Source organism: Vombatus ursinus, unplaced genomic scaffold (assembly GCF_900497805.2).
Source record: "Vombatus ursinus unplaced genomic scaffold, bare-nosed wombat genome assembly UNPS02014798.1, whole genome shotgun sequence".
Taxonomy (NCBI): domain Eukaryota; kingdom Metazoa; phylum Chordata; class Mammalia; order Diprotodontia; family Vombatidae; genus Vombatus; species Vombatus ursinus.
Window position 1 is genome coordinate 80,704,999 of NW_020954576.1, and position 72,089 is coordinate 80,777,087.

At 38.0% G+C, this 72,089-nt stretch overlaps 2 protein-coding genes across 3 annotated transcripts in view; one reads left to right on the top strand and one right to left on the bottom strand.

The window, feature by feature from the left end:
- Positions 1–6,525: 6,525 nt before the first annotated feature.
- On the top strand, positions 6,526–50,732 carry LOC114050021 (lamin-B receptor-like). Of its 2 annotated transcripts, XM_027871542.1 has the most exons (14): positions 6,526–6,634; positions 16,133–16,311; positions 18,142–18,330; positions 20,636–20,719; positions 20,969–21,161; positions 23,622–23,818; positions 26,140–26,194; positions 29,134–29,325; positions 29,907–30,010; positions 30,664–30,789; positions 34,078–34,246; positions 36,058–36,138; positions 36,234–36,356; positions 49,050–50,732. In XM_027871542.1, exons 2-14 carry the CDS (start codon positions 16,147–16,149, stop codon positions 49,208–49,210), a joined length of 1,839 nt encoding a protein of 612 aa, XP_027727343.1. In that variant the 5' UTR covers positions 6,526–6,634; positions 16,133–16,146; the 3' UTR covers positions 49,211–50,732. The 2 variants fall into 2 exon arrangements, with proteins under 2 accessions (XP_027727343.1, XP_027727344.1); XM_027871543.1 differs by lacking the exon at positions 18,142–18,330.
- A 14,153-nt stretch (positions 50,733–64,885) lies between these two features.
- LOC114049472 (dynein heavy chain 14, axonemal-like) overlaps positions 64,886–72,089 on the bottom strand; it is a 343,809-nt gene continuing 336,605 nt past the window's right edge. Inside the window, exons 85-86 of the mRNA XM_027870712.1 lie at positions 66,974–67,120; positions 64,886–65,095 (exon numbers count right to left, since the gene is read on the bottom strand). Of these exons, the coding sequence (XP_027726513.1) occupies positions 64,886–65,095; positions 66,974–67,120 (357 nt within the window). The remainder of the gene's footprint in view (positions 65,096–66,973; positions 67,121–72,089) is intronic.

Genomic DNA, 72,089 nt, shown 5'->3' on the forward strand with positions numbered 1-72,089 from the left:
AAATCAAAGTCCTGATTTGTAGCTTGCTGATTTCCAAGGTGTAAATGCTCCCAATGAAAATTTAAACCATCTCTAATAGACTTAATTTTTCTCTTTCCCAGTTGGAAGTAAAGGAAAAAATATTATAAGCCGGTGTGTGTGTGTGTGTGTGTGTGTGTGTGTGTGTGTGTGTGTGTATGTGCACTTTAACCCTTGGAATGCATGGCATTGTTGTTTCTTCTGTCCTTGTGTTCATTCTTTCTGGATCTTAGGTGAAGAAGTAGAGATGGCAATGACTCTTGGAAGAGGGTCAGGTGAGGCGATAGTGAACTCAATGTGCCTGTCCAGCTTAGATGCCTATGTCCTGCAAGCATGGCTGCAGGTAACACATCCCATCTGTGATGCCCCATTCAGAAATGAACTTGGTGTGAGAATGTTCGTAGCAGCTGCTCTTACCAATGGAGCTAGATGATAGAGTTTGTGTAAGAAGACCAAAAAGCTAGGGTTGCCAAACAGAGGGAACCCTTAGAATTTGTTGAGTAGGGAAGTGTCAGGCCTGCACTTTAGGAAAATTCTTTTGGATTGGAGGAAGGATGTGAGCAGGGGAGAGACTTGAGGCAGGGATATTCTTAGAAAAGGATTGCAGAAGTCCAGGCAAGAGACAGATGGTGAGTGACTGAACCAGGGTTGTGGCTGTGTGAGTGGAGAGAAGGGGGCCAATAGAAGAGGGGCTGGGGATACAAAAACAACAACCAAAAGTACTGAAAAGGGGCCCTGCCTTCCAAGAGCTTGCTTGGTACTAGGAGGCTTCCACCTGAAGATTAGGAAAGGCTCTTCAGCTGAGTGTTGAAGGGAGTTAAGGATTGCCAAACCAGGGAGAGCTTCTCATGTATGGGAGGATAGGTTCTGCAAAGGCACAAAAATAGGAAAAGAAGCAATATGTACAAGGAAACAACATATAGGCCAATTTGGATGGGACATAGATTGTGCCAGGAGGAGGAACAGTAAATCGGTTCAGTGCACCTCAGTGGATTCATTTGAATCCTCAATTCTTTGAAGGCTGGGACACCTTTCTTCACTGTATTTCTCCTGCCTTAGAAAAGGATCTCTTAGAAAAGGATCTGATAAAAAATAATTTGTGATGAGGTGTAAATAACCAATGCAGCCAATCTGTTGCTTCTGCAGGGGGTATTTGTAGGGTTTCAGGCAATGGTAACTTGGATGGAAGAGATTTTTTTGGGGGGGATATTTGCTCCTTCTAAACACCCCTAAAATCCCATCACTTAGGACTTAAAGCTGATTGTGTTTTCAGGCCTACCTCTATACCCCTGGATCTACCCAAAGCCAAATGACTCAGGGCTCTCCAGAACGGAACCACCTCCCTGTTACTTTGGTCCATACCTACTTTTATTAAAACCATGCAGATAGTGGTGGTTGGGAGGAAGGAGCTGATTTTTTTCTTCCATTTCTCAATGAGGTGGCACAGTAGTATTTTCTTTTCTTTTTTAAGGCAATCTGAGTTAAGTGGTTTACTCAAGGTCACACAGCTAGTAAGTGCGTGAGGCTGGATTTGAATTCAGGTCTTCCTAACTCCTGGGCCAGTACTCTATTCCCTGAACCATCTAGCTGCCCCCTACAATAGTATTTTCAATCCTTTTTTTCACCCATCTATTAAATAACCATGCCTAATCAAGCAGAGGTAGAGGGTGGAGGTGGGAGGGGGTGGAGAAGAGCAAAAATATATTGAAGTTTCATAGATTTGGAGGTCATTAGGCAGTGCAGTGTACAGAGCACTGGTCCTGGAAAGAAGATCTTTGTTCAAATCCAGCCTCAGACAATAGCTGTGTGAAGCTAGGAAAACTTCATCTTCTGTCTGCCTCATTGGGGATAACAATAACACCTACCCTTCCAGAGATGTTTTGAAGATCAAATGAGATACTAGTCATGTTCTTAGCACAGTACCAGGCACATAGTAGGTGCTTAATAAATGCTTGTTTTCTTCCCTCTCCTCCCTTGCTATCTAGTGTAAGGCTTTCATTTGACAAAAAAAAAAAAAAAAGAGAGAGAGAGAGAGACTGAGTCTCAAAGAGGGTTTTCATCTCTGATGCTGCATGCTCACTCTCAAGGCCTTTTTATCTTGTTTAAGCCTTGTTTATTCTTTTCCATAAATCCTCTATGGGTGAAACTTGCCAATGCATTAGAGACCTTCCTCTTGGTCTTCTCCTATCTGGGGAATACTACTGTAACACCTGGACTGGCCAGGTGTTGTTTTTCATTGCTGAGCATCCTTTCCTGGTTATAGTGTTTTTTGATCATGTCTTTTATAATCACATCTTACTGTAAAAGCACATTTAAATACTAAAACACAAATGAACTCACTGAGGTTTCAGTATCATGAATAGTGGAATGTAAGTCATTTCATATAAAACCACACAACAAATTATAGGCAGTTCAGTGTCATGTCTTAAATGATATCAATGTAAAAATACATTTAAAGAAACTTCAGAACACTGGAATTATCTACTCAATAAGAACCTTGAAATAATAGGTTTGGGGTCTATAATATATTATATGAAGAATTACTAATTTCATGAGTCACTATTTCTGAGTAAATTAAAATCATACTTATGTGGGGAAGGAGATAAATGCATTATTATTATTTGGACTTGACCAGTGATTTATTTGTTATGAAGAACTCGATGAGCCAATTTCTTCTAATTCCCCAGGGTTACCAGCTGTACTATTTGTAGTTCAAGAGAGTTGCCTGGGGCACTGAAAACCAATTGACTTGCCCAGGGTCATACAGTTAAGTGTCAGAGGCCATACTTTGGCCCAGGTCTTTCTGACATCTAGACCAGCTATCTGTTCAATATGCCATACTTCCTCATAACCCAATCAATCACACAAGCATTTATTAAGCTCTTAATAAGTGCCAGGCACTGTGTTAGGTACTGAGGATGCAAATATAAAGAATTTTTGAAAAAAATTCCTATATTGGAGGACCCTATAGATGTATTATACTGACTCAATGGTATAATTTCTGTTATTTGGTACACTGTACAGGTTTGCCTCAATTTAAGACACCTCTAAAATAAGGAAAATTGGGAATTATCAAACATAAATAAGGGAACAGTTGTTAACTTTAAAACAGGATTCTGTGCCTTAAAAAAGATTCACTTTGGAATTTACTTAAATAATAGACTTCCCTACTTTAAAGATCTGTGATCTCACTGGTGCAAAACATCTATAACTTGGTACATAGATTTGTAGAGTTGCTCTGTCTCAAAAATTCATTCTCCTGATGCCAAACCAAGTTGGTGAAGTCCTTTGCTGGGCCTTACTGGTAGTAATACCACCCCTCTAGTGCAAGGTCTCATCATCAAACATCAGGATTTATTGCAATAGCCTGCTGGTGGGGCTGCCTGCATCAAGTCTCTCCCTACTCCAATTCAACCTTCATTCAGCCACTAAAGCGATTGTGACAAATGAGGCATGCCTTGATTGTAATCTCCTCCCTTTTGGTGGTCAAATTTTGGATAAAACAATTCAACTTGAAACTCTGAAGTAGTTCATAAAACATAAGCTTAGGAAGGAATGTCAGAGATGATAGAAAGAGGGTGTGATACAATGGAAAGAGCTCTGGGTTTGAAGTCAGATGACTTTAGTTCAAATCTTCATTTATTATGTGATTAACCTTGGGGAAAATCACTTAATGTCCCTGGGTTTCAGTTTCTCATCTGCAAAATGAAATGATTGGGCTAAGTGATCTCTAGTGTCCCCTTCTTGCTCCAGATTCTATGGCCAACCCCAACTCCCTCATTTTACAAATAAAAACTCACATAGTTTTGAGGTTTACAAAGTACTTTCCTCATAATTACCCTGTGAGTTAAGTAGTACAAGTATTATGATTCTTATTTCACTGGTGGGGTAATTTAGGCTCATAAAGATTACATTCACATAGCTCTACAGTCTCAGGGCTAGGCTTAGAACACAAAATTCTTCTGATCCCCAAATCCAGTCCTTTTCCCCCACCCCCCAAATAGCCATGCCTTGGATTTGGAAACTGAAGCCACCTAAGAATATGAATTGTTTACTGCTATTCAGCTACGTATAGCTAGAACCAGAAGCCTGGTCTCCAAACCAGGCTAGAAATCTTTCTATGCTGCCTCTCACACAAACTACTTTGGCAGGGTCTGACAAAACCCTGAAGGTCTGTTCTCATACCAACCTTGACCTTTGTGAATTTTGGTAAACTGTATAAGATAGTAATGGATTTAGTATTTAGTATTCTTGATGATTTTGTATTTAGGCTTCATAAATGAATCTTTCTCCCATTTATACTTCAGTGATAACTGTAAAAGAGGTAAAAAAATTAAATTTCCAAGTCAAAAAGACAAAAATGGACATGTAGTCGGATAAACTTCTTAGGAGAAAAAAAAATCGAATTTATAAGAGCTCCCAGACCCAAATAGCAAAGTGATATCTTTCCTTTTAAAAATATTTACCAAGTACCCAAAAAGTGTCCCGTGCCCTAGATGATACTCTTATAGATTTAGTGTTGTAGAAAGAATCTGGGGTTTAGAATCCCACAGAATTGAAAAACCTCATTCCTTGATCTGATCTTGGGTGAGTTTTAGAGAAAACTAGTTTGGTTCCTCATCTGTAAAATGGGGATAATCTCACAGGATTGTGGTGAGAAAGAAAAAAAAAAAAACTGGTTCGTCAGCGTAGTAGAAACATGAACCAGGAGGCTGATTAACCTACCTCAGAGCCTTTGTAGTGGAAACAAAGTTGAAAAGAATCTAGCTGGCTTCAAAATAGCTCACTCCTCTGATTGGATAACCCTAATTGTCAGAACTCTTCCTCTGAAGAGGGTGGTCCTGTCCTTTGTGGGCAAGGCTGCCTCCAAAGTAGGGGCTCCACTTTTTTCCTAACCACATAATGGGTGTATATTAGGTGGGAACCACTTCTGCTAAAAGTCTTTTCCAGTCTTATTTAAACTTAGTGTCTCCAGTCTGGGGTTATCTCCAATTTATCCTGTACGTATATATAGCTCCTTTCTCTCTTTGTCTTTTCTTTCTCTGACACATAATTGTGTGCATATTTTCATCATTAGACTGTCCTTAAGAGCAGACTTTTTTTTTTTTGCTTTTGTTTCCCCGGAGCTTCACAGAGTACCTAGCACATAGGAGCTTAATAAACTTGACTACCGCTCTGCCTTACTTCTTACCTAGCCTTACTCACTGAATGAGGGGTTGCTTCAAACTAAGACCTGTCAGCTTATTAAAACTAAGGTCTCCCACTGCATCCCAAGCCATCTCCAGTCGTTCTGATCTATATCTTGCTACTGGACCCAGATGGCTCTGGAGGAGAAAGTGAGGCTGCTGACTTTGCATAGCTCTCTCTCACTTAAATCCAATTCACTTCCATGTCCTGGCATCACCTCTTCCAGAAGAAAAGACAAACAATAACTTGACTACCAGGTCAACCTTGGGGAACTCACTTCAGTTTCCCTGGGCCTCAGTTTCTTCATTTATAAAATGAATTCGTTTAACTACCCTAGGTCCCGCCCGCCCAACTCTAAAGCCTAGAAACCATACCCTACACCTTACCTGCTGAACTGGGACTATTTTTGGATATTCTCCCTCGGCCACTACTCTACATTTATTAAGCGCTTAAATTGTTTTAGGCCCCGGGAAAAAGACAAGAGAAATGCAGTAATATCACCTTAGTGGGGTTCCAGAAAGGAATAGGTAGATGGGAGAGTGTGCTTTCACTGGGGCCTAGAGGCCCCCAAAATGCTCCTGTGTAAGGCAAACCCCAAAACAAAGTAACCCCATAAAAACCTTGACAAAAGCAGGATTTGGGATGGTCGGGGCACGGAATTCTGTTGCAGGTTGCAAAATGCAAAACCATTTATCAAAGCATCTCCACTGCTGCTCCGCCGCAGCTCAGGCAGAGGGCAGGAGCCGACCCGTCACTGACGCAATGTGCCTTTGACTCCTAAGAGGTGCTAAAGTGATACAGTCGTAGCTTTCTGCAGAGCACAAAAGAAAAGCCAGGGAGTTCGGTGCTGCCAGGCAGGGCTAGGTTTCGGGAGGCAAATGGCCAGGGCGGGGAGCTGAGAGCTCTTAGCACACAGCCTTGGGTCAGACGCTCGGGCGTCTGCGAGGGCGAGATAAAACTGGGGCAAAATAAGGGCTCCAACCAGCCCCCGGCGTCGGCCCCGCCCCACCCTGCAGATCACAGCCTCGACCCGAGGCTCCCTCGCTGAGGGCGGGGCTCTTTTGGAGGGGCCCATGGAGAGTGTGAGAGAGAGACAAACACATACTTCACACGCCAGGAGCCCTCAGCCAATCGGCTGCAAGGCGGACCATTCAAACCTTAGGCAGGGACCAATTGGAATTTTTGGCGCCACCGCCCGGCGGCACGTTTCGGGGCTAGAAGAGGAAGGGAAAGCGGGGAGGGGTGGTGGCGTGAAGGGAGCGCGCGCGCGCGCCTCCCGGGAGGGGCGGAGGCCTCGGGCGCCGCGGGAGCGCGAGGCGCGAGAGCGCGGGCTGGAGGCGAGTCGCGCTCCCGGAACCGCCGCCGCTGCCGGATTGACTTTTCTGTACATTTTTGGATGTTTGTGTCCCCGTTGGAGCCTCGGCTGCAGGTAGGGACCCCTACCCATCCCTTCCCCTCCCCCTTCCCTCCCTTCATCGGCCGGGTGAGGGGAGACTGGGTCCGGAGGCCGCTGCTCATCTTGTGTCCTCCGGGACTGCGCCCAGTCCCCCACCCCCAGGATCGACCGAAGCGGAGCCTGGGGTGGCCCCGCAGCCCCCCGCTCCAGGGGGCAGGCTTCGGGTTGGTGGTGGTGGTGGGCGCCGCTGTCTCGATCTCGCTGCCACAACTGGGGGGAGGAGGAAGCGACCCCACTTCCCGGACGAGGAGAGATGGTTCCTCCCCTCCCCCCCCCCGCGGTGGTTTAAACTGGCCAGGAGCTCTGCGCCTCCCTGTAGCTGCGGCTCGCGCTCCCCGGGAGGGGACCGGGACGGGGGGGAGGGGGGGCGAGGGGGAAGTCAGGGGGGAGGGTCCTCTGCCCCCCTCCCCCCTTCAGGTCGGCTGCCAACCCTCGGCGGCCACGCGCGCCGCGGGGAGCCTTTAAGCGACTGACTGGGGCTTTAAATGACTGACGTTTTCCCTCCATTTCGGCGGCGGCACTCCGCGCCGGGAGGGGACTTTCTGGGGTCCCTGCCTCCTGGGATGCGTCCTCCGGCCGCCACGCCTTTATTGCTCACGCCACCCACCCTCATTTTGTTTTTGGGGTGGTGGTTTGGGAGAATGGAGACAGATGAAGCAATGAACTCTGGAAATAGTTCAGTCCATCTAGGGGTTGGGGGTAGGTGGTCCTAGAGAGGGGTGGTCGCCGAGCTCGACCTGTTTTTGTGTTCATACCATCAGTTCAAGACCACGAGCTTTTAATGTAGCACCTGCTAGGTGACAGGCATCGTACTGAATGGTGAGGATACCAAGAAAAGCCAAAGGCAGCACCTGCCCTCGAGGAGCTTATAGTCTAATGAGGAAAGGGGGAACAGCCTGCCCACGACTGTGCACAAACCAGCCCGATCCCGGATCACTTGGAGAGGATCGGAGGGAGAGCACTTAGTTTAAGGGGGGATGGGAAAGGCTTCCTAGGGAAGGTGGGATTTTCACGCAGTCTTAAAAGTAGCGTGGGAGAAGCCTGGGGGCAGGAGATGGGGAGAGAAGAGTGTTTACGGCGGGGTCCGAAAGGGTGAAAATGTGCGGAGATGGAGAAAGGGTTTTTTTTTTTTTTAAACTCCTACTAATGCGCGGGGATTTGTGACTGATTAAAAAACAAATTGTCGATGCATTTTGAAATGCCCACTTAGAGATGGGATGTTGGGTTCACTGTTGGAAAGAAGGACGGGGTCCTTAGGCGGAGAGCTTTGTGGCCGAGTTCTTAACTTATAAAATACTATTTTTTGTAAACTCTTTGAGGGTAGGGACTGACTGTCTTGCCATTTTTTGTATCCCCAGCGCTTAGCACAGTACTTGGCACATGGCAGTACTTAATGTTTATTGACTTCATATATGTCATATTAATATGTATTTCGTAATGATGCCAGCCTGTGATTAAATCTTGAGATGGCGTTTAAAATACTATTACCTTCGAAAAGTACTTTTTAAAGTACACAGTGGAGAAGTGGAAAGAATTCTTGTGTCATTTCATCTCTGTGCCTGAGCTTCCTTTCCCTCTGTAAAATGGGGGTAATTATACTTGATAATTAAGCTTGACTGGGTTGTTATGAAGAAAGTGGTTTGCAAATCTTAAATCGCTGTTATATGTAGGAGAGTTATTATGGCAGGGAAGTGCTTAATTAGCAGGAGCTTGCTCTGCGAGGCACTGTTCAAAAAGGATTATAACATCTGGACCTGGCAGGTTAAGTTGATTGCTTGCTGAAATTGATACGTGCTTAGAGGACTTTGAGACTGCAGAGTAGAAAAGCTAAACCAGCACATGAATGGACACTAAGGTAACTTCCTCTTTCGAACCTCTGATGCTTGTCACAAATTAGCATTCAATTCAACAATTAGTTGTGTCTGTGCCTGCTTGTCATTTGTAAAGTGAATACAAAATGGAATGGGTGTGTTTTATGCGGGTACATTTTTTTTTTTTTTTAGCGAAGGTAAAGGCCACTGCCCATTTCCCCTTCATAGCTGGCATAGCCTTTTTGGTTTGGGGAATCCACAAGAAAACTAGGGCATTTGGTTTTATAATGTTTTTAATTTCATTCTTCCTCTTGCTGATGATTGGAGTTGAAGAAGAATAACAAGACCAACTCCTTGAAGTAACCCTAAGAATTAGAACCTATGACAAATATGTTCTTAGGCAATTACGAAGAAAAAGGCAAAATTACAAAGACATGAGGCAAAATGTTTTAGCATATCAAGCATTTATTGCAGGATTAGAATGTATAATACTGCAGAATGTTATAATACCTTTGACATTTTCCCACTGTTGATTGATCTAGCCCCTCTTTAAACCTACAAAAATGTAGAATTGTGACATGTAGAATTGAAGATGTGTTCAGAGATCCGGTCTGTTTCTCCATTCCTGTGTGACTGACAGTCTGGTTTTTGACAGTGCCCCCTTTTAAGTTAAGAGTTGAGCGTCTCTAAACTTAAAAAGTGTTTGTTTGTTTTTTCCCCAGTTACTTTCTGTTACTTAGATCTCCAGGCATTTAAAAAGATGAAGTCGTTTAAAAAAATAATCCATAACAAAGCCTGTCTAGTCTTGAAATTGGAGGCAAGCTATAGATCAGGGATTCTTAATCTGGAATCCATGGACTCTTAAGGGATGCTTGGATAGATTTCAGGAAGTCCCTGAACTTGGATGGGAAAAAAAATAACATCTTTATTTCAATTTAATTGGTTTTCTGTGTAATCCTAGGTATTTTATTTTGTGCTTTTAAAAAAACATCATTCTGAGTAGGAGTCTTTAGGTTTCACCAGATTGCCAAAGGGGTCTACAAAAAAGTTTAAGAACTGCTGTAGAGACTTCATTTGAATGCAAGAAAAGTTAAGAACTATTAACATATTGAAGTGAAATTTTTCTGGGAACTAAGTAGAATTGTGGTTTAATGGAGAGAAGAGTTCCAGGGGAACAGTAGGAGTGAGGATATTGAACTTAATGTACAGAATTTTGTCTTTCAATCAAATTTGACTGAATTGAGTCTATTCAAGAATACCCGAGTATACATATGTATCTTAACCATTTTCTCCATTCAGATAAAAGTGTACTTAAGCATGTACAATAATTATAAATTCTGTGTCTTGTTTTTTTGTTCCTTTTATCTAACTAAACACCAAATTGGGACGTGACGGGTATTTTGTAGTGAATGACAGGAAAAAGGACTTGTAAGATTTTAAAATTTCTGTTCTAAAATCTGTCTGGGAAAAGATGAGTTGCTTTGCAGAATATGGTTTTAGTGCTTGGGGAAAGCAGGATTATGCAAAATATTGCTGAGATATTTTGAGGGGTTTGGTTTACATATCAGGTAGCTGGAGAGGGCTCTCTGTAGAGGGAAGGATGGTATAATCAGTGAAAGTACTTGTGTCCAAATATTAGCTATGTAACTTAGTACCTCTAATCTTGGACAAGTTGATTAACCTCTGGGCTTCAGTTACCTTCGTATGTAAGGAGGTAGACTACACCAGTGGTGTCAAACTCAAATAGATATATATCCCTCTGGACCACATATTGACTTAGATAATGTTGATTTGAAGTTTTCTATGTTAAATTTTATCTATTTTATTAAATATTTCTCACATCTTAATAAAGTTCAGGCTGCACTGGGAGTATTTTGGGTCCTGGGCACCAGTGTTTGACACCCCTGGACTAGATGACCCATAATGTCTTTGCATCCCAAAATTTGAATCTGTTATAAGCTCAAAAATGCATGGCTAGTATGGTAATGCTCAATCTAAATGATGATGGAAAATGTAGTAGAAAAAAACTTGAACAAGTACATGTAAAAAATGTGTGGTTTGTGTGTACAATTTTTGAGATACCTATGGTGTGTAACTATACTAGCTCTGGTTTTCTTTTTTTATTTATTTTTTGGTGCTTCTAGAACTTGGCATTACTGCAGAGGGCTGGGAGAAGACTTAGATATTGCTACCCTAAAAAAAAAAATGTGAAAGTGCTTCTGTCGTTGTGTAGAACAAAGGAAGTGCTTGTTTAACTTTATGTAATCAAAATTTCCTTAGTATTTTAACCTTTTTTTCTCATAATATTCCAAACTCCACCACTCAGCCTCTGAGACTTGCTGATGTAACTTTGTATACCTTCATTTATCTTCTAGCTTTGTATATTTTTGTTTATGTTGTGTATGTACTCTTTACCTTCCTAATTATTTTGTCTTTCCAAAGATTACAAATAGATTAATTTTGTTTAGTTGGAGGAAGAGCATCTTCATGGCACTAAGACTGTTGGTGTGTTTGAATATCTCTTCCCTTGTTCCTGTAAGAATACAGCAATGTCTTCATTAAGCAGGAAGTTAGTTGCAAAGTCATGTTTTAGGCATCTTTGAGAGTGCTGGATGTACTCAGGATGTACAAAGGAATTCAATTTAATGGGCATTTATTAAGTACCTTTGTGCAAGACTCTGTTAGCACTGAGGACACAAAGAAAACTGAAACAGCCCTTATCCTTGAGGAACTTAAATTCTTTTGAGAGAGTAGGACATATATAGCAACTAAAAATAGTTCAAGGAAAATCTCAGTGGTAGGGAGCACTAATAATGCCTGTGAGGATCCTGTAAAGTTAGGGGGAGGAAGTGGTACCTGATTGAACCTGGAAGGTAGAGACAGCTTGGAGAAATGCAGTATTGAGTTTGGAGAATGGTGTTCAGATTGGGTGGGAATGTAGAATTTGTGAAGGGGAGAGGTATGAAATAAAACTGGAAATATAGGTGAAATTGTGGATGGTCTTAAACGGCACACCACGGGCAAGTTTGTATTTTTCTTCGAAATTTCCTCAGAAATTTCTTCAAAATATCCTGTAGGCAATTGGGAGCTACTGAGATGTGTGGGTATGGGTATGTGGGTATAATGTTAGATCTGTGTCTCAGGAAAATTATTTTGGCAGTGTATAATAAGGGGAAACTGGAGAGAGGAAAGAAGCTACAGTACTTTCTATGATCATTATGTATTCTCTTGATTATTTGACATTATTACACTTACTTGATGTTATTAATGAGTGTTGATGTTTATATTACATGATGATGATTATGTGTAAAGTTGTATGTGAATTAAAAGCAGCATGGCATAATGGACAGGGCGTCCCTTTGAGACTCTGAGGAGGACTTGGCTTGAAATCTTGCCTTTGTTATTTCCTGTCTGTGTGATACTGTGCAAGTTGTCCAGCCTCTCTGGCCTATACTTTTCCCCTCTAGAAAATCCTTCTAGTTTTCCCTGAACTTGGAGACTTTATAAAAAACAATCCCCCTCAGAGGCAAAACAAAATGATAGAGAGGTTGGCAGTAGTTCTTTTCTATTATGTCATATAAATATCTTTTTAGTTAGTTAAAATCTTGATTTCAAAAACCCTGTCCAGATACAAATCTTACGAAATCAGTACTGACTTGCTTTTCAGACCTTATTTGAAAATTCTTCCACCATAACCTAGTTATCACTAAAATCACCTAATTTTCTATACTAATAGTTAAATCAAGGTATAAAATGTTAGTTTAACCACCAAAAAATATTACCTGTGTTAATCATCAGTTAAGTATTGAACATAATTGAAGACTTTCCTGATCCCTCTAGTTGTTCCTGCTCTCTCTCTCTCTTCAAATGAAGATGTACACACTTATCAATCACAAAGCATTTATTAAATCTGCTGTGTGCTAGGCACTGTGTTAACTCCTAGGGATTCAAAGATAACTTAGAAAGTCCCTGGTAGTAAGGAGCTTATACTCAAACAAGGGAGATTATATGTGCATGTAGGTATATGTGATGCCCATTTACACTATATATCTTGTATGTACATAGTTGTTTGCATGTTGTCTCCCTCAATAAAATGTGAAATTGAGAGTGGGGATCCTGTTTTTGCCTTTCAACAAAGTCATTTGTTAATTGCCTGTTATGTGCCAAGCAATTTGATGTGTTAGGGATAAAAAGGGGTAAAATTAGGGATAAAATTAAAAAAAGGAAAAAAAAGTCCTTGCTCCCAAAGAGCTTACAATCTAGTGGGAGAGACAATATGCAAACAACCATGTACAAACAAAATAGATATGGGATAAATTGGAGATAATCACTGAAGGAATGCACTGAAAGAAGTGTTAAGGAGGAATCCGGAAAGGCTTCTTAAAGAAGGTGGGATTTTAGCTGAGACTTGAAAAAAGGCAGGAGGCAGGATATAGTGTTCCAGGCATGGGGGACAGCCAGTGAAAATTTTGGGAGGTGGAGTTTCTTATGCAAGGAGTAGCAGGGAAGTGTAAGAGGACAAGAAACGTTGGAAAGGGCAAAATTATGGGCTTTGAATGCCAGAGAATTTTATATTTGGTACAAGAGTAATAGGGAGCTATTGGAGTTTATTGGATAGGATGTGACATTGTCAGACTGCATTTTAGGAAGATCAATTTGACAGCTGAGTGAAGGATGGTCTGGAGCAGGGAGAGATTTGAGGCAGGGAGAACCAACCAGATGGCTTCTGTAATGGTCCTCTCAGGATGAGACTTCAAGGGTGCTGATGGTGTCAGAGGAGAGAAGGGGACATGTATGAGAGATATTATAAAGGCTGAATCAACAGGGTTTGGCAACTGATTGGGTATGAGTGGTGATAGAGTGAAAAGTTGAGGATGATACTTTGTTTGCAAGCCTAGATGACTGGGAGATAGTGGTGACCTTGACAGCAACAGGAAAGTTAGGAAGAGGGGATAAAGATAATGAGTTCAGTTTTGGATCCAGTGAGGTTAAGTTGTCAGTGGGACAATCCAGTTCTAAATAGGCATTTAAAAATAGATAGACATATTAAAATAGGCATTTTAAGTTGTGAGACTAGAGGTGAGGAAAGATTAGTGCTGGATAAGCACTGCACAGAGATAATGATTGAATTCATGGGAAGTGATGAGGTGATAAAGCAAAATACTATAGAGGAAGAATAGGCCATAGAGGAGTCAAAAAGGAAAAGGCCATTAAATTTGGCAATTAAGAGGTCATTGGTGGCCTTGGAGAGAGCAGCATCGGTCAAATGATGAGGTCAGAAGCCAGACTGCAGAAAATGAGAAGAGAGGAGAGGAAAGAAGTGGAGGCACCTATTGTAGACAACCTTCTCAACGAGTTTATCCACAAAAGGGAGGAGAGATTCTGCATGATAGCTAGTGGGCGATTGAGAAAACGAATGAATAATGTTTGTAGGCAATAGAGGAGCCAGTAGATAAGGAAAGATAGAAGATCAGTGAGAGAGTAAGTAAGGCTGATAGAAGGAGCAGTTTTCTGGAGAAAACAGGATAGAATGGGATCACTTGTGCATTTAGAAGGGTTTTCCTTCGGAAGAAAAAGAGCTACCTACCTCTTTATGAGAGACGGGGTTTGAAAGAGGAGATAGTGGTGGAACGCAGCAATGAAATGTGAGATGAAGAAAAGGTGGGGGTAAGAGGGAAGTCTCAGAGAATGACCTCAGATTTTTCTGTGAAATATGAGGCGAGGTTCTCAGATGTATGGGGGAACGGGAGCCGTGGGAGGTTGAGTAGTGAGAAATTGTGGGAAACAGCTATGGTTAGTGGGATCTTGAATTGAGTAGGGAGTTGTGAAAGGATTGCCCTCTCTCAGTGACGGCCTTGTTGAAATTTATTAACATAAGTTTGTAGTGGACCCAGTCAGTATAGTTTTGATATTTTTCTCCAGCTTTGTTCAGCAGCAAGTGAATAAGAGCAAAGCTAGGGGATAGTGGGAATAATCCAAGGCTGAGACTTATTAGCAGGACACCATTAATAGGTAACAGAGAAGCAGATCTGTGAATATACCAAGTATTTAAGTTTAAATAGTTAAGTGGCAGATGAGTGTTGAGCCTAGTTTTTGAAGGAGGTAAAGAAGTTTTTTTTGTTATGATGGCACCAGAGAATTCCATATGATGATCTAGTAGAGAAAAGTACCTACTTAAGCAGAGACCACATGGATTATAGTGCAGGTTGAGTTAACATTATAATTTGAGTTCTATCTCATTTCATAGGACTACAAATAAGAATTGAAAATGTTATCTCAACTCTAGGGAAAATTGGCATTCCTTTATAGATTTGGAGAGACTTTTTTGCAGTGGTGGATTTTGTAGCCTGTAAGTGGAAAGTATTCATTAGCACAGATATCTTCATGTGACTTAGACCTAACGCAGTACCAGATTAACCTTTATAAAGTAGACCTCAGAATGGTGTGGTATAGTGAAAAGAGTACCGGACTAGTCTAATCTTGGTCCTTGATTTTTCTTTATTATTGTTGCCTTTTTTATATCTCATGTTCATTTATGAGTGTATTTATCCCGCCTATCTACCATGCCTTCACTTGGAAAGAGATTAAAAAAAAAAATGCCAAAACCCAGGAGTTCCATAAAACCAGCTCGTACATGGCCTACCTCTTACAGCATATGCAAAATTACGAAACATTTACCCTCTCCATCTCCCCACTCCCATCTCTCCAGTTAAAAGAAGGGGGAGTTTACCTTTAATGTGACTTTGTGACCTTTTGAGCCTCAGTTTTCACATGTATAAAATGATGTAGCCGAAAGATATAAGTGATTTCTAAGGTCTGTGTTATTTAGTCATAATATTTTAGAATTGGGTGAATTAATAATACAAATTTAACATTTCAGAAAGTTACATATTATCTAATAGTTAAGCATTTTTTGGGGGGGGTGCTATTACACAAGTACCCTGGAGCTCTTTTATCACCTTTTTAGTTCCTTTAAAAATTTTATTATTTTTAACATTCTTTTTTAAAAACACTTTGAGTTCCAAATTCTCTCCTTCTAGTCCCTCTCCCAACCATTGAGAAGGCAAGCAATGTGGGAAATCCTGCAAAACATTTCCATATTAGCCATGTTGCAAAAAAAAAAAAAAAAAAGGAAGGCAAGAAAAATAAAGTGGGGAAAATAATATTCAGTTTTTACTCAGTTTCATCGATTTTCTTTTTGGAGCATTTTTCATTCTGTTGTCTTTGGTCATTGTATTGATCAGTAGCTAAGTCTTTCACAGTTAATAATCATTAAAATACTGCTGTTACTGAGTACAGTGATCTGTCAACAAACACTTATTAAGGTCCTACTACGTGCCAGGCACTGTGCTAAGCACTAGGGATACAAAGAAAGGCAAAAACCAAACAGCCCCTGCCTTCAAGGTGCTGCTGTTTTAATAGGGGATACTTTTAGATAATTAGGTACATACTTGATATATGAAGGTAATCTTAAAGGGAAAACATTAACAGCTGAGGAGGTGGGATTTGAACTGAGTCTTGAAGGAAGCCAGGGAAATATAGCAGGTGAAGGGGAGGAGGGGAGCATTTCAGCCATAGAAGATATCCCATAATACTAGAAAAGGTAGAAAAGTCAGTTCTGCATATACTTATTCCAAATGTTGTTTAAATTGTTTTTCAGATTAATTTTGGAAAATGCCAAGCAGGAAATTTGCTGATGGTGAGGTAGTAAGAGGACGTTGGCCTGGGAGTTCACTTTATTATGAAGTGGAGGTACTTAGCCAAGATAGCAAATCCCGTCTTTATACTGTGAAATACAAAGATGGAACTGAACTTGAATTGAAAGAGAGTGATATAAAGGTAAGTGCTGTGTTTTGTACCAAGGCATGTTTGAGAAATAACTACAAATATTATTGATATTATTTAGCTCATTAGGAAAATGCTATGTTATTTGAGACTCTTAAGATAGAGGTGGGGAACTTTGGATCCACAAAAATATAAATTACTAATGTGAATTTTTTGAGAGAGAAATATAAAGCTTTCCTCTTGTATTATTATCTTATTATTAAAATGACAAGAAATACAAAACATTCTTCAGTAAATATAACAAATAATGTGCTTCCCTAGTATTCCTAGTTAATTAAAGAGACAAAGATGCACAGAGAAGAGTGGCATGAATAAGAAGTATACTTAGTGGGATGTTGTTATCCTCTAATGGCCTCTTAGGATATTGTAATCAAGATTTATAAAGCTTTGTTGTGTTTTCACAACTGGGTATAAAAGATGACATCAGTCTCTTGCTCTTTCTACTTCTCAAGTAAAAGTTTGTCCACTAGTATTAAACTTATGTGCCAGGCTCTGGCATTGGGGATACGAAGAAAGATTAGAAACATTCCCCATGTTGTACCCTGCTTTCCCCCCTCCCCCCAGTCTCTGTAGGTGCTACAGCACAGTCTGATTCAGGGAACAGTGTGCCACTAACTATGTACAGACTGTACACGTGCAGGGTAAATTTGAGATAATCTCTGAGGGAGGGCACTAAAATAAAGAAAGACTAGGAAAGGCTTCTTGAAGATGATGGGACCTTAGATTCAGATATGAGATTAAGCCAGGGAAGGCAGGAGGCAGATATGAGGAGACACCAGTTCCAGGTAGTAGGGCAGCCAGTGAAAATGCCCAGTCAGAGATGGAGTATTATGTGCAAGGAGCAGCGAGGAGGCCAGTGTTGCTGGATCATAGGGTAGGTGGGGGTGAATAAGATGTAAGAGGACTAAGAGATAGGAAGGGACCAAGTTATGAAGTGCTTTCAGAGCCAGAGAATTTTGTATTTGATCCCAGAGGTAATAGGGAGCCATTGCATCAGAGCTTCCCAATCCCTTTAATAATAACTGAAATTTAAAACTAGAGAACCAAAAGTAAAACAGGTTGTATTCTCTGCTTTAATAGAAATTTATAGCCTGAGAAACTTGTTTTCTGAGATTCTTCTGATTAGACTAGTCTAGCTTTTCTCTATCTTATATGGAAACTAATGTTTCTTAGTTGTGCCTCCTCATTAGGATGAAGGCCAACAGTTCCAACTGGGCTTTTGATGTGTCAGGTTTGAAAATGTAGTTTATGGTTAAGATTTGTCTTTTTAAAGTAAGTTATTGTGAAACATCAGTTAAGCTAATGAGGCATTTTACATTTGCTTTCAAGCTGTACTGATATGTTGTGAACGAAAACAGTTTTCACTGGGCTGTTTGAGTTGGCCAGATACTGGTTCCAGTGGTTTTTATCAAAGAATCTCAATCTCTGTTATCTTAATTATAACATGTAGTTCTACTGAAAAGATTCAACTAAAGGTTAATTAAGTTATGTGGGCTGAAAAAAATCCAGTCATCTTGAAGTGTATGTGTGGGGTCTTTCAAAGAGTAGATTGAGCTAGTTAGGGTATGACTGTGGAGTTAGTGTATTAGCTGTGGAGGGGACATTGATTGATACAATTTTTTCATAAGTCCTAAACAGCCTAATGCTACATTTAAGAGGTACAGTAAATATTTTGCATATTTAATAGTAGTAGTTAATTGTTGAGGCCGTGTTTATGAATGAACGTACTTTTCCCCTTTTAAACAAGTGTGTCTATATCTCTATTTTTTATACATTTATCTTTGTACATTTCTTTTTCTCTTTCTCTTCGACAACTTCTTATAGCCTTTAACATCATTTAGGCAAAGGAAAAGTGGCTCTTCCTCTAGTTCTCCTTCCAGACGTCGGGGAAGTCGATCTCGTTCTCGATCTCGCTCCCCTGGCCGTCCCCCAAAAAGCATACGTCGTTCTGCTTCCCAGCATGCAGAGATTAAAGACAAGAAAGAAATTGTGGAAATCAACTTGTGTCCATTGGTATTGGAACTTTTCTCATGAAGACTTTAAGACTGAACTTGATAATATTTATAATTATTTAATATTCTCATAGTGAATTTTAGCCATGCAAGTTGCCATCAAAACTTTAACAAGCTGTAGCTTTTTTCTTTCTGAAGATCTTTTGTACGTGTTTATTCATGTTTTTTTTATTTTTGATGTGGACTTGTAATTTCATTAGTGTAGAGAACACTGGATGAGGAGGCTCCTTTAGCTTGGCATCTTTAGAGTTTTCTGGGCAACTGAGAGGTTGACTTGTCCAGACTCATATAACTAGTACATGTCAGATCTGGAAGTGAACTTAGCTCTTCATGATTTTGAAGCTAGTGTGCTTTGGCTACACTGTGCTGCCTTTAAATAATACTAACCTTATTTATAGTTATACAAAATTGTGTGTTTATCACCACAAATACAAGGTAATAAATTACAAAGTTATAAAAAGTGGTGATGGAGAAAAAAATTTCTTCGCTTTATTTAGAAAGGATGATTTCAAATTGTAAGTCACATGTAGTTGTTTCTAGTATTACAGTTTCGAAATCATTTTAAAATAGGCTTAGCTTATTCCAGAGTAAATGAAAAGAAACAAAACTAGCTTATTGGAATGAATTTCTACTTAGTTATAAATAAGCATGTTTTAATTCATGTACAAATTTGTGTGACCCATAATGGCTGTGAAATAGGTGTCCAAAGATTTTGGTGAGACCATGGACAAGTCATTTCTGGGTTTCTCTTTCCTCATCTGTAAAATGAGGTCCAAGTAGGTGATCTCTGAAGTCTCTTAAAACTTTAAAATTCTATAATCTATCTTTTTTGATATAAATGTTTATATTAAATGGAGCAAATTTTAGCCTCATTCTAATCTGTCAACATCAGTAATCAAAAGTAATGCTGTGAGACTTTTTTAATTACATGTTAGTAAATACATTGAATGTGAATGTAATCATGCTTAATGTAACCGTTTGTATTTAAATTGTTACATAAAATACATAAAGCATTATAACAACTTTAGTCATGTCAACCCATAAGGATTCTTTCTATAATGATTATTTCCTAAGTGTGCACACACTAAAATATCACTGTGCCCAGCAACAGTTTAAATAATGCATAGGTGAATATAGAGTTAGCATCTACTTTTTTAAAAGTCCATTTCTGTTAATGGCTGTTATCCCCCTCTCTGAGAGAGAGACTCTATTCAAGAAGAGCCTGTGTGGTTCCCCTCCTCCCCCCATCTCTGTTTTATGTTTTGGCACTGAATAACTTCATTATTTTTAGAAGTTAGATGTTTTGAAGAGCTTCTGGTTACCTGTGAAAGAACCATTTAAAGCTAATTAATTATAATCTGAATGTCACTTTCCTGGTGATTCTTTTGGCCTGCCAATTCCACTACAGCTTGATGATGGTCCCTGCTTAGGTCTTCTGGTCTTAGTTTCCATGACCTTAGAATCACTACAGGTTGGCAACTGTTATACAGGATTAAATGATCAGCTACTGTTGAATATTGATACTATTGGATAGTGAGTGCAGCTTGTAAGTGAGACTGTTAGATAAGTATGGCTCACAGTCATAGCCTGAAAAGTTTATTCTAGTTTAATCTACTAAAATAGACCTATAACTTGGCCTGGAGCTTGATGTATTAATGTTGTGCTCCATTAGCATTCTATGAGATGTATTGCTCTTTTTTAAAAAATTTTTTATCAGTGTTATGTGATTTGATATTATTTTCCTGAAGTGCTAGAGTTTTATTATTGCTTCATCTGTGTATTTTCTATGGCATCTGGTAACATATAGGATCTTATCCATGAATCCTGCTATAAGCTCTTAGTCTACTACTAGAAAAACAAAATGTTTTTGCCTTTGGAAGAAGAGATGCTAAGAGGAAAGCAGAACATAGAATAATACTGTTTGCAAAGAGACAGATTCCAATTAGCAAATTTTACTCAACAGATAAAAAACTGAGTTACTATAAGTTTCGCATAGAAGTTGGCAATTTTTATTGCATACGGTTGGCATTGTTTCTGTCAGTAGCAGGAGTCCTTAAGTAACCATCATTTCTTTCTCCTGTGATGAACTTTACTAGGACAGTTTATTATTAATTGCTATGGGACAGCATCTGCCTTCTTTTCCTCTTTCACACATCATTTGGCTAGTTTTTTATCATAGAAAAAGAAATCATGAATGTTTTTGGAAGGTCACATGTATTGTTAATTTATGGTTACTGTTTAAAAATTATTAGAACATTTTCTGAATTCTCAAAGGTTATTAAAATTTCTGTAATTTTCTAAATTAGAAACAAAGTGGAAACAGCATTAGCAGATACAATGGTAAACCTGACCGGATAGGAAGGAATGACGTATCTCACAGAAACATTCAGGTATGGAAACCTGTTGTTTTGTCAAGCAGTCCCCCTTTTGCTAAAATGGCTTTTCAAGAAGAAACAAACTACAAACCCTAATGCTTTCTTATGAATTGTTGTGTAACTATGTTTATTATTGGTTTAATTATCATTAAGGGATATTGAAATTTTAACTTGGGGAGAGACATGTCTAACACTAGTGTTAACTGTGATGGTTAATTTTATTTTTTTATTTTTATTTATTTATTTATTTTTTTTACAAATTAGGACAAACCTTATTTGTCACAAGAAAGCAGCTATCTGGCTACACAGTATAGCCTTCGCCCAAGAAAAGAAGAGATCAGATTTGAAGAAATAATTTCTCAAGAAGAGAGAAATGTTGTAAAAGAACCAAAATCAGTAAAAATTTTTGAAATAACAGCTACAGAACCAGAGGACTTAGAGTTTGGAGGAGGGTTTGGTATGTATATTAGAAATTACTTATTTAGTAAATTGTTGAAGAAATTGGAACCTTTACCCTGAAAATGACCTTGAGGTCATTTAGTTAAGTCTTACGGTAAAACCAACACTCTAGCCTTTTGTGATTTTAAGAAGTTGATTATTTTTAAAATTAGCTAGTCCACATCCATAACATCCCATTATGGGTTACCATTTTGGAGTTGTTACTTGAAATGCAAGTTTCATATTTAAAATTGTACAGTCATATCTTTAGACTGGGTTATAGTGGAGTCCAGATTTGGAGGAGAAAAGGTACACTGTCATTGGGTCCCCTCCAGTGTCTTTCCCTGATGGATAACTTAGAAGGAACAAATAGAAGATCTCAAAAGGCTGGAGCTGGCTCAGCAGTTAGCGTTACATAGATAGAAACACGTTAAAGAGGAAGTATTCAGCCTGTTACATTAACTCTTCATTGAACAATTTACAGAAAATCCTTTGTTGCTATGCTTCCTTTAACTAAAGCATGCATCAGTTGGATTGTGCAAACTCTATTATGTTTGTTGTATTTGGTGTATTTAAGAAAAGTTTAAAATCTATTTTTTAATCTAGTTGAAACACATTAGAACTCAGTTCATTCTTTGCAACTTTTTAGTCTGTTAACTGGGCAGGAATAACGTTCTAAAACATTAGATTTTTAATTCCTCATTTCTGCCCAGCTCATTACTGTAATGACTAAATGCCTTAATAACTATACAGAATTCAAACTGTACAGAGTTGACCAAATTACCAGAATTGTCTTTGTCTCTAGAAATGAGAAGTTTCTGTTAATAGAATGAATAGCTACTTTTACCTAAACTCAGATTCTTTCAATATAGTAGAGGCAGAAGGTGGTTGAAAAGTTGGTGCAAGTATTTGGGGGTGAATCAGAAAAGGGAAACTAATATGAAAGAGTGCTACCTGAACCCTCACTGTGGGGGTGCATTTGTCATTTAATATTGTAAGAAATAGAAAAGGGCATAGTCTGTTATGTGGTGAACTTCTAGGTGGATAATAGGAAAAGTATAGTATAAAGTTAATACTTTCTTGAGTAAGTTTTATTCTTTAAAAGTTGTAAGACTGTTCCAGTTCATCCTATATATTGCTATTGGATTAATTTTTTCCACAGCTGTGATCATTTCACTTCTCTCCTCAAAAACTTTGAGTTATTTGCCATACTTCCTGAATAAAGTGGAACTGGGTTCATTCTGTCTTCTGGCCTCAGCCCACCTTTCAGTTCAGCAAATACCTTTCTCGTTATGTTTTCCACTTCCCTGGCATGTATCATGTATTCTAGCTTAAACTGTACTTGTTCACTCATCCTCCAAAAGACGTTTTTTATGTTCAGACCTCGGTTCATGTCCATTCCTTCTGTCAGAAATGGCTACCCAACCTTTTCCTTCACATATCTGTATGTTGAAATGCTACCTATCTTTCAGGTGCTACCTCTTGTAGTACCTCTCTGAAACCAGTCCCCACCCTTACAGGGAGTGATCTCTGTATTCTGAACTCCTTTAGCTTTTTCCTGGTCACTGTCATTCTCAGACATTATGACATTGCCTTTTCTTGTAGTTTTTGGGTGGATGTGTTCTGTTTAGAAGAAATACATTGTTGTCTTCAGGGACTTGAAGAGTACGGGTAGTTGGTGTTCTGGAAAGAATGCTCAGTTTAGGAGTCAGAGAACCTGGTTGTGAATCTAGGCTCTGTCACTTTTTACCTTTGTGATTTGAGGGCCACTCTGTGACTCGTTATTTCGGAAATAAAGAATTTACATCATGTGGAGTCCAAGATCTTTTCCCGTGATCTAAATCCATAATCTTTTAAACTTTTTTTATTCATCCATACGTTCCCCACTGAGGCTAGCACAGTGCCTCACACTTAGCGAATGTTCAGTAAATTTGTAGAATGAATGAATGAATCCCAAACATACGTAGACAAAATGAATTCTCGAATGGATCACATCCAAATGTGTATGTGTATGTGCATGTATGTATGTGTTTTCCCCTCACAGTTTGCTGTGTCCACCTCTATCAAGAGTTAGGTGGTATGTTTCATCTTAAGTGCTCTGGATTTGTGGTTATTCATTATATTGCTTAGTGTTCCTAAGTATCTCAGTTATTTGTCTTAACAATGTTGTTATTGTATACATTGTTCTTTTGGTTCTTATTTTCACTCTACATCATTTCATAGAAGTTTTCAGGTTTTTCTGAAACCCTCTGTGTTGTCATTTCCTACAGCATAGGAGTGTTGCATCATGTTAACATACCATTATTTGTCCAGCCATTCCCCAGCTGATGGGTATCCCCTTAGCTTCCAGTTGTTTGCCACCACAAAAAGAACTGCAATAAATTATTTTATACACTTTTCTGGAGGGTTCCTTTTTTAAAAAAAAAAATGTTTAAACTTTTCATCAGGATTTGATTCTTGAATATTGATTGTTTTATAGGAGCTTTTTCCATTATGATTGGTCTGCCGGTTATGCTCTTTATGTTGTTGTTGATGTGCAGAGAAAAAGATCCCAGTCTTGTGAATCTTCCTCCTCCTTTGCCACCTTTGGCTAGTTTTTGGGAAACCAGAGTGTTTGGAGTCTGTCTGCTCTGGTTTTTTCTCCAAGCCCTCTTCCACCTCCTGCCAGTTGGAAAGGTAAGTTTTTATTAAGCAGGATAATATGAGAAATCTTCATTTTTGCCCATGTAAATAATAATTGTACAATGATTCTGGAATTAATTTTTGTATCCTCCAAAGAAACTAGCGTAATGCCTTGCAAGTAGTAGGTCCTCAAAAAACACAAGTCATCATTGCTTCATGTTTTGAAGTCTTTTTCTTGTATTATGTAATAACACTTACTTATTAAGGCTTAAGCTGTTCTACTTAAGTTTATATAACTTTCCATATGAATTGAAGCTGAGTAATGGGCAAGTTGGATGCAAAATAAAATTCCTTTCACTCATATTACCTCATGTTTCTGATTAAGATTATATTAAAAATAGAGGTAGTGTAAAGAACTTGAGTGGACTTTGGACATCTTATTTCGTATCATAGAAGCTTCTAATTTCCATTTTTCCTCCTCCTCCTGAAAATTGTCAAGATTGTTGAGCATTTAATAGTGTTCTCAATTAAACACATATTCTGCCCGTTATGTGCAATGTGAAAATGCTTACTCAAACAAATGATTTAAAGGTTTTATTCTTGGTCTTTACAGTTTGCCAGCTGCTTGTAAACTGAGAAGATTAATTTTATTACATAGAGGAATACCATTAGGGAGGGAATAGCACTTAGCAAATGTATTGGAACCTCACTAGAATACTTCAGTTTATTGTGAAATTCAGTTTTTGTTAAAAAGTGGGTTTGTCTTGAATTTGTTAAATGGAGTTTGGTTTCTCAAGTAACAATAAAAGTGTGTATTATAGTGTGATGTGAGATATTGATTCTTAGTATTTTGATGGTGAAGTTGCAGTGCATAGTAAAACATTACTAAATCAGCTTAATTAAGGGGGAATACTAGTTGGGAATATAGGATATTTATTAAGAAATGAATTTTATTTTTTACTTTGTCATGCAGGGTAGAACAGACTAAAGACCAGGAAAGAGTTTTCAGACTTAATTTAATGAGTAGATAAAGTTTATTTGACAGATACCACAAGGACAGTGCTAAAACTGTGGATTCTTAGCAGGTTAAATATGTTCTGATTTATAGATGGCCATCTAGCTTTTATTAAGCACCTACTATATGTCAGGCAAGAATTGGGAAGACAAAAGAAGAGCAAAATATAGCCCCTGCTTTCAAGGAGCTCACGGTCTAATGGAGATATAGTGTGCAAATAATTATATATTGTTTTGTTAGGTCAAATTATGAGTTCTGAAATAGTGGAGTTTGAATTAAAAAACTGAATAGCTATTCTGGGGAGTAATACTTGACTGCCATTGGGAAAATGTTTTATTTATTCAATTCAAAAAGTATTTATTGAATGTCTTCCCTGTGTATAATTAAGTATTATTGGGTGGGGTGGATATACAAAGAAAGTAGCTAGTCTTTACTGTTGAGGATTGAGGAGATTATACATTTGACTTTTAACAAAATAAGGCCATGTTAGTGTAATGAGTACCACAGTGAGAATTTTATACAAGTACTGTTGTAGTTTAGAAGAGAAAAAGAAGTAGTGTGAGCTGCAGTGGCCCAGAAGCCACTGGAAGGGGCCCTGGAGGTCCTTTGTCTAAACCTCATATTTTACAGGTGAGGAAAATGAGGCCCATTTAGGTCAAATGACTTTCCCAAGATAATAAGTTGTGAAGTGACGATTTGAATTCAGGTCCCATGGCTCCCAAATTTAGTGTTCTTTTCATTGCACCCATGAATAATCTGGAAAAGCTTAATGGATAAGTTGAAGTATTTGAATTTTGGTTGAATAGATTGGGTACATATTTTAGGGGTACTTGAATACAAATTAGAGGAGTTTTTTTTTTAATCATCTATGGGCACTGGAGAACCAATGAAAGTTTTTGAGTAGGATAGTAGCATGGTGAAAGTGGTGCTAATTTGGAAAAATCTGGTAATGGTGTTCAGAATAGTTTAGAAGGGAGAAAGACAGGAGGGAGAGACAATTTAGGGAAGCTGTTGCTATGTAGTCTATGTGTACAGTTACAAAGGCTTGTACTAGGTTAGTCTGGTAATTGGGAAAGAAAACGATTGGGAAAGGCGTTTTGGAGTAAGAATCAATAGGACTCATTGGCTATGGTAGTGAAAAAAAGGGATGAGGTAAAGAAAACTTAGAGATTAAAAAAAGGAAGAAAAGCCTCTGAGGGATGGGGAGGATAGGGAGTAGTATCATAAATAAGGACATATAAAAGTGAAGCATTTGTAAAGGTGGGTTTGAAAGAGGCAGGTTTGATGAAGGGTATTTTGATTACCTTGAATTTTGAGTGATGTGCATGCTTTTAATCATTTTATTTTTCTTTCTCCTAAGGTAGTAGAAGGAACACCTCTTTATGATGGAAGAAGATTAAAATATAGATTAAACGGTAATTTTTTTGAATTAATACAGTTGTAACTTAGAGGCCTCTAGTGATATGGCACATGAAATGTTTTATATAAAATATGTATGTACTTCTAGAGTTTAAACAATTTACTCACATGATACCTCAAATTAGGTACTTCTAGAATTGTATTAATTGTTTTTTGGATGCAGTGTTTATTTTCATCAGAACATAATTAACAAATTATATCTTTGTAGTCCAGAAAGGTTATTAGCTTTCTCTCATCTTCCCTGGGTTCTTGGTTTTGCTAGTATGGGCGTGGATGCAAACTATACCTTCTCCTTAGTAAATGAGCTTCATGACTTTCTTTGGCCAAAAAAATTCATTGTTTCATGGCATTTTTTTGGTGATAAACCTTTTCCACATTTAGTTTGGCTGAAGAATGTGATCGGATTTATCCTTGGAGCCTTTCCAGACTGATGGGCCTTCCAGGACCTGTTGTCTGTCATTGCTTCCAAAAACCCAGGGCAACTCAGTCCATAATCAGTAATGAGATTGGGATGTTATACCTACATATTAATTGTCATGATATCCCAGTTATAAATGATTTCTCCTTCAGATTCTTTATAACACTGTTTTCTGTTGTGCTTTTTTCCTGACTTTTAGTAATTTGTGTATATGAGTGATTATCTGCTGCCCTGTCTGTAATACCTGGTAAACCCTCTTTGAGGGAAGCAGTTATGCTTTTGATATTTATGGCATCTGCCACTAGTATGTTCAATAAACATAGTTGGATTATAGGATGATAGCTTGGGAGCTGAAAGGTACCTAAGAGGTTATCTAATTCAGCATTATATTATAGGGAAGCAAACTGTAATTTGCCTAAGGTCATTCAGGTAATAAGTATGATGGCCAGGATTTGGACCCAGGACCTCTGACTGCACATATATAATACCGTTAGTGGGCTCTTAAATTTTCAGGTTCACTTCAAAAAATGTAAGCAATTATACCATGTAAATGAATGGGAAAGTCTTGCTGAAACTAAGTAGTGGTTTGGGTCTTCTGGTTTACAGAAATTTCTGGATGTTGGATGAGTAACTTAAGTCCAACTATAGTTTTGGTTAATAGACATTCATACCTTTTATTTATATATATGTATATATATGTATATAGACAGTACAATATTTATATGTATATTTATGTGTCTGTATATAACACACACACGTATATATATATTTATATTTGTTCCCATCCTTTTTTCTCTTAGACCATAGTACTTTTCCCCCTGCTTGATAATTATATTGTATAAATGTAGTTCTCATTAGTCTCTCCTGCTTATTTTAGTATATTTTATAAACTTTTAAAAAGATAATTCATAATCACTCATTCAGCTAATCTTTATTAAGCATCTGCTATGTACATATGAACAAATACAAAAAAGAAATGTAATAGGAGCTTTTGCTGTCTAAGAACTTAGAGTCCAGTATTTTTATTTTTATAGTTCTTGGGATAATGGTAGGGTACTCAGAACTGGATTTAATCTCATTGGGATTCTGTCTTCACTGCAAGACTGCCTGCCTGTTTTTGGAAATTTGTTAAATTGCATTGTTTTAGGTTTTGCTACCAGATCTCTTGACATAAGCATTTTAGAGTTTTCTCTCTGAGTGCCAATTTATATTTTTCTAAGAAACTTTATTTTTTCTTTATTCTTATAAGAGCTGTTATTCTCAAAGGTTGAGCAGAGTTGGAGACCTGAGAAACATATTACATTAGATTAATACTTAACTTTCTTTTCTTTGCCTCTTTAGTGAGTAAAATACCTGCTCATAGGATTATATTTAGAATGAATGATAAAGAATTTGGCAAACAATTCTATGTATATTTAATTTTGAATAAAATACTTATTTTTAACCCACACAGAAGTTAGGAAAGAGAATTATCTATGTTATACCTATCACTTTATCAAGTACAATATGTAATAAAGATTGGGCAAAGCATAACAATTAAGAGTTAAAAAGTTTACCTTATTTTACCTAAACCCCATTTGAAAAAAAATCTAGATTTTAAAAATGGAAACAGTAAAGATGATTCTTGACTTGCTTTCACAGAAGAATTCTTTATAAAAGAAGTTACCATAAAATTCCATTAAAATATTAACCCTCCTTCCCCACAGTTGATTTCACCTTAATTATATGTCAGGCACTGTGCTCAGCTCTGGGCATAAAAATACAAAAGAGAAACAATCCCTGTCCTTAAGGAGCTTATATTCTAATAGGGGAGATAACACAAAAAGCCATTAGACTAGGAAAGGGTAAAATCACAGAGATGATGAATGGATCTATGGGGTAGCCAAATTATATACCCTTTCTAGAAGCAATGGTTGTATTGATTTGATTGCTTTTCCCGGAGCAAGAGTAGAAAGAAGGGGTTAGAGTGGTGGGAAATGTGTCAGGCAGTATGGTAGGATGATGGTGGGGTTAACTAGCTGGGGTGGACTAGATGTAGTGAGGTGTTCATCACAGTAAACAAGATTCAAGGTATTCATGTCTGTATTATGGTTTTGGGAACTTGGCTTCTAGAACCTTACAGAAACTTCTGTTATGCTTCTGATGAACTCGGTGATTTTGCTCTGAGAAGTAGCAACTCAGTCTGAAGATTAAATGATCATTTCAGATTTTGAAGGTTTTAGATATCTACTGATAATTTTATTAATTTGGTTCTTATTTGTCCTCCTAAAAGAGCAAATTACTCCCAGCTTTCCAGGATAGTTGATAGCGTGAATATTCTTAAGTGTTCTCAGATAAGCATCATTACATGGTTTTTGTATGCTCGTAAAGTCTTGACTAACTATATTTAGTTTATATATATATATATATATATATATATATAGTGAAGACCAAGAGTTTTTAAAATCTTCATTATTGTAACAATTTAAGTAATTTTTGTCTCATTTAATTAACTGCCTACTGTTTTTCTTTTTAAAGGATTCTATGCTTTTATTCTGACATCTGTAATCATTGGAATATCTCTGTACTGGGGGATAGAGCTCTGTTATGTGTATGATCACTTCCTTCAGTTTGCAGTTGCGGCTACGGTTTTTTCTGTAGCCTTGAGCATTTATCTCTATGTCCGGTCCTTGAAAGCATCCAAAGAGGAGCTATCTCCAGGAAAATCAGGTAAGTGTGCTTTAATTTTTTTTAATATGGCTTCATGTAGAATTTTGTAAACTCTATTACCTGATGTAAGTACTAATTTTCAGACATTTAGGGTGTTGGGCTTTTTTGAAATGCAAAGATGGGAAAGAAATTTTAAGAAAAAAATAGAAATATTAACTCTTTAATTGTTTGATACTTTTTCTCCTTCCTTCCTCCCAGCTTAGAGTTAATGCCATTGCACTATTTTTAATAGCTTGCTTATAGGGTCCTAAGATTTAGACAGGTTGTCACAGATCGTTTGATCTAATTCCTTCATGTTACAGATAAGGAAATGGAGGCTTAAAATGGCTGACTTGTCTAGGATTATACCAAGTACAAGGTTGGAATTTAGACCCAGGTATTCAGATTCCAAGCATACTTTCTGTTATACTAATTATGCACTCTTGGCTAATAAGCATTGTAATTTATGAATAATTTTGTTTGAAATCCTGAGTTGGTGAATAATTTTATTTTTTTTTAAATTTCAAGTACACAGTGCTGAAAATTTCAAGTTTCATGATTGGGGCTGAAATAATTTTTGAAAAATACTTTTTCTTTTGCAGGAAATATTGTCTATGATTTCTTTATTGGCCGTGAATTAAATCCACGAATTGGACATTTTGACCTCAAATATTTCTGTGAATTGCGTCCAGGATTGATTGGTTGGGTTAGTCCTTTCTTAAAATAGTAATATAGATGATCAGGTTCTGTGTTAAGGTTAAAAAAAAACCCAAAAAACTAAATAGCTGATGCTTTATTTTTAACCGTAATTGTAAATTTTCCCTAGTCATGCAGAATTAGATGATTGATGTTAACAGGTTACACATAGAAACCAGTAGTTTAAGATACTCTGCTCTTCGGGTGTGTACATCTGTTTGAGTAGGAGATTTTAAATTTTCTTTCTTTATGCTTTTTATTACCCTCATTTTCATTTAAATATAAAAGTCTTATAAGAAAGTTCTCCTTTGATGCTTCATCATGGCATGGTGATGACTGTGGTTTCCTGAGAGCTGTGCCTATGGAAGCTAAGCTGTGCCAGGCCCTAGCAGATTGTAAAGGTTCAGGAATGAACTCTGCAATGCACCAGTTTGGTTATCTGAAGACCAACCTATTAAAATTTGGGAAAGTCCACCATTGTGTTGGTCACAGGGTGATGTGGGAACAGCAATTTGCAACGACTATCTACCAAGTCAGAGGAGTCGTGATCTGCATGGTGTGTGGAGGAATCATACCAAGTTTCAGATCCTTTAAGTGAGAGTAGAACTTTTTTACCCCTTTATCTGGATTCATTTATACTTTTTTTTATATTTCTTTTTTTAGGTTGTTATTAATTTAATAATGCTTTTGGCAGAGATGAAAGTCCAACAGCGTGAAACCCCATCTTTAGCAATGATATTGGTTAATAGTTTCCAGCTTTTATATGTGGTGGATGCACTTTGGAATGAGGTAATTATTCCCAATATGAGAGAGTTTAAGAATATGTTAATGTTTCTGAATATAACTAATATTATCTGTGGTATATTTTTAAGGTCTGTTGATGTGGGCTTCTCTGATGTTTACTCTTGCTCTCCCAACCTACTGTTACTGTTCTGGGTTCATTCATTAATCCATTTGCTGTCAGCATCAGTCTTCTAGTTGCCAGGAAGCCTTTCCAACCTAGATGGTCTGCTTGTATACATTTCTATGCAGTTTCTGACTCTACACAGCCATATATTTTATTTTACTCTCTCATCATTTATATTCTGAAATTTCACTTAGATTCCCTGTTTTGTTATAGTGCTTTTGGGAGATACAGAAGAAATATCAGACATGGTTTTTGCCTTCAAGTAATTTACAGTTTGGTAGGGCAGAGTAAGTTAACCAGAATGAAATAGCGTGGCATGCTGGTAAGAAAGTGGCATATAGCATCACTCTTTGTCCTGCTCTTCACAGTGAGCTGATTTCATTCCATCCTTCGCGTCTCTTTGGAAACAGTATCATAATAATGCTTGGGTTTCTTAGGAATTTTCATGTTAGGTGTGTATTGTTGATGTTCACTAATTGCTACAGTTGATTTGTGGATGAATGTGTGCAGGGAGTGAGTAGTTTTCCAAGGAACCGTAGGAAAATTCTTACATGAGCTTCTCTTTAAATAAGGAATGTTTTAATTCTTCAATAGCTGAGACAAGCCTAGAAGCAGATAAAACAAGAACAAAAGCCTAAGAATTAAATTTTAGGGGTTTTGAAAACCACTTTTCTTCTTATATCTAGTTCTTCCTAACATTGTCCAAGGTGGAGTGCAGGGAATAGAGAGCTAGAAATAGGGAATGATGACGTAAGGGCATCTTGAAAGAGGATACAGATAGTCATAATTGATGCAGGAAAAGTTGGTCAAGCTGTGTGGAAGGGACAGTGCGTTATGATAGTAAAAATTAGTTAATTTTTATCTTGGAGACTAGCATACAAAATAGCAGTTAACAGTATGATATATAACATAATTTGGAATGTAATTGAAAAGCTTCATAAAATACTTTTGAAGTTCAGAGGAGAGAGATATTAGTGAGATCTTGAGTTAGGAGAGGCTTTATGGATGCAGGGGGAAGATACAGGAAGGTATTTTATATGAAAGGAATAATGTGACCAATAATGTGAAATAACCTAACTAGAAGGGTTATCTAGCACTTGTGATTATTCTGGTTAATGATGAATTTATGGGCCTTTTATTTTGTTAAAAAAAAAAGTCCCAGACTGCTTTGACGTTGAGACAGCCAATGCAATAGTGAAAACTCATAGGCAATAATGCCCGTTAGTTTTTCTACTATTATTTATAAGACTCTGAAATGGGGATAAAGAAGGAGACAGATTCTGTTTGAAAGGCCCTAGTTTCTCTACCTTTGAGCTGGTGTTGGGGCACTGTTTCCCTTACCCTTCTTAGATCCAAGTAGTTGAAATTCTCCATCGCTACATTAACATACCTTCAAACCACATTTGAGATCTTTCCCTGAGAGCATGCTGGTCTAGGTCTTCCTTAGAACTTCCAGGTATTTTTTTGTATGCTGCCACCACATAATGCTTCCACTTCTCTCTCTGTTGATTCTCATCTAGATGCTTTCCACCATGTTTCTCCTTTTGGTTTCCTAAATTTCTCAAATGAATATATCTTCTTTTTTTGGTTTGTTTCTTGTTTTTTGTTTTTGTTTTTAGGCATTTGGGGTCAAGTGACTTGCCCAGGGTCACAGAGCTAGTTAAGTGTCAAGTGTTTAGTCTGAGGTCAGATTTGAATTCAGGTCCTCCTGACTTCAGGGCCGGTGCTCTATCCACTGCGCCACCTAGCTGCCTGCCCCAATATATCTTCTTGACATATAGTACATTTCCTTTCTCTCCCCTTTACCTGTTCTTTTTTTTTTTTTGAATAAAGTTCATAGGATCATGAGTCAAGAACTGGAATGGACCTTAGCTGTTATCTATTCCATCCCCCACATTTTAGAGATGAATATACCTGAGGCCCAGGAAAGTGATGGATTATGCAAGGTCATTTAGTTTCAGAGTTAGGATTTCCATCCAGGTCCATTGACTCCAGAGACAACGTTCTTTATACTTCTTTAGGTTTGAACTAAATGGAAGGAAGGGAATAGAATAAACATTTATTAAGTGTGCCTGCTATGTGCCAGGCACTGTGCTAAGCACTTTACAAATATGTCATTTGATTCTCACAACAAAGAGGTGGGTGCTGTTATCATCCCTGTTTTATAGTTGAGGAAACCGAGGCAGATAGAAATTAAGTGACTTGCCCAGGGTCACACAGCCAATAAGTGCCTGAGACGGCACTTAAACTTGGGTCTTCCAGACTCCAAGCCCAATACTTTATTCACTGTGTCAGCAGCTGAGGCTGCTGAGGACTCTTCAATTCCATGATTCTGGGTAATGTGTAGGTAGGACTATTAGCTCCTGTACTAAGAGCTAATATACTGTAGGAGCTGTATATTTCCTGTGTTCTTGTTTCTGCTTTTTCTGTTTCCTCCTTAGCTGTTAGGCTGTGAACTGTCATCTCTTTGAGTGAAGAAGCTAGTTGGTGCAATGGAACACTGGCCTGGAGTCAGGAGGATTCTGAGTTCAAATTTGCTGTCAGATAACTCACTACTGTGTGACCCTGGGCAAATCACTCAACAATATTTGCCTTGAGTTCCTCATCTGTAAAATGGGGATGATAATAATAGTAACTACCTCTCAGAATTGTTGTGAGAATAAAATGAGATGATATTTATAATGCACTCAGCACAGTTTCTGGCACATAATAGGTGCTTAACAAATGCTTATTTCCTGATGATCATATCGATACGTGAGAAGACATGTATAAAACAAAGGTCCTGACTTGAATCTCTGGGTGGGGAGGGAGACAGGATTAAAAGATTGTTAAAAATTATTTATAAAAGAGGATTATAGGCTCTGAATAATGATTTGTGGGGCTCTCAGTTTAAGTTCACAGCTTTAGCGTAAGGACTTCGTGACATCTTTTTTGCCTCTTTCTTGATTCTTGCTCATTTCAGGTAATTGAAGTCATATGACAAGTCACTGTAATTTTTAAAATCGAGTTAAATATGACTCCTCAACTGACAGAATTTAATGTTTACTCATAAGTTGATATAATTCACCTGAACACTGTCATCATATTAATTTTATTAGAGCTTAATTGTCAGTCCTTTTCAAGGGTGAATTTTTGTTTCATTATGTCTTTTTTCCCTACTGTATTTTTAGGAGGCTTTGTTGACAACTATGGACATTATACATGATGGATTTGGGTTCATGTTAGCATTTGGAGATTTGGTGTGGGTGCCATTTGTCTATAGCCTACAAGCCTTTTATTTAGTCAGTCATCCTAATGAAGTTTCTTGGCTTTTTGCATCCGTTATTATTGCTTTAAAATGTAAGTCATAATTTTACTTGTTCAGTGTTAATTATTATGTATAGAATTTATTATGCCATATTTGTCTGTTCATTTGTCAATTATTGAAAATTCCCATTAGTTCAAGGCAGAAATGACACTTGCCTTCAGGGAAGGTAGGTATTTCATATTTGGACCATTAGCAGCTTTTCCGCAAGTGCTTTTGAGAAGTATATTAATAACAGTTCAGCATTCAGTAGCAAGTACTTTTTTTTTTTAAAACACCTGCTATATGCAGACTGTAGGAGATTCAAGCTCTCTGCCCTCAGGTTTATAATCTAGTAAGGAAGTTAAGACATGTGCATAAATGCCTTTAATACAAGTGCAGGGTTGTATGTTAAAAATGCTGTAAGTCAAAGGAAGAAGAGATCACTCGGTGTCGAGGGGGAGAGGGACAATCAGAGAAGATTTATAGAAAGTTAGCATTTATATTGGACCTTGAAATATGGAATTCATTAGTTAGGATTGGGGCTAAAGAGATACTCAGTAGAGAGATAGCCTGGCATAGCAGTTAGAGAGCTGAACTTGGAATTAGGAAGACCAGTGTTCATATCTTGGTTCCAAAGCTTTCAAAGCACTTTACAAATGCATTATTTGAGCCTTACAATCCCGAAGGCAGGGATTAACAATTTGTTCCTGTTAGTCTTTATTTTACAGATGAGGAAACACTCAGGATAAATTATTTGCCCATGATCACATAGTTAATAAGTGCTGAAGGTATAATATGAACCCCCGTCTTAACTGATTCTAAGTCCAAAGTTCCAACCCTATACATTTGCCACACCTCTAATCTTCAGTTTCCTCACCTAAAAATGGGGTTAATAAATAATACCTACCTTGTGAGACTCTAATGAGATAATATATAGAAGTTCTTTGCAAACCTAAAAGTACTATTTAAAAGTACCAGTTGCTAATAATTATAATATTGTCATCTTTTCAGGCAAAGGGCACAGTGTGAGTAAGATGGTTGTAAAGTATATGTGCATTTAGGGACTATAGGGAAATGTCCAGCCCTAGATTATCTACAGGTTGATTATTCAGGCAGACTAACAATGATGTTTTACAGTTTACAACACTACATGTGTACACTACATAAATACTAGTTTTTATTATCCCATTATCCTGTTATGTATGAGATGAATTAAAATTAAAATTTGATACTTTGTTTTTATTTACATTCTGTTGCATTGTTTGATGCCTCTTCTCCAATTAGATTGTTTTTATCTTGAGGGTAGGGACAGTATGTTACTATTGTACTCCCTCTTGTTCAGAATAGCAAGCATTTAATAAATGTCATATTGAGTTAGTCTGGCTCATTAGTGGGTTTCACTTACTTTTGTCAACCCTGCATAATTTTACCAAAAATAGGAGAGGGAAATTATTTCTACTGCTTAAAAATATATTGAATATTAGTAATGTAAGAACAGCTAGCTTAAAATGACCTTTTATTATGGATTTATTCAAGCCTGAATGTTGAATCAGCATTAATAAATTCATGACATAATAGCTTTAAAACTAACTGATCCTTAGAAGTGGGGGGAAAAACATATTTTGGTCATACTGAAAACTTGATCAAATGATTGAGGCTATGTATTGGAATTTGGATACCATAATCTTAATTGTAGAATGGAATTTCATTACAGTCCTTGTCCTTCTTTGATCCCAAGGGTTTAAGTATTGACATAACTAAGGGAATATGGCAATAGTAAATTTTTTTGAACTTTGAATTTGAATTTTGAAAGCTATTTGAGTTTGTTAAAAATTTATTAAATGAGAATTTTTTTTAATTTTAGTTTCAGGATATACAGTATTTCGTTGTGCAAACTCTCAGAAAAATGCATTTCGGAAAAATCCCGATGATCCTAATTTGGCACGTAAGTATTGATTATGTAAAAAATTATTTTTATGTACTAAAATTACATGTGCTTATATACTTGATTATATGAAATGTGTATTTCTTTACACACAGATCTGAAAATTATTCATACTTCAAGTGGAAAGAATCTTCTAGTGTCTGGTTGGTGGGGTTTTGTTCGACATCCTAACTACTTGGGTGATCTCATTATGGCTCTGTCTTGGTCTCTACCATGTGGTAAGATCTGATATTTAACTACTTGTAATGAGAGTGTTAAATTTAGTATTTTCCCAGCCTGAATGAAAGATCTATAGATTCTATTCTTAAATGGGCATGTGAATTTGAATCCAGTGTGATTGCATTTCATTTTTGCCTGGAAGGGTTGCAGATATCTCAGACTGTTTCTGCTTTGCTTTTAGGAAGAAAATAGATGTGTTGATATCTAGCACACTTTCGATGAGTGAAATTTCCATAACTGAAGCTTATTTACCTTTAAAGTCCTGGAATATTTTTAGAAATTTCACTGTTTTGGAGGGGTTGAAAAATTTTCTAAAATGTATTAAATAACTTTTCTGGTTGACTTGGTCATCATTAAGAACTAGTTATACTCATTGTAACAGTGATACACTTAGGGACTGTTGAAGTACATGGTTTCTTTTTGCTATTGTGGTCCTTAATTGCTTTCCAACAAGGGCCCCTTCTAATCTTAACTGACTTCTGCCAGGGAAACCAGATAGCCAAGAGTGTCTTAATTTTATCCACAGTATTCAGTAGGCTCTGACTTAAAGGCTTTGTGGTTGGAGGGTGGGGAGACTCCTGAGTTCTAAATGTTGGAGGTATTTTCTGGATATATGGATTTTAATTGTAGTGTGCAATGTGGCTGCTACCAGGTAACAGTTTCTAATCTTCTGCTGTTGGTATTGATTCACTGATCCGGCAAATAAGCTAGCACAAATGTAGCTGTTTTTTGTTGGAGAAAATTGTATATTCTGTTAGGAAAGTGGAAGTTAAGGGAGTGATTTTAAAGCAACTTTTTTTTTTTATTTTAAAATTTATTTACTTTTAACATTTGGTTTAAGAAATTTTTTTGAGTTTCTAATTCTATTTTTCCTTCTCATCCCTTCCCCACTCGTTGTGAAGGCAAGAAATGTGATATCAATTATACATATGTGAAGTCATGCAAAACATTTCCATACTAGTCATGTTGCAAAAAAAAAAAAAAAAGTGAAAAAATTATGCTTCAATCTGCCTTCAGACTTCATCAGTTCTTTCTCTGAAGGTGGATAGCATTTTTCATCATAAGTCCCTTGGAATTGTCTTTGATCATTGGTGTTATTTAGTTGTGTTCATGATCCTATGGACCATAGCAAGCCAATACTTTCCACGTGGTTTTCTTAGCAAAGGTACGGTAGTGGTTTGCCATTTCCTTCTCCTCTCTGTGGATTAAAGCAAACAGAGACTATGTGTCTAAGGTCAAACAGCTAGTATTTGTGTGAGGCCAGATTTGAACTCAGGTCTTCCCCCCCCCCCCCCCCCCCGCTTCAGAGGTAGCTCTCTACTGAGCTTTCTGGCTGCTCCATTTGATCATTGTATAATGTTCTTCTGGTTCTGATCACTTCATTTTGCATCAGTAAGTTTATTTCTTCCTAGGTTTTCCAAAACTATCCTGCTTGTTATTTCTTATAGCACAGTAGTATTCCATCACAGTCATATACCACAGTTTGTTCAGCCATATCCCAAATGATGGACATCCCCTCAATTTTCAATTCTTTGCCACCACAAAAAGAGCTGCTATAAATATTTTTGTACATGTAGATCATTTTCCTTTGATCTCTTTGGGATACAGACCTAGTAATGGTATTGTTGGGTTGAAGGGTATGTACAGTTTTGTAGCCTTTTGGGCATATTTCCCTCCAAATTGCCCTCCATAGTGCTTGGATCAGTTTACAACTTCATCAGTAGTCAAAGCAGCTCTTTCAAAAGTATTTATTAGCTGCGAACATTTTTACTGGCATCTACCTATTCTTATCATTCATATTACGTCCTATAGAGAGCCCCATAATGATTTGGTGTTTTAATTTTCTACTGAGGACGGAATAAGAGGAGATTGACTAAAGATATGGAAGAACAATCTCTTGGTATTAAGGATTGTTAATTAGTAGAATAGGCTATTTAGATGTGGTAGAATCTTTTATTTTGAAGATCCTTATATTAAGATGTGATGTCTGGTTTATTATGTCTCAGTTCAAAACTGTCATACCAGGGGGGACTCAAGTAAATTATTTAGTTTTGTACTTTTCTCCCTTATAAGAGAATATCATGTAAACTATGTTTAATTTCGTACATTAGTGTAGGAAAAGTGCACTGGATTTGAGGTTAGAGGACTTTGGTTCAAATTCCTACTTTGCCCCCTTTGTCTCCTTCTGTCTGAGTTAGACAAAATAGATGATTTTTAGTGTCCCTTCCAGTCCTATGATCCTGTAATTTACTTTTTTCTTTTCCCTAATAAGGATTCCAAAACTTAGGATGAATTTTTTGAAAGAATTTTGGGAGGGGCAAGGGTTTGGAGATTAGATGTAAATAATGTCAGGGTCAAGATGATGGAAGTAGAGGGAGCATTTTTATCTAGCTCACCTAGCACACCTATTCCACAATGACCTAGAAAATGCACCAACTTGAATTCTGATTGGGAAAGCCAAGAAAATTCACATTGAGTCATTTTTCAAGCCTAGGGCAGCTTAGGGAGACAGGTCTGTAAATACTGAGTTTAGTAGGGGTGGGGAACCTGCAGCCTTTAGGCCACAAGTTCCCCAGCCCTGGGTTAGGGGCTGGCCAGGAAGGCACACTTTGCCAAGCAGCAATGACTTAGTTCTAGCTTTTAGTCCAGTGTATAAGCTCCAAACCAAAGGGGAGCCCAGAGTTCAAGTTTCTGTGAACCTGTGTAACCTCCCAGTTGGCTAATCATGACAAAGTCTAGCTGTAGTACATTGAAATTCTCAGCCACATTAAAGTCTCCAGACTCAAACCTGGGTCAGAAACTTGTGGAAATCAGATAAAGAGTAGTGAATAGATCTCTCCCTGGATCATGCTGCTGTAGAAGCAGCAAAAGGATGTCAAAGGACAGAAGTACAGGTCATTTTCTCCCTTTATGCTCACTAACAAAGTCCAAAGTCAAGAAGTAGGCTGGAAGAATGAGCAAATTTAAAAAAAAAAGAATCCCACCATAAAGAGCTGCTATGGTGACAAAGAATGATGTGAAAACATCTACAAGCAAGTCTCAAAGGAAAAAAAAATATTTCAAAAGCCAAATGAGCGCTACAGAAGAAAGATATGAAAAGAGAAAATTAACAACTTGGAAAAAGAGGTATAAAACCTTATTAAAGAAAAGAACTTGGGGTGGAGCCAAGATGGCAGAGTAAAGGCAAGGACTCACATGAGCTCTCCCCCAAACCTCTCCAAGTACCTTTGAAAAATGACTCTAAACAAATTCTACAGCAGCAGAACCCACAAAAAGACAGTGAAACAAATTTCCAGTCCAAGACAACTTGGAAGGTCAGTGGGAAAGGTCTGTCACACCTGGGTGAGAGTGGAGCTCATTCCAGCACAGGCCACATCAGCACAGCCCCGGCCACAGCAAACCAAGAGTAGGCCTTGGGAACCACTGAATCTGCAGTGGCTGTTTCTGGAGCTCTCAATCCATGGTAAGGGGATTGAGCAACTGGTCAGAAGGAGATTATGAAGGTCTTTTTGTTAGCACTGGGGCAGGACTTTATTGATTTGCTCATACTTGGATCTGGGTTGCAGTCCTGGGTAGTAGTCCCAGGGTGAGGAAAGCACTAGCACAGCAGAGTTGTGGTCACAGTGGAGTGGAGACCTTCCTCACGGTTCCAGGACATCAAAGAATGCTTGTGGTTGTTCACAGACCAGAGCATAGGCCAGAAGAGTAGTAAATACCTCTCCTTAGATCATAACACCTTGGAAGAACTGAAAACTTATAGGTACCTAGAAGTAACTCTGAAAACAGCTGCACAAAACCCCTGAAACTTGGGACAGTTTTCCTTCCACCCTGGAAGCAGAGCCCTAAGTTAAAGAACTAAAAGATAAGACTGGAAAAATGAGCAAACAATGGGAAAAAAAAAGCCAAAAACAAACTGACTATAGAAAGTTACTGTGGTGACAAGGAAGATCAAAACACACCCGTAGAAGACAGCATCAAAGCTCCTACATCCAAAGCCTCCAAGACAAATAAAAATTGGTCTCAGGCTATGGAAGCGCTCAAAAAGGATTTTGAAAATCAAGTAAGAGAAGTAGAGGAAAAATTGGGAAGAGAAATGAGAATGCTGGAAGAAAATCATGAAAAACAAGTCAACAGCTTGGTAAAGGGGACACAAAAAAATACTGAAGAAAATAACACCTTAAAAAACAGACTAGGCCAAATGGCAAAAGAGGTCCAAAAAGCCAGTGAGGAGAATGCCTTAAGAAGCAAAATTGGCCAAATGAAAAAGGAAGTCCAAAAGCTCACTGAAGAAAGTTAAGTCCTTAAAAATTAGAATGGAGCAAATGGAAGCTAGTGACTTTATAAGAAATCAAGAAATAATAAAACAAAACCAGAAGAATGAAGAAATAGAAAATGTGAAATCTCATTGGAAAAACAACTGACCTGGGAAAATAGATCCAGGAGAGATAATTTTAAGAATTATTGGACTACCTGAAAGCCATGGTCAGAAAAAGAGCCTAGATATCATCTTTCAAGAAATTATCAAAGAAAACTGCCCTGATATTCTAGAACCAGAGGGTAAAATAGAAATTGAAAGAATCCGCCAGTCACATCCTGAAAGAGATCACAAAATGAAAACTCCCATAGCCAAATTTCAGAGTTCCCAAGTCAAGGAGAAAATATTTCAAGCAACCAGAAAGAAACAATTCAAGTGTTGTGGAAACCCAATCAGGGTAACACAAAATATGGCAGCTTTTATGTCAAGGGACCGCAGGGCTTGGAATATGATATTCCAGAGGTCAAAGGAGCTCAGATTAAAACCAAGAATCACCTATCCAGCAAAACTGAATGTAATCAATGAATGGGGAAAAATTGACATTCACCAATGTAGAGGAATTTAGTGCTAAATAGAAAAATTGACTTTCAAATACAAGACTCAAGAGAAGCATAAAAAGATAAACAAGAAAAAGAAATCATAAAGGATGTATTAAAGTTAAACTGTTTATGTTTCTACATAGGAAGATGATATTTGTAACTCATAAGACCTTTCATTATTAGAGTAGATAGAAAGCACAGGTGTGAGTTGAATATGAAGGGATATCTGAAGAATATAATTAAGGGGTGAGAGTGGAATGTACTGAGAAAAAGAGAGAGGTAGAATGGGGTAAATTATCTCACATAAAAGAGGCAAGCAAAAGCTTTTACAGTGAATGGGAAAGCAGGGAGGTGAGAGGGAGTGAGTGAACCTTACTCTCAGCAGAATTGGCTCAAAGAGGGAATAACACACTCAGCTGGGTATAGAAATCTATCTTACTGTACATGAAAGTAAGGGGAAAAGGGATAAGGGAAAGGGGTGGTGGTGATAAAAGGGAGGGCAGATTGGGGGAGGGGTTAATCAGAAGCAAAACACTTGAGGAGGGACAGGGTGAAAGGAGAGACAGAATAGAATAAATGGGGGGAATAGGATGGAGAGAAATACACTTAGCAATAGTAAATGAAAAAGTTTTTGAAGCAAATTTTTCTGATAAAGGTTTCATTTCTCAAATATATAGAGAACTGAATCAAATTTATAGAACTGAAAGCTGTTTCTCAGCTGATAAATTACGAAAAAAAAAAATTTTTGTTGGATCTCAAAAGAAGAATGGAATGAGTGGGGAAGAGGAATGCACTGGGAACCAGGGATGGAAGGGGACAAATGGGGAAAATTATCTCATATAAATGGGGTGTGTCTATACAGTGGAGGAATAGGCATGTCCATGTGGAGCAGGCAACACTTGAACTACTCTCATCTGAACTGATTAGTGGATGGAAGAATACACATGTTCACAGTTGAGTAGAGAAGTTAATCTTCCCCAGTGGACATAGAGGAGTAAGAGGGGAGGGTAGGTTAAGGAGGGTAGTCAGAAACAAAACAGACTCTTAAAGAAGGATCAGGGATTTCAGATCATGATGCAATAAAAATTATAATTAAGAGCCATGGAAAGATAGACTAAAAATTAATTGGAAACTAAATAATCCTAAAGAATGAGTGGGTCATACAACAAATCATAGAAACAATCAATAACTTCATAGCTCAAGAAGGATTTTAAAAGTCAAATAAGGGAGATAGAAAAACTGAACAATTCATTTAAAAATACAGTTGACAAAATTGGAAAAAAAAAGTACACTGAAGAAGGATCGGCGTAAAGAGAAGGAAAAGTGTAAGATGATAGGATGAAGGGAAATACCCACTTAGCAAGTATAACTGGAATGGGATGAACTCACCCACAAAATAGAACACAATGAATTAGTCACTGGAAGCCAGAAACACATTCGAAACAGAAAGATACACAGAGTTAAAATAAGGGGTATGGTCTCAAAGCAAAAATAGGCCTAATTTAAAGAAATAAACAGGGAAACTACATTTTGTTTAAAAGTATCATAGACAATGAATTAATATCAATATTAAACATACGTACCAAATGGTGTAACATCTGAATTTTTAAAGGAAAAAATTAAATGAGTTATAGGAGGAAACTATAATAGTGGGGGGGCTTCAATTTAACCCTCTCAGACTTGGATAAATCTAATCATAAAATAAACAAGAAATTAAGCTGAATAGAATTTTAGAAAAGTTAGATATGCTGTAGATCTCTGGAGAGTGTTGAATGAGAATAGAATGGAGTATATGTATTTCTCAGCCATGTATGGAATCTTCACAAAAATTAAGCACGGGTTAGGGCACTAAAGCCACACCAAAAATGTAGAAAAGCAGAAATATTAAGTGCATCTTTCTCTGACCATAATGCAATAAAAATTGCATTCAACAAAGAGACTTTGAAGCGTAGAGTAAAAAAAAGTTCATTGAAAATTAACTTAAATTCTAAAGAATGGGTGAGTTAAGGAACAAACCATAGAAACAAGAATTTCATTCAAGATGATGACAGCAGTGAGACAACATACCAAAAAGTATGGGATGCTTTACAACAATAAAAAAGAAAGCAGATCAGCAAATTGCAACTAAAAAACTAGGAAACCAACAAATTAAAAACTCCACAATATAAACACCAAAATAGAATTCTGAAAATTAAAGAGATGAACAAGATTGAAAGAAAAAAAGTTGAAGTAATAAAATTAGGGAGCCAGTATTTTGAGAAAACTAATAAAATAAATAAGCCATAAATTTGACTAAAAGGAAGAAGATGGTGGAGTTTGCGGTCTCTCTCCAATTTTCATCCCTGAACAAACAAAAAATAGCGCCCTAGAACTGATCCTGGAATAGCAGAGCTAGCAGAAAGATGGGGTGGACCAGTCTTTTGATCCAGGAGACTTAGAGGATCAACAAATAAAGTCCATATCACTCAGTTAAAAGAGGAGCGCAGTCCAGGATAGAAAGCATCCCAGCAAGCTGGAGGCAGGCTCCACCTCAACAAACCAGTGGGAGATCCTGAGCCCCAGAGCAATGGAGCAGGCAGATGCCGACACCAGGACCTCCCTACGTGCTTTAGCAGAGCTGGGGGACTGGCAGGCTCCAGGTTGGAGAACTACCATGTGCACTGGCACAGCCCCTGGCCAGGCAGGTGTCCTCCAGCTGCTGAACCTTCCCTGCTTTAGTGCAGCCCCAGGGAAATGCAGAAAAATGCCATCTGGCCTTAGCACACACCAGACACCATTAGTAGGACCCCAGCTCAGCACCGGTAAGCTGCCAGACCCCTACATCCTCCAGCAATAGGCACCTGGGGCCCCAGGGCACAAAGCTAATGACCAGGCCTCTGAACCTGAGCAAAAGAAGCTTGGGACAGTGCAACCTGTGCCCCAGCAGGAGAGCTCAACTTTAAAAGCCATGAAATAGGCAAACAAAATGAGCAAAAAGCAAAAAAGAACACTGACCATAGAGAACTATTATGGTGACAGGGAAGATCAGAATGCAAACTCAGAAGAGGACAGCATTGTCAGTATACCCAAATCCAAAACCTCAAAAGGGAATATGAACTGATCTCAAGCCCAAAAAGATCTCTTGAAAGAGCTCAAGAAGGATTTTAAAAGTCAAATAAGAGAGGTAGATCAAAAATTGGGAAAAGAAATAAGAGGTATGCAGGAGAGAGAGTCAACAACTTTGAAAAGGAAGGAGAAAAATTGAATTGTAGATGGGCCATAAAACCCAGGCAACTCCTTCAGTGTCAAAACCACTGGGCACTATTTTTCTTGAGGGTTAGTCTCACTAGAGAGAACCTTTGCTTTGGGATATAAACATTTTGGACAGTTATGCCATAGTAAAAATCCCCAATTCAGATGCGTGATTCAGCAATTATCCTAGAAGGCCCTTCTAAAGAAGGGGGACCTTGCATGCACTAAGCTTCCATCAGAGACTGCAGGGATGAGATGTCAATATTCCAGCATAGTTCTCGACCCCCCAAGTAGTTATGACTTTCTCATTCAAAAGTCAGCAGGTCTCAAGTGGATGCTTCTGCTTTCTCATGCCCATATATCCATCCTAGCAAAACTGAGTACGCAGTGCCACATCTGCCCAGCAGCAGGCCAAGGGATCCTTTCCAGCCTTTACACATTTTTGTTGTTTTTGGCCTTTCATGAGTCCATTTGGGGTTTTCTTGGCAAAGATGCTGGAGTGGTTTGCCATTTCCTTCTCCCTAACCCATTTTACAGATGAGGAAATTAAGGCAGACAGGTTTAAGTGACTTGCCCAGAGTCATATATCTAGTGAATGTCTGAGGCTGAATTTGAACTCAGGTCTATCTGACTCCAGGCCCAGTGCTCTATCCATTGCACCACCTAGCTGTCCTCTTTACAATTAGTGACAGCTAACTTTCAGTGGCCATAACGGTGGTATGATGTCATAGGTACACAGGTCATTAAGTCAGTGGTTTGGCTGCTAGCAGGCTTGTAGCAATACCTAGCATCTATTCTCCAATCCTTGGAAATAGCTAAGTTAGATTTCATCATAGATGTGCCAGGAGTATGCTGGTAAATATTTAACAACCAGCTTTTTTGTGGGGGAGGGGGGTGATAGGGAGGAAATGTATGCACAACTCATTTTTAGGTTTAATCTGCATTATTAGCATTTTCTCCATCACTTTAAGTCTAGACAGTCAACAAAACAATAAATCAAGCCCTCATTTGTAACATTTGCCAATAAAAAAAATTGAATGTAGAAAACAATTCCTTAAAAAATACAATTGGCCAAATGGAAAAAAAAAATCCACTGAAGGAAATAGAACTGGCCAAAAGGAAAAGGAGGTACAAAAGCTAACTGAAGAAAACAGTTTATTAAAAAGTAGAATTGGGCAAGTGGAAGCTAATGGCTCCAAGACATCAAGAATCAAACAAAATTAAAAGAATGAAAAACTAGAAGAAAATGTAAAATACCTCATTGGAAAAACAACTGACCTGGAAAGATCCAGGAGAGATAATTTAAGAATTATTGGTTTACTTGAAAGCCATGATCAAAAAAAGCTTGGAGAACATCTTTCAAGAAATTATCAAAGAAAACTGTTCTAAGATCTTGGAACCAGAGGGTAAAATAGTCATTGAAAGAATCCACTGATCACCTTCTGAAAGAGATCCCAAAAAGAAAACTCCAAAGAATATCATAGCCAAATTCCAGAATTATCAGATCAAGGAGAAAATACCGCGAGCAGCCAGAAAGAAAGAACTTAAATATCATTTAACCAGAGTCAGGATTACTCAGGACTTACCAGCTTCTACATTAACGGATTGTAGGGCCTGGAAAATGATATTCCATAAGGCAAAGGAGCTTGGATTACAACCAAGAATCAACTGTCTAACAAAGGTAAGTATAATCTTTCAGGAGAAAAGATGGATATTCAGTAATATAGGGGATTTTCAATCATTCCTGGTTAAAAAACAAAAACAAAAAACAAAAAACCCCAGAAAATTTGATCTTCAAATACAAGGCTCAAGAGAAGCATAAAAAGAAATGGTAAGCAGATGAACTTACCTGGAAAGACTTCATGAACTGATACTGCGTGAAGTGAGCAGAACCAGGAGAACACTGTACACAGAAACAGCAACACTGTGCAATGACCAACTTTGTTAGACTTAGCTCTTCTGAGCAATGCAGTGATCTAAGACAGTTTCGAAAGACTCATGATAGATAATACTGTCCACATCCAGAGAAACAACTATGGAGTCTGAGTACAGATTGAAGCATACTATTTTCTCTTTCTTTTGTTGTTTTTTTTGTTTTTTCTTTGTCATGGTTTTTCCCTTTTGTTCTGATTCTTCTTTTCACAACATGACTAATGTGGAAGTATGTTTAATATGGTCATACATGTATAGCCTATATCCGATTGCATGCTGTCTTGGGGGGGGAAATTTAGAACTCAAAATCTTATAAAAGCAAATAATAATTTGAGAAATATTAATTGTTTCCAGGGAGGTTGAGCCAATATAATGAAAAGGGCAATACTACTCAATTAATTTGTTCCCTCTCATCCCAACATCTTGACTCTGCCCTCATTTAATTCTAATCTCCAAACCCTTCCCCCTACCAAAATTCTTTTGGAGTCCTTGTTGGGGCAGGGGAGGGAGGAGAGTAAATTACAGGATTATAGAATTTGATTGGAAGGGACCCTAAAATTAAATCAATGCTATACAAAGGACCCGACCTAGGAAAAGTAATGAAATTCATCTGGAGGAACAAAATAAGATTATAGAGTCATAATTTTCAAAACAGTTTGGTGCTAGGTACATAATGGAGCTGATCAGTGGAATAGATTTTGTGCATGATATACAGAAGCAAATGAGCACAGGAATCTAATGTTTGATAAACTCAAAGATCCCAGCTATTGGGGTAAAAACTCAGTATTTGACGAAAACTGTTGAGAAAACTGGAAAGTAATCTGCCAGAAACTTGGCTGTAAACCAACATCTCACACCATATACTAAGATAAGCTCCAAATGGATACATGATTTAGACATAGAGTGATATTATAAGCAAATTACAGTAGCATGTAAGAAATTACTTATCAAATATTTGGATAGGGAAAGAGTTCATGACCAAACGAGATGAAAAGTTTCACAGAAAGTTAAAATGGACAGTTTTGATTATATGATATTAATTTTTTCTTTTGCACAAAACAATTAATGCAGCTAAAAATGCAGGAAATCGTTGCATCAGGCTTCTTTGATAAAGTTTCATTTCTGAGATATACAGAGAACTGAGCCAGATTACAATAGTCATTCTCCAATCAACAAATGGGCAAAGGATTTGAATACATAGTTTTCAGAGGAAGAAATCCAAGCAATTGATAGCCTTGTGAAAAAGGGTTCTAAATCACTATTAAAGAAATTAAAATTAAAGTAACTCTTAAGTACCACCTCACACCCATGAGATAGGCTTAAATTGACAAAAATAGAAAATAACAAATGCTATAGAGGCTTTGGAAAAACATGTTCTTTAAGGTGCTGTTGGTTTAACTGTGAGCTGGTCCACCTATTATTTTCCAAAGCAATTTGGAACTATGCCCAGAAAGGTATTAAACTATGTATAACCCTTTGACTTATTGGTACCACTACCATTTTCATACCCTAAAGAGATCAAAGAAAGAGGAAAAGGGGATGATAGAGAGGAGGGCAGATTGGGAAAGGGGGTAATCAGAAGCAAATACTTCTGAGGAGGGACTGGGTCAAAAGAAAGAATACAATAAACGGGGTGGGGTGGGATAGGAATAAGGGAAATAGAGTTAGTTTTTCACAGCATGTCTACTATGGAAGTGTTTTGCATAACTGCACAAGTATAGCCTATATTGAGTTGCTTGCCTTTTCAATGAGGGTGGGTAGGGAGGGAGGAAGAGAGAAAATTTGGAACCCAAAGTTTAAAAAAAACACATGTTTAAAAAAAAGTTTTCACATGCAACTGGGAAATAAGAAATACGGGAAATGGGGTACAGAAATCTATCCTACCCTACAGGAAAATAGAAGGGGAAGGGGGGAGAGATAGCAGGGAAAGCAGACTAGGGGAAGGAGTATTCAGAATGCATGCCATCTTGGGGTGGGGAGAGGGGAGAGATGGGGTGAAAATTTGGAACTCAAAATCTTGTGGAAGTAAATGTTGAAAACTAAAAATAAAAAAAAATTAAAATTAAAAAAAAAAGAAAGAAAGAGGAAAAGGACTTGCATAATCAAAAATATTTATAACTGCTCTTTTTGTGGCGACAAAGAATTGGAAACTGAGGGGATACCCAACATTTGAGGAGTGGCTGAACAAGTTATGTTATATAAATGTGACGGAATACCATTGTGCTGTAAGAAATGAAGCAGATAATTTTAGAAAAACTTAGGAAGATCTATATGAACTGATACAAAGTGAAGTCAGAACTATTAACACAGTAACATCAATAGTGTAAGGAAAATCATTTTTGAAAGATTTGAGAACTCTGATTGGACAGTGACCAACCATGATTCCAAAGGACTTATGATAAAATATGCTATCAGATGGAAAATTAATAGACTCATTATGGAATGATACTTTTTTTCCCTTCTTTTTGGATATGGCTAATGTGGGAATTTGTTTTGCATGACTGTACGTATTTGTCATGGGCTTTGTTTTTCCTTCCATCTCAGTGAGTGGGGGAAAGGAGATTTCGGAATTGAAAATAAAACAAAATTTAATTAAAAAAACAATTAGGTAAAGACTAATTAGGAAGAATGTCTTTATCTCTTTAATGGTATTTATACCATCTGTTTCTTCACAGGTTTTAATCATATCTTACCATATATCTACGTGATTTATTTCACCATCTTGCTTATCCACCGAGAAGCTCGTGATGAACACCAGTGTAAGAAGAAATATGGTTTGGCATGGGAAAAGTACTGTCAACGTGTGCCATATCGTATATTTCCATACATTTACTAATAAGCTCTTTTGTTTCAGACTTTTAAATGCTTCTGCAGTTCTAGCTTCCTTGCAAACAAAACATACCTCTTATCTTCCCATTGGGTCTGTAGGTATTTTGTTTTTTGTTTGTTTTGTTTTCTAAAGAAATGCATAGTAGAACAAATAGTGAGTCATAAATATGTAAGAAATAAGTTTGTCAAGTCAAGTTAGGTTTGTTCACCATTTAGTCACTGAAATTAGCCAGAATTTTCACATAATTTGTTTTAATAAACTTAAGGGCAAAAAAAATCAGAGTACAGATATTTGAATTAGCTTTTTAATGGAAATTTTCCTATTCCTAAGATATGAAAAGAGGACAGTCTTGTGGCAAATACACCAAACAGAAATGAAATATTTGATTTCTGGACTAGGTTCCTAGCTTTTCAGATTTGCATTTCTGGTTTGAACAGTTGATTTCATTATTCAAAAATAGAAATGATTGTGTTTGACTCAGTTTCAGAGTATGTTTAACAGCTAGTTACATTTTTGTTTCATCAGTTAGGATAGGATTTTTATTAATTACAGTTTAAGTGTATTATTTACTAGTTCCTTGAGTTAAAATTAAAATCTCTTCTGTGTTCAGTGCTGGATACCAAGATATGAGGAAGTAGTGATTTAGTAATAGGCCCTGCAGAAAAGAAAAAAAAAGTAAAAAAAAAGTAATACCTTGCTTACTTACAATTCTAAAATTACTTAAAAATGTAAATACATAGCTTTCTTTATGTATAATATGGTGACTTCATATTTTTTTCTGTACAGTATTTTGAATGTGAGGTGCAGTTGCTTATTTAGGACCAGGAATATCTTTTAACAAAAAAAATTTTCAGTATTTTTTAATTATACTTTTATGAAAGTTTTATAAAGTAATGTATTGATATGAAATTAAAGTTTTTTAAACAATCTGAGTTCACTTAAATATCGCATTGGAAAATGCTATGAAAATATAGGGATTGTAATTTTAATCCAAAGTTTGTGAATTTGGCTTTGCTACCTCAATTATAGGTTCTCAGTTGCCTTTTATACTATTACAAATAAGTAAAAATAGCTTGGACATATATATTTATATATTTTTGGAATAACATCACTATTTAAACATTTTTTACGTGAACCTGTGGTTGAAAACTTGCCATTTTGGAGTAATATTTTTGTATATTTTTGACTTTTGTAATTAAACACTGTATTTGCTACTGTTAATTTTTGCAGTTTATACTGTATTTTGTGTATCCAATAGCTACAAATTCTACTTCATTGCTGTGATTTTGTTTTTAAAATTGTTATTTTTCACCTTTGGGAACCTCATCTGCAGATGAGTTGAACACGTTCAAAATGTATTTCTTCTTTGATTTTATTAGATGTGTGTTTTTATGAAGCATAAAATCTGCCTTAAAATTTACTTAAATTTATAGGGGTCCATTATTAGCTGTCAATGGTGAAATGGTAGCAAAGTCATAAAATGTGAAAGGATTTCTATTAAAATGAGATTTTTGTGTTAAAAGTTAAATAGTTCCCAGTGTCTTAAATATATGGCAATGTAACAAAAATCTAGTGTGTTTGTTGAGGTTTTAAATTTTACATTTTGTATATGAGCCATTTGGGTTTGTAGTGTCTTGTACACTGCGATTTGAAGTATATGTAGCATAGGTTATTTTAATATGATCATGATTTTTTTTCCTCTAGCATATTCCAATCTGCAGCTTTTGATTATTTCTTTTTGGAAAAATTGTCAGATGTCACTTCAAAATATTTGTATGGTCACTGATGTATGCAAGTAGTTTCTTTTTATTACAAACACTTTCCTTTCAGTATTAAAAATAGCATGGTCTATAATATAGACCATATAGTCTATATTATATTCATTAAATGAGCTTGGGGTGGGGGGAGGGATAAATAGGCTATTTAATTAATCTTCCTGGTAGTGAAAACAAACTAACTTTCTTACACAGTGATGTGATTTCTGAGTGACATTAACTTTATCTTGTCTTCCTTTTCTTTTCATTTTTGGACACAAATTTGATAAGTAGAGGTTTTTATAATAAAATTCAAGTTGAAATAAAATTCAAAGTAGCAGTGTATTAACTTGATCACTTCTCATATATCTAGAATGTAGTTCTTTAGGTAAAAGGGACCTCAAGAGATTATTTTATTCCATCCAGATAAAGAAACAAGACCAGAGAATCAAGTATAATATAATGGTGATTTCCATGAGCCATGGAATGCTTTGGAAAAGGAAGTGGACCAAACTTGGTTCTACTTTGGACCTACTGTTGTACAAATCTTTTGAAATAGTATGTTTTTCTCAAGTCTAGGGTCTCAGGGTTTTTGTATTTCTCTTTGTACAGTGCACTGTGTAACTAAGTGCACAATATGCTTTTTGTTAAATGTCTTTTCAGGAAGTACACTGTCCTAGGTATAACAGTACCACTGGACTTTTAATTTTGTTAGTGGTTGTTTTGAAGTTTAACACTAGATGGACATTTGACAAAAGCTTGTTTCTAGCCTTTACTATCTCCTGACTGGGAGAAGACACTGCACCTTCTTTCTGGAGGGTTTTATCACTTTCCATTTAACAAATGTGAGGATTGTAGTGTTTGTTTTAAATATCGCAGTTTGGTATTTATGGAGTGACTTGTTCCAAAAAAATTTAAATTGTAAATTATTCATGCAAAATGTCCAGTATGGATGGGACTTCCATTTTTAGGGAATGGATGGATGGGTTCTCGGTCTGATCACTTAACGTCTATATACCTACCTCTGTTATTTTTCGAGTATAATTATGGGACCCCACATCCCTCCTACCCCAATTTGGAACATATGCACATGTATTCAGGCATCCAAATACCATTTTATTCTGAATTTAGGCTTAGTGTCTATGTGAAGGACAAGCAGTTTCCTTCATTTAAGATACCTTTAGGCTATTGCAAATTCTTTTGTGTTAATAAAATTATGAGCTTAATATTTTAAGTACATCTTACATTTCATTTGTATAATATGGAAAAGTTCCCAGTAAAGGGAAGGACCATTACAACAATGTCAATTCAGCAAACACCTATTAAGGACATGTGCTTATTAAAAAGATGAGACAGTTTCTTTTCTGCTGGGGGTGTTTGTGAACACAACATGAAAATAGAAAAGTTAAATATAAGGTAATTTGAAGAGGGACGGAACATTAATAAGTGAGGGAACCTCAGTATACAAAACAAAAAAGTTTCATGGTAGAGGAGGAGGTACCTTACCTGAACTTTCCTTGAAGCTAAGAATTTTGAAAGGCAGAGTTAAGGAAATTTCATTTCTAGGTTTGTGCAAATGCCCAGAGATGGAATGCTGAGTGAACCAACTAGTAGTCTGGTTGAAGTGGGGAATTTGAGAAGAGGAATACTGTAAAGGAATGCTGGAAAGGTATTTTGGAACTAGTTCACCAGCGGGCCTTAAACTCTAGGCCAGAGAGTTTGTTATTTAATCTTACAGGTAATAGAAGCTACTCAAGTTTTTTTGAGTATGGTGGTGATATGATTAGACCTGTGTCCTAGGATGGAACTGTCCCAGGGATCCATTAACTGTGAACCCAGGTCACTAGCTTCTGTTCTCTGTCTTTGCTATTGGGCCATCTCCAGGGCTCTGAATCATTTTTTTTTCTTTTTTCTTTTCTTTTTTTTTTTAAATTAATTTATTTTTAGTTTTCAACATTCACCTCCATAAGCTTTTGAGTTTTAAATTTTCTCCCCCCTTCCTCTTCACCTCCTTCCCCAAGACGGCATGCAATCTGATACAGGCTCTGCATATACATTCCTATTAAATATATTTTCATGTTAGTCACGCTGTAAAGAAGAATTAGAACCAATAGGAGGAACCCACAAGAAAGAACAAACCGAAACAAAAGGAGAAAAAGAGCAAATAGTATGCTTTGATCTGCATTCAAACTCCATAGCTCTTTCTCTGGATGTGGATAGCGTTTTCCATCATGAGACGTTTGGAGATGTCTTAGATCCTTGCATTGCTGAGAAAAGCTAAGTCTATCAAAGTTAGTCATCACACAGTGTGGCTGTTACTGTGTACAACCTTCTGGTTCTGCTCACTTCACTGAGCATCAGTCCATACAAGTCTTTCCAGGTTTTTCTGAAGTCCATTTGCTCATCATTTCTTATAGCACAATAGTGTTCCATTACATTCATATACCACAACTTGTTCAGCCATTCCCCAATTGATGGGCATCCCATCAATTTCCAATTCTTTGTCACCACAAAAAGAGCTGCTATAAATATTTTTGTACATATGGGTCCTCTTCCTGTTTTTATGATCACTTTAGGATACAGCCCTAGAAGTGGTATTGCTAGGTCAAAGGGTATGCACATTTTTATAGCCCTTTGGGCCTAGCTCCAAATAGCTCTCCAGAATGGTTGGATCACTTTACAACTCTACCAGCAATGTATTCATGTTCCAATTTTCCCACATCTCCAACATTTAATATTCTCCTGTTTTGTCATGTTAGCCAACCCAATAGGTGTGATGTGGTACCTCAAATTTGTTTTGATTTGCATTTCTCTAATCAATAGTGATTTAGAGCATTTTTTTCATATGACTATAGATAGCTTTAATTTCTTCATCTGAAAACTGCCCGTTCATATCCTTTGACCATTTATCAATTAGGGAATGACTTGTATTCTTTATGAATTTGACTTAATTCTCTATATATTTTAGAAATGAGGCCCTTATCAGAGACACTGGTTGTAAAAGTTCTTTCCCAGTTTTTTTTGCTTCCCTCCTAATATTGGTTGCATTGGCTTTGTTTGTGCAAAACCTTTTTAATTTAATGTAATCAAAATTATCCATTTTGCATTTCATAATGTTGCCTGTCTCTTGTTTGGTCATAAATTCTTCTGTTCCCCATAAAACTGACAGGTAAAGTGTTCCTTGCTTCCCAGTTTGCTTATAGTATCAGTCTTTATATCTAAATTGTGTACCAGTTTTGACTTTATTTTTGAATGTGGTGGAAGATTATGGTCTGTGCCTAGTTTCTGCTATAATCTTTTCCAGTTTTCCTAGTGTCAAATAGTGAGCTCTTATCCCAGAAGCTGGGGTCTTTGGGTTTATCAAACAGTAGATTATTATAGTCATTGACTACTGTGTCTTGCATACTTCACCTCATAAGTATGCAAGACACAGTAGTCAATGAGTTAACTCATTTAACACTTTAACTCATTTTTCTACCCTTTTTGCCCAACTTCTTTGGGCAGTACCATACATAAAAGCTGATTCATATCTACCCAAGAAGGATTGTAGCAATTTGTGACAATAGTTAATTTTCCGCTAAATTTCTTGGAGCTTTTCTAATACTAGGGAATTCATTAACCAAATTCTGAAGGTCACTGGAACCCAAGGAACATGAATTGTAATCGAGCTCCAGTCCACTCTAGGAAGTTATCAAGCCATAGCTGCAAAACTATTCCCAATAATTGATTATCAGACAGCAGATCTTTATGACTTCTAGTGTGGCCAACTGAAAAAGGCCTGAGGAGAGAGGAGTTAGAGAAGGTCTACTCCTAAAGATGTAGGGAGGTACAAAAAAAAAAAAAATCCCCAAACTTGTGGGTTGTAACCAAGGCAGTTCTCAGGGGAAAAAAAAGTCTATATTTAAATGCTTTTATCAAGAAGAGAGGAAGAAAAGATCAAGGGCCACTGAAAAAATTTATAAAGGCAATAAATAAAAAATAGCAACAAAATAGAAATTCTAAAGATTGAAGATGAGATTAGCAAAATTGAAAGTAAAAAGCCCATTTATAAACAAAATTAGTAACTATTTTGGGGAGAAAGCTTATGTTAAGTAAACTGAGAGGTAGGAGTAAAACCAAATTTCCTTTGTAAAAGATTAAAAAGAATTCATGTCAAATAAAATTAGGAGAAACTTGCCAAATCACATCCCAACAAAAGTGACAAATGGATAAATGTATAAAAAATGAATACTCATTATCAGAACAAGAAATAGAAAATAACCCAATCTTAGATAAAGAAATCATACTATGAACAGAAAAGCAAAAATGAAAAAAATGACCACATGGATTTAGAAGTCAGTTCTATTAAACATTAAAGGAAGAATGCCAATATTACACAATCTCTTTGTAAAAATAGGAAAATTCTTTCTATGTAACAAATATGGTCTTGATAACTAAGCCAAGGAGAGACAAAACAGGGAAAGAAAAATGTAGACAAATATCTTTAATGAATGTCAACTCAAAAATGTCGACTAAGATATCAAAGAGGCTGTAGCAACACATGGAAAAATTATACAGTGTGGCTTTTTCCCTCTCCTGCTGCTGGAGGAGCCGGCCGCCACCATGAATGACACTGTAACCATCAGAACCAGGAAGTTCATGACAAACTTCTTCAGCGTAAACAGATGATTATAGATGTCCTTCATCCTGGAAAGGCCACAGTGCCCAAGAATGAAATTCGAGAAAAACTGGCCAAGATGTTTGGTGGTGGCAAAACAACAGGCTTTGGCATGATTTATGATTCCCTTGACTATGCAAAGAAAAATGAACCAAAGCACAGACTTGCAAGGCATGGCCTGTATGAGAAGAAAAAGACATCAAGAAAACAGCAAAAGGAATGCAAGAACAGAATGAAAAAAGTCAGGTACTGCAAAAGCAAATGTCGATGCTGGCAAAAAGAAGGATTAAAGGCACTATGGAAGATGTTTATCCAGGAAGATTATTTTTCATCAGAGAACAAATAAACTATGTAAAAACTTTAAAAAAATATACATTGTGGCCAGGTTAGATTTTTATCAGGAATACAGGATTGCTCAATATTAGGAAAACTACACACATGAGTCTATATTAGTAACAAAATAATAATGATTTCATTAGTAAGTGCAGAAAAAAAAGTTGACGAAACATAACATGCTTTTAAAGGGAACCCCCTCCCCCACGAATAAGCATAGTAATAAATGGACCATTTCTTAATATAATAGTAATTATTTAAAAGTAAACAGCACTATCCATCAAAGAAAAACCCTAGAAGCCTTTCCAATAAAGTAAGGGGTAAAGTAAGATTGTCCATTATCATCATTGAATATTTGTAACAATAAGATAAAAGAAATTGAAGGAGTAAGCACAGAGAAATGAAATTGCAAGCTTTTTGCAGATGATGCACTTTGAGTTTTAACGAAAAGATAATAGAAACAATTGATAAAAGCATTTATTAAGCACTTATTGTGTGCCAGGTACTGTGCTAAGTGTTGGGAATACAAATACAAGCAAGACAGTTCTTGTAAGGAACTCACATTCTAATGGGAGAAAACACATAAGGCAAAGTTGGGTATAGAGAGGTGAACAGCGGAAGAGCACCCCACACGTACAAGGTGGTTGGTGAGGAGGAAGAGAAGTTTAGAGTGAGGTGATAGGAGAGTGAAGTGAATTGTGGTTTAGGCACTTCCTGAAATAGTGGTATTGTTGAGAGTGGGAAGATGGCTGGCATGGAGAAGTTTGGAGAGTAAGGTGAAATATGAGTGAGGCTTCTCCTGAAATAGTACTGGGCTTCAGATGAAAGCTTTCTCCAAGGTGGTAAGGCAGCTATTGAGGGGGAAGAGAAGTAATGTAGCAGGATATAAAATAAATTCAACCCTCCCCTTCCCTCAGCCTTTTTGTTATTAACAAAACCCAGCAGAAAGAGCTAAGAAATTCCATTCAAAATTAATACATTATAAAATATTTGGGACTCTGCTTAACAAGATACATGCAAGAAGTTATATGAACACAAACATAAAACTTTACAGAAATATCTGAGGACAGATAATTGGAGAGGACTTGATTACTTGTGATTGGACCATGCTAATATAAAAAAAATGACAATACTACTTAAGTTAATTTGCAAATGCAGTGCCATGCCAATCAAATTACCAGAGGATTCTCTTATAAAACTAGGTAAAATTATAATAAAATTAATCTGGAGGAACTAAAAGTCAAGGATCTTCAGGAAAATGATGAAAAAGTGGGAAGGAAGAAGGCATCACATTACCAGACGTTAAACTATGCTCAAACTATCAAAGGATTATTGTATAGAAGTAGAAAAAAAATTCATCTGTAAGAACAAAAGGTCAAGACTCTCAAGGGAATAATGTAAAAAAAAAAAAAGTGGGAAGAGCATCTAGCAATACCAGATTTCAAACCAATTCCCCCCACCCCCGATTTTCAGTCTCCTTTTAAATGTTGCCTTCTACTCTTAGAATGTAAGCTGCTTGAAGGCAGACACCATCTTTCTTTTTACTTAGATTTGTACTTCTGGTGCCTGATACAGCAATGCTTAATAAATGCTTGTTGACCTACTACAAAGCAGTACTTTTTTCCCCCCACATTACTATTGATAGCTTGGATTTCTTCCTCTGAAAATTGCCAAATAATCAGTTTTCAGAAGAAGAAAACCGATCTATCAACCATCATGTGAAGAAATGCTGAGTTATTGATAAGAGAAGCACAAGTTAAAACAACTCATTTTCTACCCCACATCCATCAGATTGACAAAGATGATAAAAAGGAAAATGTTAATTATTGCAGGAGATGGGGGGTATAGGCATTGTTGATGGAGTTGAGTGATAATTCCGTTCATTCTGGAAAGCAAGTTGACAGTATACCCTAAAAGTTACTAAGCTATGAATACCCTTTGACCTAATGATATACTTCTAATCATATGTCTCAAAGAAAGAGGAAAAAGACCCATATGTGGGTCTTTTTTGTTGTAGTAAATAACTGAAACCAAAGGAGGTATCCATTTTAAGAAACTGATGTCACATATTTATCAGAGCACCTTGTTGCTATGAGGGTAGGAGAGAAACCAGTCCTCTCTATTTTAGTCTTGATATCATAAATAGGTGAGAACACTTATGGCCCTTAGATTAAGTGCTAAAAGTCATTCAAATTTGAAATGATGCACGAGACTTGTGTTCAGACAGGTTGAGGGAAATTGGCTGCACCCTAGGGTTATCATTCAGTTGAGAAGAGATTAATTTCCAGAAATTGGAGCAAGCATTGTAGGTGAATCACCCCCCCCCCCCCGAAAAAGAATCACCTGGGATGGGGAAAAGAGAAATCTCTTCCAGCTCTTTTTCCCCTCCTCCTTTTTCGATTGGAGGAAGAACTCTAGAGCTTTGAACAGTACAGACAACATTGGACCTTTCTCTTCCCATTGGCATCCTAGCCCCAACTCTGGATTAAGGCCTCAGGAAGAAGTCAAGGACAGACAATCATGGCTCTACTAGGGGACCAACAAAGAAACTTTGCCTAAAGGGAATTGCTTGAGTACCTTGCAAATGAGAGAAAAGGACTTTTAGCAGCCAGGAGTCCCTTTGCCGCATATGCTTTCTAACCTTGAGCCCACTTTCTCTGGGCTTTCTCTATATTTTGGGAGATTATGACAGACTTTTACGGGGATGTCTTATGGCAGCCGTCCCTTTTGTACCATCTTAGTAAGTCTATCTTTTAAAAAGCTACTTGGGGCTAGCCAACTGATTCTTGACTGATAATTATATTGGTGGGGGCTTCGTTAATTGACCCTGTAGTTAACCAGTTCAAAACAGGATGAAATTTTATAGGGTTATATTTAATTTAGGTAATACATTTAGAAATTCAATAACATCTTATACCTGTGTTTGAGAACTCAGGTTTGCAAATTCAGTATGGAAGAGGCTTGGTAGTCTAGCTGAAAATGGTCTGGGGTTTTTACTAGATAGCAAATTCAACCTGAATCAACAGGTCAATGTAGCAGCCAAAAGGCTATTGTAGTCTTAGGCTATAGTAAAAGAGTTATATTGTCTGGAACTAAGGTGGTGATAGTCCTACTGTACTCTGCCTTGGTTAGACCACATTGAGAACTTTGTGTCCAGTTCTAGGAATCATAATTTAGGAAGTACATTGATAAACTGAAGCAGAGCAAGCTGGAGGGTGAAAGGCCTCTAGTTCACTCCACATGAAGATTTTTTTTTTAGACCGGGTCTCCCCATCTCACCCAGACTGGAGGTGCATTGGCCACTTAGGGGCCTGATTCCATTATTCATGGGCACGAAAGCTTTGACCTGCTCCCTTTCTCATCTGAGGCCGTTCGTCTCTCAATAGGCAACCTGGTGCCCTTCTCTGGGGGTTTACTATATTGGTGCCAACTTTAGGTCAGACAGCTAATTGGCTTTAGCACTGCTACAGCTTAGAACTCCTAAACTAAATTGATCCACCAGCCTTAGCCTTCCCATTAGAAGAGATTACAAGCATAGGCTACCCCTGGAACTGTTGAAGGATCTGGGAGTTAGCCCTGAAAAGATAAAGGCTTAGAGTGGAATATAACTTCAGGGTTCTGTTGGAACCAGTTCTCTACTATTAAATTTTTTGTGTAGGCATTTACACTTCAGAAATTGGAAAACACTATAAATCAGGGCTTGGTTTATTGTTTTGTGGATTGTCTACACTTAAGAAAGTGATGAAGGAAATGTTTTATGATGCAGATGAGACTTAAAAAGTGTATCGGGCATATTTCCTTTCCTCCTCCCCCCCTCCCAAAGCTGGTTGTTAGACCCTTGGATAACTGTATTGAAATATCTGAAGAGTTGTCCTATGGAAGAGATAGTGGATTTATTCTTTTTGGCCCTTAAGCCAGCACTAGGAATAATGATTGAAAATAAAAGGGAGGCAAATGAGGCTTGATATAAAGACACTTTCTAACAGCATTATCCAAAAAAGAAATGAGCTGCTTTGGGAGGTAATGTGTACTCCTTCACTGGAGGTCTTCTAGGAGAAACTAGATGACCATTTGTTAAATTATAAGGAGGATTCTTGATTTGGTATGGGTTAAATTAATTTTTTTTCCCCGATATCTCTTACAACTCTTTGATTCTGTGAGGTAGCTAAGTTGGCCGTCCTAATGGGAATTTTTAAAAAGTAGCTGTGAATGCAAGATTAAAGTCATTTGTATACTGGTGCTCATTGAACCATGACAGTGGATGAGGTCACCAAGTGTAGAGTAGGAGAGGAAAGGAAATATGGGGGGAAGGGGGAACCCAGGATGGAAACTTGCATCTAGAGGGGAGGAGGAGGAAGAAACTGGGCAGGTTAGCAGAAGTTGTAGTTGAGGAGGCAGTCAAGTTAGTGGAGCAGTCAACACCGTCAGGTGTTGGCAGGGAGATCCAGGAGATTGTGAACTGAGATGAGTCTGAAGCGGAAGACAAAGAAGGATAATTTCATGTTATAGCTTCAGCTTATATAGAAGGTCAATAGAAGAAACATGAAAGAAGAACAGCACTCTGTGTGTGTGTGTGTGCGTGCGTGTGTTTTAAACCACAGATGAAGACGTCAAAGCCCAGGACAGAATCTTCGGTGGGAAGAGGAAGAGACTGGGAGGGTAACAGTGAAGGAGAAGTCAGAAGTGGAAGGTCAGTAGCTTTTAGATTTCTTGTGTCCCCCTCTTTGAAGGCACGAACTATCTTGCTTTTGAGTGTGTCTGCTTAGCGCTTGGCCCGTAAGTGTTTAATTGATGCTTTTCATTTTTAACGTAGATGTGTGTGGAAGCTTCTGTCTAATATACCAATGGCATGGCTAGACATCTGATTTGGGATCTGGCCACTTTCTACAAGGGAGATTGCAATGTCCGCTTCTGTTGAGAGGAAGAGGAAGCTGCTGCCAGGTTCAGCCAGCAGCTTAGCAGAAGAGGGACGAGGAGGACTCATGATGGTCTCTTGTGACAGAGTGGTCTCTTTTTCATTCTCTTTGTTTAGAAGACAAGTGTTAGATTTAGTTCTGTCTGATAGGTATCAAATATCTGTAGTCTACCTGTGCAATAATGGGTTCGGAATAGAAAGCCACCTTCCCACATTGTTTTTAAGGGGAAGGTTTGGTACTGCTCGGTAGCACAGTGGATACATCAGTGGAGTGAAGAAGACTCGAGTTCAAATCCAGTCTCAGACTCTTACTGGCTGTGTGACCCTGGGCAAGGCACTTAACCTCTGTTTGCCTCAGTTTCCTCATCTGTAAAATGAGCTAAAGAAGGAAATGGCAAACCACTCCAATATCTCTGCCAAGACCCCAAATGGGGTCACCAAGAGTCTGACACAACTGAATTGACCGAACAACAACAAACAGTTGCCAACTTGGCTTCCTCCCACTAAGCTGGTTACACAAATGTCACTCACTGATAGCTAATTAACCTCTTTATTTGAGTAAACAGATCAGAGAAATTATACAGATTAGGACAAACGATAGAAGACACCCAAGTAAAACAGCTCTTGGGAATGAACTTGGCCCAGCTCAACCAAGGGGAAAATGATGGGAGTAGAGGTGGAGCAGAGGTGAGGAAGAAGTAAACTAGTGGGGCCATTGGATTGTCCCTTAGGAAAATTGCCGCAGGAATGGGAAGTAGTATTACATATTTATCCATTCCACTACTCTAGGATCCACCCAATAAATAGTACTTTGGAATTTATGCCAAAGTCGTTTCTGTAGAAGTTGGCCTTCGTTTCATCAGATAATGATAAATGGTACATAGTATGTAATTTAATTTGAACTTGACTGTAATCCTTTTTTCTTAGCTGCCAGGAGGCACAGGGCTACATCGAGCCCTCGCTGGCAATGACCAACTCATCCCAGGTGCCTGGTAACATCTATTTCTTTGTTACTTTTTATTGTTCTTGTTCTTTTTAAAGATAATTACTTTTTATTGTGCCAACTTAAAAAAAAATTGCCCCAAACCCTTTTTGATAGCAGGCAGCATGGAATCCTAAGTAAATTTATATCAGCGGAATTTAACCAAGATTGACCTTCTGTATTAACACAGACTAGGGCTTTTTAGGGGGCAAAAGCTTATTTTACAAGACTGATAATCTGATCCATTTGAAAAAAGGTGAAACAGACTTTAGGGAGAGGCCATAAAAGCCTTCCTTAGGCACTTAGGTAGGGCAGTGGATAGCATGCCAGGCTTGAAGTCAGAAAGATTCATCTTCCAGAGTTCAAATCTGGCCTCAGGTGCTTACTAGCTGCATGGCCTTGGGCAAATCACTTAACCCTGTTAGCCTCAGTTTCCTCATCTGTAAAATGAGTTGGAGAAGGAAATGGCAAACCACTCCAGTATCTTTGCCAAGAAGACCCCAACTGGGGTCACAAAGTCTTAGACACGACTGAACAGCAACAACCAGGTACTTAACCTGTTATTTCATTGGTATTGGGAACTTAAGGATAAAGAAATTTCCTCTACCAGTGTAGCTTGGTATCTTCAACTCATGTCTTAGAGAAATGCTTTGAGCACTGAAAAGTTACCCAGGGGTCACACAGCCTTCTGTTTTAGATTTAAGACTTGAATTCAGGTCTTCCTGGTTCCAATGCTAGCCCTTCTTCCTCTATCCCAACCTGCCACCCTTAGCAAACTCTCTGTTACAATCCCAAATGTCACAGTCCCCTACAGGGGAAAAAAAAATGATGGAAGAAGGACATTGTAGCTGTCAGGAACTACTTACCTTGATAAAGGAAAGAAGAAACCCATGGTGGGGATAGCAAAGGGCATGTATAGATTGAGTTTCCAGCTTCCTGAAGCAGGGGGAAAGCTCCTTGCTCCCCAAGAAATACACCAGTAATGATGGTTCTTAGTGCTTCCCAGGAGTTTGTCTGCCCCCTCCTGTTTTTCCATTGCTGTGTTTTATTTGTATTTCTCTTGCCAACTCGGCTTCCACGTCTCTGCCTTTACTCCTTTCCCATGTTCTCCCCTAGCTGGGGTAGCCCACAGTGGGTCCTGATGAGAACAGCTGAGTCCAATCATTAGCTGACTCTGGGCAAGTCACTTAAGCTCTCAGCTTCATTTCCTCAGCTGTAAAATGGGGATAATACTACCACCTCCCTTAAAAGGGCTGTCATGAAGGTCAAATGAGATCATCTTTGTAAAGGAGCTACCTAAGTGTTAGGTATTATTATTATTGTTGTTGTTGTTGTTGTTATTATCTTGTTTGGGGTCCATTTCTTTCCAGATGCACTCAACAAGCATTCATTTGGGACTGGCTAGATCGTGAAAATGAATAAAGATAGGCTTCCTACCCTGAAGGGGAATCATAGCCCAGTCACTTGCCCTTCCATAAAGAAGAGGCCCAAAGTATCAGCTGTTTAAGGATCAGTTCCGTTGAACTAAGATACGTGTGTTAACCTCCCAGAGCAGCAGGTCATTTGGTGGGTTCAAATTACAGGGTGCTTGAAATGACCGTGTGAAGGGGACTTGTAAGGCTTAAGACATCCCCCGACCCCCAGTAAATAGTAATTTTTGGGGGGTATGATAAACAGGTAAAACTTGGCAGCCTCTTAGTCGTTGCTCCTAGCCCCAGAGGGGCAGCTATTTATTATTCAGCACAGTTAACCACAAGCTTGACTTTGCTGTTCGAGGAGCTGACTGCCAAGTTTTTAGTTAATTCTGGGCCTGGTTGGAAAAGTACTGGTTTAATTCTGGGGCTTGCAGAAGCTGGGCTTTTTCACTCAAGCCAAGGCAATAGACAAACTCACAAGATGGATGAAGACAGCCAGATCTCATGACCTTGATTAAGGAAACCCTCAATTTGAGGAAATCACTTTATAGAAGTCTTGTGAGCTAATAGCCTTCTCAGCTTTGGCCTTGCACGGTATCAGAGTATGATGTTGTACCAAGTAGAGGGGGCTGGGGAGAAGAGGAAGAGTGGGAAAGGGAGGGAAGGAAAGGAAGGGAAGAGGTAAAGGAAGGAGGGGGAAGGAGGGAAAAAGTGAGTAGGGAAGGGGAATAGTGGGAGGGAGACGAAAGGACCTGGTTGGGGGTAGGTATTATATAACTCATATCTAGGGATGCAGGTTATGCGCTAAGGGAGAAGAGAGCTCCTGGCAAAAGGAAACTTGAATAGAAGAGTAAAGCCTGATGGATGAGTCCATTACCATTATATGGAGGGAATCAACGGAGTTAAAAGAATTAATACATATTTGTCTTTGCATCTCCAGCACCTAACACACTGTCTGGTGTAGAATGGGCACTTTTAACAAATATGTGGGGCAGCTAGGTGGTGCAGTGGATAGAGCACTGGCCTTGGAGTCAGGAGGACTTAAATTCAAATCCGGCCTCAGACACATACTACTTACTAGCAGTGTGACCCTGGGCAAATCACTCAACCCCATTGCCTAACTGCCTCCCCCCCAAACAAAACAAATATGTGATTCAATTGAACTGTCTTCCTCTGCAAGTATTTATCATTTCAATATACCTGAACTTCAGGGACTACATGGATAGGGGAAAGGGCACTGGATTAAATGCTAAGATTGGAGCTCTAGTTCTGGCTTTGCCACTAACTAGCTTAGGTACAGCACCTGTTCTTGCTGGGCCTTGGTTTCCTCATCTGATTCCTCAATCAATGAGGGGGTTGGACAAGATGATCTCTAAAGCACTTTCCAGTTCTGTAATTTTAGGTTTGTGTCTGATTTGAGAGTGAGGATGGGGAAAGAGTTAAGGGATGGTTTGGGAAAATTTCATGGGGCTTTAATGAAATGGGCACATATGTATTAAATATTTATTGAAGATGCTCACGACCTGCTTTCTAACATACAACTTCTCTTTTATGTTTTGGTCTAGTGCTTCTTCTCAGATGCTAAATCTTACTGGGCTAAGGATAAATAGGAAGGACATTTTCTTTCATTCATTGAGTTCACATAGCAATACCACCCGTCTTGTAATCCAGTGAGGGGGAGGCTTCTGTGTTTGCAAAAGCACTGACGTTATGAAGTTGGTAAATATGCTAGGAGAGGCCACAGATTCTGTCCTCCGAGGGGTCCGGTAAACTGGACATTCATAAAGCTTCTGTTTTATGAAGACGTCCTTGAGACTACCCATTGGAGTGGAAATCTTTGAAATGAGAAAAAAAAATCAAGCAGTCACATTGCATCATTCAGGGCAACTGAATGACATTTTTTCTTGGCTAGATTTGGGGGGTTTTGTTAATAACTCAGTGTAATGAGAGGCCAGATAGTAATGTATCTGATGTTGAGTATTATGACAGAAAACCAGATCATTTAAAATCATCATGACCATGGTTTTCTTTATAACAATATTAGCAGCTGTCACTTCTATAGTGCTTTATGGTTTGCAAAATGTTTTCATCACAACTCTGAGGTAGATAATGGAAGTATGATCATTCCCATTTTATAGGGAAAAAAGGATTTTTAGTGCATTAGCTAGGACCTGACTGGTTTCAATAATGCATACCCTGATGTAGTCACATGTATTTAAATTTGCATTGTAAGTTATAATTATGTAAAATATGGTATTTGGTTCTAGCCCAATGGATACATGAAGTACAAATTTAAATAATATTGACTACTTCAGGGGATTCATTATTTGAACTAATTGAGACCTGGCTATATTCCAGGGTTCCAGTGGATCTGCCGTCTTGCCAGTGGTACTGTTTACAACAGAGCAGATCACAGTGTAACCAGGCCTGCCTATACCAGGTGATTCTTGTCCATTTCCTCCCATAAATTTGCCAGAGGGGCAAGGGTATAGCAGTAAATATTTTAACAACTGGTTTGCCAGAGGAAAAATGTAGCTCAGGACACACTTTTATATTTAATCTGGATTATTAATATTTTCTCCATCAGTTTCTTGAATCTAGACAATCAACAAAATAAAAAATCAAGCTCTGATTTGTAGCTTTTGATAATTTCTGAAGTGTAAATGTTCACACTGAAAATTTAACTACTGGCTCTCTTCTGTCAATGGAGCTGGCTCCCGCAGGCCCTTGAGAGAGAGCCTTATTTTTTTTTTTTCTTCTCTTGACATCGTGAAGACTCTTTCTTGGCTTTTTGGCTAAGATCATGCATATGCCACTAACCAATGAAAGATAAATCACATTTAATGATCTCAGGAAATACATAACCAGTATCAAGTACATGTCATTGATGTCATAAGCGTCAATCATATATACACTTATAAATATTTATAAAATATATCTGGTTGACAGTAGTTATAAATATCAAGAAACATCAAGTACATAGGACCCTACAAAATAAATCTATATTGCTAATTCAGTTTATAAAATCATATCCTGTCTCCATCTATCTCTCGTCATCAGGACTATTATTGAGTTATCAAACTGTCTCACCTTGGTGATGTGTGCTATAAATATTTCAGTTCTACCTAATGGCATCACAGAGTCTTACTTAGTTGGCAGTGGCTCAGCTTGAATTTTCAACTTTGATAGTCTAGGCTCATAATCTGCAATCAATCTTCCAAGAACCCCCTCAATCAATAAACATTTATTGAAAACAGAGTTCCTTCTCTGTTCTTATCAGTGGAATTTCTGATATGTCCTCTATCTTTGGATTATCCCTTAAGTGGATTTTTTGTAAGAATGAACTGTAGTAATAAATGCTCATTCCACTTTGGACATCAGTCTAGTAGTGCTTGGTGCATAGTAGGTGCTTAATAAATATTTATTGACTGATTGATTAACTTGTAAACATCTGTTGAAAATAAAGTTTATTTTTTGAAACGATTTGTTCTTTTTCAGTTTTTAGCACTTATTTCCTAGAAAGAACAAATTTCTGCCTCGGAGTTGAATTTATTTCAGATTGGAGTGTTATTTTGAGCTGTGCTAATTTTTGAAAAAAATTTATTAGGTCATATGGCCCATGTATAGGTGGTTTGCATTTTTGCAGAGAGAAAGTTAGCTAACCTCTGGCTTCTGAGAATTTGTGATTTGGTGGTAAATGACTAAATATTTACCTTTTGAGGCAAAAAATGTATTTCTGGAAAATCAGAATATCTCTCTCGAGGCAGCGGGTCATCCAAATATTTTTCTTCTAGGTTCCATTTTGCTCCTTCCATATATAAACCAAAAATGATAACTCCAACGTTGTCACGTTTAATGTCCTGAAACCAAAAAAAGGTAACGTCAGTGAACTCAGGCATTCTTTTAATAAAAGCAGGAGCCTGGAAATAACTTGCATTTGGAAAGATGTCATCCAAAGCACTGTCAGGGAAAACTTTCAGTATAAACTGATGAACATGGTTACGATGAAATAGATTCCAGGGGTGTTCGGGAGCCAGCTTAAACCTACTTCCCCTCCATCCCAGAGCTGATAGTTAAATTTTCAGTGTGAGCATTTATATCTTGGGAGTTGGGAAACTACAAATCACGGCTTGTTTTATTGTTTTGTTGGTTATTTAGGCTTGAGAAACTGATAGAAAAATGTTAATAATGCTGATTAAATTTAAAAGTATGTCTTGTGTTTTTGTTTGTTTCTATGTTTCTCTTTTTCTTTCTCTCCCTCTCTTTTTCTTTTCTTTACTTCCTCCCTTTCTTCCCCCCTTTCTCTCCTTCCTCTATCTTTTTTCTTTTTCTTTCTTTCTTTCTTTCTTTCTTTTTCTTTCTTTCCTTCTTTCTTTCTTTCTCCAGTACAGCACTGAGTTGATTTTTACTTTACTTCATTTACTTCCCAAGGACTATTATTGCAGCATGGATTACAGTTGAGGAAACAGGAAAACTGAGGTTAAGTTACTTATTCTGAGTCACACAGCTAGTAAGTGTCTGAGGCTGGATATGATGTGGTATGTGTGTGGTATTGTGGAAGGGATCATTGGATGTGGAGACAGAGATCCTTGGTTCAAATTCTGGTTCTGCCTCTTGTAACTGGTGGGACCATGTGCAAATTACTTAACCTCTCAGGGCCTCAGTTTCCTTATCTGTAAAATGTAGGGGTTCTATGGATGCTTCCAGTCCAGCCCATGAACTGTGATTATATGAGCTCCTTGGAACATAACACTCCATTATTGCCCCTTCCTCTCTCCTTTCAACTCCAGACTTTGTCAGACTTGCGTAAAATAGGTCAATGTGTGAATCTGAGGCCACCTGAGCATTTGGTGTCTGGGAAAAAGCAGAACTAACTACCCCCTTCAAGTACCAGGATATTTTCCTGTCTTATATTTTCACAGACAGCTAGGTGGTGCAATGGATAGAGTGTCAACCTGGGAATCAGGAGGACCTGAGTTCAAATCTGCCCTTAGACCCTGGGTAAGTCACTTAACCCTTTTTGCTTCAGTTTCCTCATCTGACTTGACTAATCAATTTAGAGAAAGAGAAATCACATGAAAGCAAGCTCACATCAGTGATTTAGTCAAAACATCAACTCCCAGAGACTGTCCAACACTGAATTCATGCTTATCCCAATCTGCTATACCCCCTACATCTACAGCCACTATCCTCTACAAGATAAAGTCATATTTTCACGGGTAGCCCTGGCCCTCGAAGATCTGGTGAGGTCCAGGAAACTTGGTGTTGGATGCCAGGAAAAGGCAATCATATATTTACCAAAAAGATTAGCAATAAGATTTGAAATGGAACAAAAAGAGTTTCTGATGAATTTTCAAGCTGAGAATTAAATTACTGAAGCCCCTTATTCTGTCTTTGAGGATTTGGGATTGATCAAGGCTTGCTGCACCTAGAAGGGATCTGGATTGATAACACAGAGAGAGCCTTGGCAACAAGTCAGTGCTTTTCAGCTGGAGTGTTTTGGCAGAGATTCAGCCATAGAGAGATGGGTGGCAGGAAGGCCTGCTGAAGCTGGGAGGACGGGAGGGGTGTACCCGCAGTCTCCTCAGGGAGGGCCTCTGTGCCTACTCAGATAGAGCCTGTATTCATCAGCTACAACAAATTTATTGTTGCCAGCAGGTGGAGAAGCCTGGCTCTGAGTGAGACTTGATTTCCAAGTGAATGGTTGCATGAGGGCTGAAGTTTTTAAAAATCAAATCATGTTTCAACTATAGAAGGGAAATCCTACTGGGATTCATTTTTCAAAGTAAAGAATCATTTTGCAAAAAGAAGGAAGGAAAGAAGGAAACATTTATTAATTGTTTTTGCCATTAATTGTATTTATCATGTGCCAGGAACTATGCTAAGTGCTTTACAAATATCTCATCTGATCTTCACAACGACGCTGGGAGGCTCATGCTATAATGATCCCCATTTTACAGTTGAGGAAACTGAGGCACACTGAAGTTGAGTGACTTGCTTAGAGTCACATATCTTGTAAGTGTAATAGAGTTATGCAACTGAGGCTGGATTTGAACTGGTGTCTTCCTGACTTTGGGCCCAATGGATCATAATTCCCTTCTCAATTTTATTTTTGTGAATCTAAGTTTTAAAATAATTCTTTGCTTTAAGTGAGGCTGGGCAGCTAGGTGGTGCAGTGGATAGAGTGCCTGGAGTCAGGAAGACCTGAGTTAAAATTTGGCCTCAGACACTTGGAAGCTGTGTGACTCTGGGCAAGTCACTTAACTTTGTTTGCCTCAGTCTCCTCATCTGTAAAGTGATCTGGAGAAGGAAATGACAAACCACTCCAGTATCTTTGCCAAGAAATTCCCCAAACCGGGTCACAAAGAGTTGGACAGGACTCAACAACAACAACAACAAGCATATCCACTATCTTTTGATGTACATATCCTAGGACAGAGGTGACCCAGCAACTCCACAAGCGTGAAGGCTCCATCTCCCTATGCCTGTCACAGGCTCCTCCGGCTGAGTCTCTGTGGCCCCCCAAGTCACCAGCTCCTGGGCTGGACTGGAAGCCTCTATAGAGGCCGTCTAGTAGAACCCCTACATTTTACAGATACCAGGCTCCTCCGATGAGCAGCCTCTTCCAACACCCCGAGGCTGGCCCTCAGCCGGACCGTGCTAGTGAGGCACTCCAACGGGAGTGGAGTCACCTCCAGGCCATGGTGAAACAATGGCAGTAGGACGGGAGTGGATTTCTGAGAATACAAGGTCGTCTTACAAAACCAGTCTCCTAAGAGAATCGTACATCTGCCATCAGGATATAGATAGGTATATGTGTATGGATTTACACACACACACACACACACACACACACACACACACACCCCTCTCCTAAATATACTTATTCGCTGTTTATGGAACCCGAGACCCAGACACTCTTGCTACTGGGCATCGGCTGTTTTGCCATGCCGGTCCCCTTCTCCCACTGGTGAATTCCTTCCAGGATGGGCATGTTCAGCTGTCCTTTTGACTCTCTCCCAGACTTGCCTTTGACTCTGTCATCATGTCCTCCTCACATGTACCTTCTTATCCACTTCCCCCTTCCCACTCCAAATTCACTCTTCTCAACTCTGGGCAGGGACACCTTTTTTCCCCTCGTTTTCCTATCTTCAAGCTTAAGCACTTTGCCTGGCATACAGTAAGTGCTTAATAAATGCTCACTGCCTGCCTTTGGGACCAAAGCCTCCCACATCATGCCTCAGACACCAGGCTCTTGCCTCCAAGATCCATCTCAGTAAGAAAGACTCAGATACCAGAACTCTAGTTGGTGCAAGAAATGCTACCCATACCAGATCCAATCTCAGAGAACTGTGATTTAAAATAAAAGTAGCTAGCATTTGTTAAGCGTCTACTATGTGCCAGCACCTACTGTGCTAAGTGTTTTATAATTGTTATTTCATCCTCACAATAATCCTGGGAGCTAAGTGCTGCGGTTATTCCCATTTGACAGATGAGGAAAGTGAGGCAAAGAGGGGTTAAGTGACTTGCCCAGTGTTACACAGCTAGTAAGTATCTGAGGCTGGATTTGAACTTGGGTCTTCCTGATTCCAGGCCCAGCATTATATCTATTGTGCCACTCCTGAGGTTGAGAGCCTCAGTTAAAATCTATTACATGTCCATCTTATGGCTATCAAACTCCCACCTTCTTTCCTAATGCCATTGATGCAGAATAGCTGTCTGCCTAAGCAAAAGCCACCTCTTTCCCTTGCTATTGCTCTTTATTTTTCCTCCTCACATAGTCTTTGGCCCCAATCTCCCAAGTCCCCAGGTCAGCCCTCTCCACTCCTTCCATTTTGTGCTCTAAAACTCATGTTGTATCATGAATAATTGTCCTTTCATGTTAGATCATTTCTTCTTGGCATTCCTTCTGTTTTCTGGCCCTCACAACTTTCCTCAGAAGACACCATATTCTTGACCACCCTCTCCAGTATTAGATGTGTCTCCTCCCATACCTCCCCCCTTTACTAGACCAAGAAGATAACATTTTATCCCTGCCCCCTCCACATTCCTTATTGCCCTCACTCATCAAATTCTCTTTTGAGGCTCTCTATCCAGACATATGACTTTATCCAGATCCTGGTAGCAATTATCCACTGGCCCCAGTTCATTATTCCCCTTTTCTTGAGGAATTCAGAATGTGGTTCACATGTCTTATTCAACCCCACCTTTTCACTTAAAACTTAGGGATTTTAATGTATACAGTAATGTTTTCTCAAACGTCTTCAATTTCATCAACATCCTCAATTCCCATGATCTGAATCTTTACCCTCCCTCTCATCACAGGGATGGTTACACCTTTGATCTCACTATCCCCACAAGCTTTCACAGACTTACAGCATTGGACCTCAAATGACATCTAGTCCAACCTCAATATATGTAAGGAATCCCTACTATATAACATTTCCAATGAGTGGTTGTCCAACTTCTATTTGGAGATGTCCAAGGAGGGGGAACCCAGGACCTCTTGAGGCAGCTCATCCTACTTGTGGACAGCTCCAGTTGTTAGGAAGTGTCTTCTGACATTGAGCCTAAACTTTCCTATTTATAACGTCTACTAATTGCTCCTGGTTCTGCCCTCTGGAGTCATATTGGCAAGTCCAGTACCATTTACCTGTGATAGCCCTTCAACTGTTAGAAGACAGCTATAATTTCCCTCCCGAGTCCCTCTTCTCCAGGCTCTACTTCCACAATCAAAAACTCTGAAATTATTTTATCTGTCACCTTCTAACCATCCATCTCTCCCTGCCCCTCACTCTAAAACATATTATTCATCCTCATCCTTATCAT

Excerpts from the sequence above, each read along its gene's own strand:
- LOC114050021 (XM_027871542.1), top strand. The coding sequence starts at position 16,147 with ATGCCAAGCAGGAAATTTGCTGATGGTGAGGTAGTAAGAGGACGTTGG. Across the intron at positions 29,326-29,906 it reads GCTATCTCCAGGAAAATCAG|GAAATATTGTCTATGATTTC; the intron begins GTAAGTGTGCTT and ends TTTCTTTTGCAG. Across the intron at positions 30,790-34,077 it reads TGGATGCACTTTGGAATGAG|GAGGCTTTGTTGACAACTAT; the intron begins GTAATTATTCCC and ends CTGTATTTTTAG.